At 32.5% G+C, this 62836-nt stretch overlaps 1 long non-coding RNA gene and 1 pseudogene across 1 annotated transcript; one reads left to right on the top strand and one right to left on the bottom strand.

Moving 5' to 3' along the window:
* Positions 1-13095: 13095 nt before the first annotated feature.
* On the top strand, positions 13096-16192 carry LOC134241778 (uncharacterized; annotated as a pseudogene).
* An 11899-nt stretch (positions 16193-28091) lies between these two features.
* Positions 28092-41761, bottom strand: LOC134241777 (uncharacterized). The gene is made up of 3 exons (XR_009986731.1): positions 41683-41761; positions 38802-38966; positions 28092-28331 (listed from the first exon to the last, which is right to left on the bottom strand). It is a non-coding gene; the product is annotated as an uncharacterized LOC134241777 (long non-coding RNA).
* Between the last annotated feature and the right edge of the window lie 21075 nt (positions 41762-62836).

Genomic DNA, 62836 nt, shown 5'->3' with positions numbered 1-62836 from the left:
GCCCCCAGTAGACTAAAAATAACGACAATATTTTGCTATCGGATTTACGGGAGCAAATTCCTTTTGTTGGTTAACGACATTTAAAAATAAGACATGGCATGTAGATTTAAAACCAAAGTCTCTGTCAAGACTGTAGCTCTACTGGTTTGTACTGATCAAAAACCGATGCACAGAATTATGTATCTTAGTGTAATCTACTTGTGTGATAAGTTATATTGAAATCAGACCAAAACTGTAGAAGGAATAGCATTTTAAAGGAATTCCACAGAAAATTCTACTTTTAGTAACCATGGCAACACCGTTCATTGAAATCAAAAACCGATGCATTATTATATGTAAATTAGTGTAGTTTACTTGTGTGCCAAGTGATAATGAAATCAGACCAAAACTGTAGAAGGAATTTTTAAAAGGGAATTTAAAGAAAATTTATTTTTAGTAACCAGGGAACATCGTTCATCGAAATCAAAAACCGATGCATATTTTATGTATCTTAGTGAGTCTACTTGTGTGCCAAGTAAATTTTAAATGAGACTAAAGCTGTAGAAGGAGTAGCGATTTTAAAGGAATTTCTCAGAAAATTCTATTTTTAGTAACCATGGCAACATCGTTCATCGAAATCAAAAACCGATGCACTATTCTATGTATCTTAGTGTAGTCTACTTGTGTGCCAAGTTATATTGAAATCAGACCAAAACTTTAGAAGGAGTAGCGTTTTAAAGGAATTTCTCAGAAAATTCATTTTTGTAACCATTGCAACACCGTTCATTGAAATCAAAAACCGATGCACTATTTTATGCATCTTAGTGTAGTCTATTGGGGCCCAAGTGAATTGAAATGAGACTAAAACTGTATAAGGAGTAGCGTTTTAAAGGAATTTCACAGAAAATTCTATTTTTATAAAAGCAAATCTTCATAAATCAAAAACCGATGCACATTTTATTACTTAGGTATCTACTTGTGTGCCATGTGATATTAAAATGAGACTAAAACTGTATAAGGAGTAGCGTTTTAAAGGAATTTCACAAAAAATACTATTTTTAGTAACCATGGCAACACCGTTCATCGAAATCAAAAACCGATGCACTATTTTATGTACTTAGTGTAGTTTTTTGTGTGCCAAGTGATATTGAAATCAGACCAAAACTGTAGAAGGAGTAGCGTTTTAAAGGAATTTTTCAGAAAATTCTATTTTTAGTGACCATGGCATCACCGTTCATCAAAAAAAAAAAACGATGCACATTTTATGTATCTTAGTGTAGCTACTTGTGTGCCAAGTGATATTGAAATCAGACCAAAACTGTAAAAGGAGTAGCTTTTAAAGGAATTTTTCAAAAATTTTTTTTTTATAACCAGGGCAACACCATTATCAAATAAAAACCATGCACTATTTTTGTACTTAGGTAGTCATTTGTGTGCCTAGTTATGTTGAAATAACTAAAATTGTAGGAGGAGTAGCGTTTTGAAAAATTGTTGACAGACAGACAGCTAGACAGACAGTCGGACACCCCGGACGCATTACTATCGCATAAGCTCTTCGGGCCCCTGAAGTAGACCTTAAAATCATCTTAAAATCACTTAATTTCGACACTTTTTTTTTATCCTCCCTTAATTTGGCTACACGTATAAAGTTAAGTATAACATAATGGTAACTCCCCATTTTTTCTAAATGCTGTAGTTATAAAGTAGATTAAAAAAAATCAAGTATCTAATTAATAAATGTTCGTTTTTTATTTGAATATAGCATAATTACGTTACATTAACAAGAAATATAAATAATATTTTTTTTAATTAGAAATTAAAATTATTTCAGGTTGAAGAGAATATAATTAGAAACGAAGAAAATAACCCACAACCTCAGTACTGGCAGTGCATGGTGTGTCGGAAACAAAACAATGCTTCGGAACGCAAGGTAGGCCTTTTTCTGAATTTAAAAACCTTCTGGTCTTGTGTGGTTTTTTGATTTTAACACTGATATATTTGTAGGACCATAAGTGATTAAAAATTTTGTGCTGCTTTGTTAACTGTATTGAGAAACAAAAAAAGAGTCATGAAGAAAACACTAAAATCACTTTGAAATTTCAGAAACTAAAGATATTTTTAAAGATTCTTATCCCTCACTCCCCTTCACATTTCTTGTTTACTATGCAGTTAATGTGTATAAATATTAATATTGCAATGGTAGATTTTGTTCTGAACTACCTACATGTAGCACATCCTAGCTATATAATTATCATAAATTATAATAATATGTAGTTACATAATACATGTGTACATGCAAGTGCATACGTACTATATATAGTATAACTTTTTATCCCATGTTTACACCTTTATCCCGTGGATATAGCTCATGGATATCGTTTCATATCCCACAGTTATGACGTCACAATGGTTTTTGCGTTAGCTTGAGGAAGTAAAATATAGCAGAGTCCTATATAAAACAGTGTTAAGGGGATGTACAAGCCATATTGGATGATAGTTGGTGTAAATAAGAAATACCAAGAATGCGCTTAATACACTACTACACTAGCCCAAAGTTACTCAAAGTGTTAATGCACTAATAACCTACTGTTAGAGACCAAAATTAGTAAATAATTAAGTTTATTTTGTTTTAATTAGGAGGAAATTTATCATGTTAGAACTGCGCAGCTACAGCATTCACTAGATGAAAAATGCATTGAAAATGGAGTTAGTTTAATTTCATTCATAATATGGCTACAACCATTTGTTTCGCTTTTTTCTTGCTATATTATCCATAATTCTTGAAAATTTGATTTTTCATATGGGTGTCTTCCTGAGGCCATGTGTTTATTTCGTCCGCCATTCCTCTTGTCACACAGAGTTCGAATAACATTGATTTTAGAATAAATGCGACCATAATAACATCAAGACAAGAAATTGCTAAGTAATAATCATTATGTTATATTACTTACTACTTTTATTTGTTGCATCGCATCGTCTGATTAATGAAAAAAACGCGATTTTAACCCCACTCCAGCAAATCGGGAAAAACTGTTCTGTTTACAGCTCGAATTTCCTTTGTTAATATTATTCCACTGAGCACGTGCTTGGCCTGTGCATATATCTGCTGTGGATAGATGCGTTTATTACCATGATTATATTTAATTTTTCATGGAACAAGTCTTGATAATTTGTTGATTTCTTTAAAACTCAAGAAAAAAGATAAAAAATGTCCTAAACATATGTGTTTACGTTGGGTCTTTTTCTGTGGCGATAGAAGTTATTTTCAAATGGGGCACTGGGAGGAGAATGTTTTAGCATTTAATTTGAAAAAGTTAAACAATATGCAGTGCATGAAAAACAAATTGTAATTACACTGTCTTGTGCATTTCGAAAAGTTGGTACATATGTCTATTTTGTTCAGCAGTTAGACAGAAAAAATAGGCAGTTATAAGATTTCCTAGGCACCTCACATAAATAGCTAGATTGTTTGCAATGACCCACACATTGTATGGAGTAATGTTTGGACATAAAAAAGCATCATGTCTCATTATGTTATCAACGTTGTAAGCTCTGGCCCATTGAACACGAAGCTGTTTCTTTGAAATTTAAAAGCAAGAACAATGTTTGCAAAGAAAGGTCCATTGCATATGCTATGTCTATCATCGCAAAAAACAGTGAGAGGCTATAGCCCCCCCCCCCCCCCCCCCCCGAAATCCTATGTTTGTTTTTCAAAATAGTGCCAAAGATTCAAAAAGTTACATTACTTACAAAAAGTTGCATTATAATTATGTGATGGAACATGTACTAGCCTTATAAGACCATTTGTTTTAAAAATATTTGGTTGCCCTCTCTCCCGATCTACTGCCTAGAAATGGCCCGACTCATTTTTTTTTACATCCCATTACACGATATTTTTTTCTTCCGTCAACAAATATGTTTAAATTTTAAGGAATTTTTTTCTCACCTATAAATACCGACCCAATAATTTTTCCCTGAGTTGGGAGGACCACCAAACGTCATTTTAAAGATGGTATAAAATATTTAATTATGTCGATTTTTTTTTACTCTGTTAAATTGTAATTTTGACAAAACGGGCAAATAGAAAAAATGTTTTTTTTATTCATTAATTCCTCTAACCCACGCTGAATGATTTCATTCCTTTTCCAATGTTGCTCCGCTGTGATGAAATTGTATACGAGGGGTGATCAAAAAGTAAACGATATTTTAGGCATTTGATAGTTGTATTATTGTTGAAATATTCAAGTATTTTTCAAAGTGTAAATTAGAGGTCTTTGATAGCATATTGCTTAATTAAAAACATATCCCTTTTCAAACTTGCTTTCAGCGGGCAACATAACAAGTATCATATTAACCATCTGCCTTCCTTCACTAAAACGATCTATCCAATCATTGATTGAATTTATAGGAAGTCATTTGTCTTAAAATATTGTGAACAAATTCTTATACGCTACTTCAAAGGCATTTTTAAGATATACCATAAATATTTTAGTCGTTTGTTGAACGAGTTCCACTGAGACAACCATTTTTCGTGACAAGTAGCTGCATAATGACGTCATTTACACATTGTGAGCAAAACTTTATTCAGCATATGCTATTTACAGAACTTGTGTTTGGCTATGTCTGCACCAAATTTGTTTCTAAAATGAATTTTTTATAGATACACATGTATCGAGATAGTTCGCGAACTTTTTGATCACCCCTCGTACTAGTAGGTACTAAAACACGGTCATTCATATCGATTTTATGTGTTTAATTTCTTTGTGTTTCAATGGTGATAATTAAACTTTTGATAGATATTATAAGTTATCTGTGGCAAACTTACAAACTCTTAATTTTTAACTTTGATGGTGCTCATTTTTCCTTACCTGGAATCAAAGAGTTTAAGATTTTTTTTATCAATACGTACACTATTTAACAACTGTTCAATAATAATACTAAATAATAAATAACTTAAAGAAACACTATAACACATTTCCTCTTTTAAAAGTGTTCATATTATTTGAAATATTTTGCAACTGTAATTCTCTTCTACATTTAAAGATTGTTATGTCCCTCCATATTAAGAAGAGGTCTGGAAAACAAAATTCTGTACTAAAAATAGACCACGTGCTGCTATCCATGAACTACTTTCATGGTTCTTTACACTCTTTTTGAAAACAACGATACATTGTTTTGAACTTGAAATTATCATTTAAAAGTGCAAAATTTAGACATTTTCTCAACAAATGGTTGTAGAGAGAGAACATTAATGCACAGTTTGCGTATTTTTTTTGGATTTTTTAAGGCTTTGCTGAATTCTGTAGCTGCGCAGTTCTAAGGAGCATATCAAAAGCATTTTTCTGCAAAAGTATAGATTACATATGCACAACATGCATTCAGTTATGCATATTTATTGTATCTTGATCATAAAGACTTAAAATTTGATCAAAATATAATGTATTTTAGCCATTAGAAGAAATGTTTACATTTCGTTCTCACTGCATTAAAGGTGGCCGTACATCCCCCTTAAACATCGGTTGTGAAGTATTAAACATGGGATAAAAAGAATCTCCCATGTTTTGTAGTTGAATATGATTTTTATCCAACTCGTTGTGTGTTTTTATCCCCTTGCCAAGGCTCGGGGATAAAAATCACACAACTCGTTGGATAAAAATCATATCCAACTACAAATCATGGGAGATCCTATATAAAACTTATTATTAACGGATTTCAAACCTCCGAAAGTCCTTTTTTTTTGCGGATTTTTTAATTACTAAATTAATTATCATTTTTGTTTTTATTTCAGTTTCAGTGTAACCGCTGTATGGAGACGTTTGTGATTCTTGTTATCAGCAGCACTTTACGACGCCAAACGGGGAGCGGATCGTAGTGTGTGACACGTGTTACAATGAACTCTCTCTCCCAAACGTCACCTGAAATGTACCCAATTTTAAGTTGCATGACGTGTTAATTTATTGAAAGTGGATATTTTAATTTGCAAAGAAGCTCCTGCAGTGGGTGAAAAACGTGACAGTCACCAAAAAGATCGAAAATAATGCATTTTACAAATCTATACTTTTTTGTAATTTTAAACGTATGTATAATTTGGCATTCTCTATGGGAGTTTCTGCGAAACTATACAAGACTGTGCATATATTGAAAAAAGAAAATATACACAGAGAAATACATGTTCCATTATTAGTTACATGTAATTTTTAAAAGTACAGTTCAGTCAACGCGGTTTATGCATTTACCGCGCACATAGTGACTTTAAAAATTGCAAAATTTTAAATTTCTTTGAAAAGCATCACCTTATACGTACGATATTTCTTCCTTCAATATACAAACTAAAACTGATCGATGAAGTTATAGCTTTTAGTTTATTTATTTTAATAAGTTGTATTTAATACATAAAAAAAATGTTAAATGGAGTACAATATTGTATAGCTAATTATAAAAAAAAATCTGCAAAGTGCAAACGTTAATCAAAAGATATCAAGACTTATATGAAATTTCTTTTCTGTAGATTTTGCTGGATTCAGTATCATGATCTTATACTTTACCTTTATATATTATAATAATGACAGATAAACGAATGATTGCTATGTAAGAAATAATATACCCTGTAATACACTGTATACCTGTTGCATTTTTTGTTGTTTTGAAATAAAAAAAATTCTTATGTAGTTTTTATTCTTATTTTTTGAAAAATGTTAATAGAAAGCATGTAAAGATGAATTTTGCTAACAAGGAAAGGGACAGAATGGACTTCTATTTGTAAACATGAAATTTCTTCAATTTTTTTCTTCCATGGGACTTGATATTTTAAAAATTGCACTCTTTTGCCTTTTATTGGGTCAGGTACCATAGACTGCAAACTCTGCATGTAAAAATGTGATTATGAATATAAGATAAAACCTTCCACAGAAATTACACATGGAAAATTGACTAAATTGTATTAAATGTGCGTGGAATGTGTTAATTAAAATTCCCCAATGCCTAAGTAAATGCGCTTTTGGTTTATTTTAATAAAAATTGAATTTGAATAAAAAAGACCACCGTTTGGTTGGTAAAAAAGACGCCTATATGGGCGATTGACCACCAAACAAGGGTTAAATGACCATTTGGCAGTGTGTGCCCAACATGTTAGGGCATACACAAGGAATTTCAGACGATGACGCATATAAATATTGTGTAAAACAGCCTTTGATGAAATAGAAAGTGAAAAGGAAACTCTGTAAGACAGAAACATGGGTCGAGGTGAGGTCCGCGCCCGGGGGACAGGGGGCGGATTGTGGTACCCGCTATGCCCCGTCCGATGGCGATACTGTGTTGTGTTCTGAATTTTCTGTCCAGGTTTGGGTAAGAGTTATCTTTCTTTTCCCTTACATTGTACATCGAGTGAATCCACAAGCACCTATTTTTCTTTAAGGACATACGCAACGTAGTTCGAACTTCTTTTGCCTTTTTCCATGGAGCTCAAGATGTTCCAGTAGTTGAAGGAACAGTATGCTATATTTAAATGTTTATATATGGACCATCCCCACTATGGTGATGTACACTTCTTCTAAAACAAGAATTGATAAAAGCACAGGAGTTCGCGTACCTATCAATTTTACCAAAATTTTCAGTAAATTAAAAAAATACGTACTACTTACAATAATGTTATTATTATAAGTATTACGCTTTTTTTTTAATTTACTGAAAAATTCGGTAAAATTGATAGGTACGCGAACTCCTGTGATAAAAGAATCGCCTAGGATGTATATTTAATATTTTTATATATTTTTCTTTGAAAAATTCAAGAATTTTTATCAATTGATATCTTACAAAAAACCCTGATATTGCATGCTGATTTTTTGTCTATGAACATCTGATGAAACTATTATCATAATTTAGGAATATCTTGAAAAATTAGCAGTAGGAAAGGTACGTTGCATATGACCTTAGTTAAAAAAAAATATACCCCCTACTTAAGGTAGGTCTCGGGTTTGCTTTTGTCATCAATTTTGGTACACAACTTCGACGATTCGAGCGGTTATTTTGTGCACATTTGATTATGACGTCAGGTACGTCACAAAGGCAACGTAAACAACGTAACAAATTTTTGTTTTATGCCTTAAATCCCATTGACCATGCATTTCCTAAAAATACAGGTACTATATTTTTTTCACTCGCTGCACGAGGATTATTTAAATATCGTTCATTCTTACTTTGTGATCAGAATATGAATTTCTCAATACTGGTGAAAATAAGTTGCTAGTCATCCTAATATGTCTCCTCAATAAATTAATTAATGAATGAAATTAAATTTTATATCGATATCACCTTTTAATTCTTGCATATTCCAAAGGTCAAGATATTTATACTCGTACTGTAAATGTGACGCCATAATTTAACAACAAATGACGTTGAAGATATAAATAACGCCATAAAATAACATTTAGCAGTATAAAAGAAAACTATGAAATTGTTTACTAGCAAAAAATATCAAATGCAACATATTGATTTTTTATATAAGTTTTGATTTAACCTCGACTGAAATTTTGAAATTCCTGACTAATTTGTCTAAGTCTTAAAAGTTATCTAATCTTTTTAAAAGAAACTATTTTCATAAAATTGGCTTTAAGCGTCATTTTTCCATACCTTTCAATAGTCAAGCGTGAAACAAGTACTAACAACTACATGTATACCGTGTTTATAGTAACATAGCTGCATTAAAACTACGTGGTAAATTGGATAAAAATTAATTAAAAATTGCGTTACATTCGTTCCTGGAGGTATTTTACTTGTAATAAAGGGACTCATAGTACATGTATGTAATTTTGTTCAATTTGTGCTAAATCTCTAAGCATTTTATTGAAAAAGAAAAAGTTATGGTCATCAAAATATATTACTATATAGCCTATCAGAATCTATACAGGCGCATGCATGTTTGAAAATACCGGTATGTACATTTTAACCAACTTATCTACCTATATATACCTACATGTTTTTTTTTCCATACATTTCGTCTTTATGGTTTTATAAAACAAATCGTTGTCTAATGTCGGTAAAATAGCTTTAAAGTCATGTTCTTTGTTATATATTCGACTATAAATAAAATTTACTTTCTTACTTACATCTGTTTCAGAATGCAATGCTATACAAAAATATTTTTATTTGTTAATTCATAATTACATACTTGTATATAAAGTGTATGTACTTGTTTGACAGGGAACAATAATAGCGGGATTTAGCGTCTGTTGCAGTGCACACAGTGAAGACATGAACATGTTGCGAAGCTGGATAGTTGTGGTATCAGTCTCTGCATTTGTATACTTCAAATTCTCACCCTTCCTGTCCTTCTGGTGGGGTGGATCTGGAGTTGTATCTGGGGCGTGTCCTTTATTAGAATGTCGAGTAAGAGTTCAGAATATTTTATGCATGTAATCACTCTCACATATGATTTCTGTAAATCAAAAATGTATTGAAAAATAAAAGAATGAGTTTTTGTTTGTATAATAACTAAATGTGAAGAAGTAAACGTTTGTGACCTCAGAGAACACATTCTAACATCATATTTCATAGTGATTTCATTTTCAAATTTAGGTGAGTACTACACACATAATCCAGTTATGGACGAAGGTCATGTGATTCAATCGAACCAATCAAATGTTGTCATCACGCCTCCTCTCGTGCTAATCCGCATGGTTATCCAGGGGCACCGGTAGTAGTAGAGCAACCAGGTTATCCTCCACAACATCAAACACACGGAGGTTATCATCCGGGCTACCAACAGCAGCAGTATTACGGACACGACCAACCACCGCAGTCTTACGGCGCCACGCCATCAGCGCCGCCTGCAGAAAGTCAAGAATACCAACATCTGGGACCTAGCGGGTATGGGAGGAAATTCACAACCAGGGCCTACTATCGGGAACCTCCACCTCCTATTTCTGAGTGCGATGCTCCTCCCCTCAACCCCCTGTGAAATCATGATGTTTCTTGTTGTTTTCAAACTGTTCTTTACATTATATTTTATTCAGGTCTTGACCACGTTTATAATAAAAGTAACGTATAAAGTGTCCTGTGATAAGTGGCCATATAGGGAATTATGACAATGGGTACATATACATTTTATGTTATGAGCTATTAGATCCATCCACAAGCTGTTCTAATCTATATACACAATGTTCAAGAGAAATAGTTTTTGTCTTTTTAATGTAGATTCTTAGAGACTGAAATCTAGATACGTAGTATATAAGAGATGTTACATCAACACACGGCATTTCAGAGGTTTAAATCGTCGCAAAATATTGCTCTTTTGTTTTCATGGTCATCAATATTTAATAATGTTTAGTTTAAGTTTAAACTTTTTTTATGTTTTTAATTTGTGCTATTTTACACGTTTTGCAATTTTTTTGTTAAAAGCATTGGCGGTAAGCATTGTTATAAGATCTGATAATGTTATCAAGTTCTATATTTTATTTTTTCCACGATTCTGCTCCCTACATGCAAGATAAATTATGTTAACATGCAACATAATTATGTAGACATGCAACATATTTATGTCAACATGCAAGATAACTATGTTTTCATACATGCCAGATATGTATGTTGATATGCAACTTATCAATATTCACATAAATAAGTCGCATCTTGACATAAATAAGTAGCATGTTAACATAATTATATTACAATCTTCCATAAACCCTCAAGGTATACGGTGTTAAAATGTTTAGGTTTTTTTCTCAGTGATTGGGGTGGATCGAAGTCAGTCGATCAATCAGCATAATTTTCTTTTATATCTGCATTTGGGACATATTTGGACTCTTTACTCTCGGAAATGAAAAACACAATTAAATTTGAGATCACGTAACAAAGCAATCCCTTCTTTTCACAGCACCGTTTGTCAAGGGTTTATGAGGCAGGGTGGTGTATCAGAAACCCTTGGTTAGCAAAGATGAAGAGAGTAGTGTATCAGAAACCCTTGGCTATCGAAGATGAGGAGAGTAGTGTATCAAACCCTTCTCTCTACTAGCCAAGATATGGAAATAGTGGTGTATCAGAAACCCTTGGTTAGCGAAGATGAGGTGAATAAGCGTCTCAGAAACCCTTGACTAGCGAAGATGAGGAAAGTAGCGTTTCAGAAACCCTTGGCTGGCCAAGATGAAGAAAATATACACAGACAAATGCATGTTCCTTTTTTATTTACATGTAGGTTAATTAGGCCTACTTGTGTCTTTGAAAATGTCAACATTTTAAAATTCTTTGAAACATTACTTAAGATATTTTCTCTTTTTCAGTTACAAACTAAACTGATTAAGTTGTAATATTATAATATATATTATATTATACAATATTATATAACTCAATATATAAAAAAATGTGTAAACATCAATCACAAAATATCAAGGCTAATATGGATCTTTTGTATATTTAGAACTTAATTATTAGATTTTGTTGCATTCAGTATCATAATGAAATGTCTTACCTTAATTTATTATACAAATGGCAGATAAGCGAATGATTGTTATGTAAAGAAATAATCTACCGGGTAATACATGTTGGATTTTTGTTGTTTTGAAATAAAAACATTTCTTATGAAGTTTAAATTTTTATTTGTTAAATATCCCCCCTCTCTCCATCTCTCTCTCTGTGTAATATCACTTTCTCTACGGTCCTAACTATTCAAAAAAAAAGATGTAAATAGAAAGCATATTACTGTAACACTGTAGAATGAACTTTGCGTAGAATTTTAAAAAAAAACCCTGTTGTTGCTAACAAGGAATGGGGACAGAATGGACTTAAATTCTATTAATATGAAATTTCTTTATTTTTTTTCTAGGCCTGTTGCACTTGATATTAAAAATTGCAATTGTATTATTGGTCAGGTACCAGAGACTGCAAACTGTCAAAAATGAGATTATGAATATTAATTAGATACCCTGATTTGTCAGGAGAAAAAAATATAAAAATCTGTATTATGATATATATATTATAAATATTGCATACATGTACATGTAATCTGTACATGCAGTCGAGGGGACACATAACTTTACATTGAAATTATATCCTCGTCAGTCGGTTCGAAAACCATTGTCGGATGCGCCTTGACTGACATTGATTTTCTTCGGGTGAAAAACATCAATGCTCCACCTTATTTACATGCAATATTTATGCAATAACTTTTATTATTTTTCTATATTGTTCCAAATATCTGATTGGCTCTAACTGGATCACATGATCAAGTATAAAAAGTGTTACAGACTGGATGTTTCTATTTTAAAAATTTTTAAACCTGCTGTTTCTAAAATTGGAAACGTTCTTCTGTGAAGCAACAATAGTGCTGACGTCACAATAGTCTTTATAGACAGGAAGTTTCTAAAAACAGATACTGCAGCTGGTTTTCATTACTGTGACGTCATAATGCAATGACAAAACAATGCCTTGTTTGAGAAGGTACTGAGTATTAGAAAGAAGGATTTTAAGACATTTCTTATTAACTGATAAAAATTAATAAAATAACTGTAGCCTTTTGATTCGGTACAATCCCTCGATATATAGACCTTAGAGAAAGCATATCGTGCTCGGTCGATATGATTTCTCTAAGGTCTATATATGAGGGATTGACCTCATCAAAAGGCTCTAATTGTATAGTAAACGTATGAATACCTCTTCTCTAAAAGAAAAATGGGGGGGGGGGGTGAAAAACAAAAAATTAAATCAACAAATGTTTTCTTTTTTGTTTTTTTTTTAAATGAATGATTTAATAAATATGTACTACGGTAAAATTTCTTTCAGTTCTATTCATGAGTATTGTTCTTGTATCCCTAACCGTTTCTACAAATTAACCAAAAGGCGATATAAATGATTACATGACGTGTATATTAATCCATATAGATCCACCTCCTTGTTTTATCTAAAACAAAGGGAAGTCACTCGTCTAACCTACATCCGGCTTCGGATTGCAAACAAACAAAAACGAGAAGGTAAGTAATCGTACATCATTTGTTTCAATCTTCATGTATAAGATCTTTTAAAATTCACTTTTAATAGTTAAAAAAAAGTCTCAGCCTTTTCAATAAAACCAGCTTAATTTTTATGGGCTTCGTTTTGAATAGCAAACTGCTGTTGTTTTTGTTCCTTTAGGGCATGTACAAGGAATTTCAGACGATGACGCATATAAATATTGAGTAAAACAGCATTTATTGAAGTAAAAAATGACAGAACTCTAAAAGACACCAAACATGGGTCGAGGTGAGGTCCGCGCCCGGGAAACAGGGGCGGATTGCGGTACCCGCTATGCCTACATCCGATGGCAATCCTGTGTTGTGTTCTGAATTTTCTCGTCCCAGGTTTGGGTAAGAGTTATCTTTCTTTTCCTTTATATTGTAAAGTAAATCAACGCATTAGGACACAGTACATGGTTGCTCTCATAAAAAAATATTTTGACAGACTGGAGAGCTACAGTACCACATAGGCCTATTAAAATTCTTACAAAAACTCCACAAATTAACTTGATCAAAATTCATGGAAAGCAAACATGGCTAGGTTTTGAAATCTGAATATGAAATGAACAAAATTTTAAAAAATCTTAGATAAAACTATTATGATTGATCTAATCTCTGAATTTTAGTTCTGAATAATTAAGTAAAAGGTCAATTGCACGCACGGTTTATTTCTTTAAAAAAAAAGACATACTACAATGAATTTCCAGAAAAGTGATAAAATGTCGATATGAAAAAGCACAGTACACCACATTTGATGACGTGCACATAAAAACTAAACCTCTACAATAATGTTCGACTGTTTTCCTTGTGGGGAAAAATGTACAGATTTTTTTTCTACCGAAGTTATGAATCAAAAAGACTTTATAAATGGATTGATAAGTTGATAATCATACAGCCAGTGATAGTAAATAGATTCAGTTACAATTTAATTCAGATAAAGCAGTACCAGTATAAGAAAATCAGTTTCCAGTGGAAATAAATGCATTTGCCTGTTTTTATCTCGGTGAAGAATCGTCGCATAACTCCTAGTATTTCACAGTTTACATGTAGGACTGCATGTTTTGAAACTTCGAAAACTTTCACATGAAACTGAGAAAGTGACAGCAATCGAACAATTTTAAATCAATTAGAATTTTATATACAGGCGCATAAACCAGAATATCGTTACATTCGTACCAGAAGGTATTTTACATGTAATGTAGGGACTCACAGTATTTACTCTGATTAATTTTGTTCAACTTGATTTGTATTAATTTTCTTAAAAAATTTCATTTAAAAGAAAAAAGTTACGAACAGTCACCAAAATACATTAATTTATCTAAGAAGAATCTACGAAGGTGTATGCATGTTTGAAAATATGCATGTGACATTGGAACTCGTTCTACTTACCTATACTATAGATTTCGTTGTTAATGTTTTTATTTTAAAAAAAATCTGTTTCAATATGCAGTGCAAAACGAAATATTAATCATAATAAATATACACACTGTATGAACGTATTTGACAGGAACAATAATAGCGGGATTTACCGTCTGTTGCTGCGCACGCAGCGAGGACATGACAGGGTGCGAGAAGCTCAGTAGCTTTTGTATCAGCTTCTGGATCGGGATACTTCAAATTCTCACCCTTCCTGTCCTTCTGCTGGGGTGGATCTGGAGTTGTATCTGGGGCGTGTCTTTTATTGGAATGTCAAGTGAGACTTCAAACATTTTATTACACTCACAATTTACAATACCTGTAATACAAAAATATTCATTGAAAGAAAAATAATGTTTGTATAATTATGAAAAATGTCCTCAAAAGTCAGAAGATATTATCATCATATCAACCATGTCAACTTTCCAAAATTATATTTCAGTCAATTTCATGTTGATTTCTTTTTTCTCAAATTTAGGTGAGTACTACACTCATAATCCAGTTATGGATGAAGGTCATGTGATTCAATCGAACCAATCAAATGTTGTCATCACACCTCCTCGTGCTAATCCACACGGTTATCCGAGGGCACCAGTAGTAGTAGAGCAACCAGCGTATCCTCCACAACATCAAACACACGGAGGTTATCATCCGGGCTACCAACAGCAGCAGTATTACGGACACGACCAACCACCGCAGTCTTACGGCGCCACGCCGTCAGCGCCGCCCGCAGAAAGTCAAGAATACCCACATTCGGGACCTAGCGGGTATGGCGGGAATACACAACCCGGGCCGTACTATGGGGAGCCCCCACCTCCTTATTCTGAGTCCGATGCCCCTCCCCTTAAACCGCCTGTTAAGTCATGATGTCTTATTTCGTTGTTTTCCAAAATGTTTTGAACATTATAATCTTTTATTCATGTTTTTACAACATTTATAATGCATAAAAATACAACGTATAAAGTGTTCTAGAATCTGTGATAACTGGCCATATAGGGTTATATATACATTTTATGTAATGAATTATCCTTGTACAAGCTGTTTTTATCTATTCATTTGATTAAATATGATTAAATGTACTTTACATATTTACCATCACATGGTGCACATATACATGTAAACCATGGACTATTAAAACTATTTCACTTTTTATTTTATGTTCTCTTCTCCGAATAGTTATTGCCTTATTTACATGTATGTAGGTTCTTAGCTACTGAAATCTAGAAAATGTATGAGATGTTACGTCAGCACAAGGCGTTTCAGAGACATAATTATTCCAAAACATTGCTCTTTTGTTTTATAATCTTTTCATAGGTATCAACATTTATTAATGTTTTGTTTTAAGTTTAACTTATTTAATGTTTTTAATTTGTGCTACTTTCACACGTTTTGCTTACTTTTTTTGTTAGATACATTTCTATAAGATCTGATAATGTGATCAAGTTCTGTTTTATCTTTTCCACTGATTTTACTTAATTTTTTCAATTTGGTTTTTCTATACATCTGTAATACTTGCACTAAAATTTATACATTATTATTATGTATGTTCACATAAATGAAGAAACGTGAACATGTAATAGAGATTTGGAATTCAAACGAATTGTGAGCATATGTAGCAAGACAAATTGAAAGGGGGGGGACTTAAAAATTTAATTAGAGCCAGCTGATCATTATATGTACTGGTTAACAGGATAAGGGTAAGGGAAATGTGCACTTCCTGTGGTTTATGTTTATACACTACAATATGTATTGTTATTGAAAATAAAATTGTACTTTGATTGTTATTTGAATTTAAAAATAAAAATGCAATTATTGCTGTTTGTACAAATGTTTCAACTTACACTGTACTTTGATGTAAGCACTCATATAAGATGTGGTATTCCAAACGGCCACCATTCCTTAAAATTTAGAATCGAAAAAGTACAATAAGAGAGAAAAAGAAAATAGAAATGGCCATTTTACCCCCTTCTTTTGTCTGTTACTCAAATGGTTTAAATGGCTGAATAAGGGTACAATAATTATGTAGATAATTTATACTTATCTTGTCCTGAAGCTCCCCTTCAGAGTTTTTCAAGATAGGTAGTTTTAATTTTTTATATCAGTTAAACATAACAAAGTATCCCGTTATTGTATTCAATTTGATATTTTTTTCATTTTGTAAACTCTCGATTTTCAAAGTAAAATGAATTTGAAATACAGCACTTATTACAAGAAATTCGCTAGCCAAGGGTTTCTGATACGCTACTCTTCCATAAACCCTTGGCATACGGTGTTTAAAAAGTTTAGTTTTTTCCTCAGTAATTGGGGTGGATCAAAATCGGTCGATCAATCAGCATTTTCTTTTTATATCTGCATTTGGGACATATTTGGACTCTACTCTCGGAAATGAAAAACACAAACAACGATCACGGTATTCTATGAAGAGATATGGTGTCATCCAAAATCTTAAGATATGTGCAAAATATGATTAAGAATCTGTATTGAAGATGTGGATTTGCACTTAAAATAACAAATGAAAAATTAATACCTCCTTGTAAATCATTTTTAAAAAATCGTGACTTAAACCTGTTCAAATTCGAGATCACGTGACAAAGCGATCCCTTCTTTTCACAGCACCGTTTGCCAAGGGTTTATGAGAAGAGTGGCGTACATGTATCAGAAACCCTTGGCTATAGAAGATGAAGAGAGTAGTGTATCAGAAACCCTTGACTAGCAAATATGAGGAGAGTAGCGTATCAGAAACCCTTGGCTAGCGAAGATGAGAAGAGTAGCGTATCAGAAACCCTTGGCTAGAGAAGATGAGGAGAGTAGCGTATCAGAAACCCTTGGCTAGAGAAGATGAGGAGAGTAGCCTTTCAGAAACCCTTGGCTAGAGAAGATGAGGAGATTAGCGTACCAAAAGCCCTTGGATAGCGAAGATGAAGAGAATAGTGTATCAGAAACCCTTGGATAGCAAAGATGAGGGGATCAAATATCAGAAACCCTTGACTAGTGAAGGTGAGGAAAATAGCTTATCAGAAACCCTTGGCTAGTGAAGATGAAGACAGTAGTGTATCAAAAACCATTGGCTAGCGAAGATGAAGAGATTATCGTATCAGTTACCCTTTGTCAGCGGTGATGAGGGGATAAGCGTATCAAAAACCTTTGGCTAGCGAAGATGAGAGCGAAGATAAAGAGAGTAGCATATCAGAAACCCTTGGCTAGCGAAGATGAGGAGAGTAGCGTATCAGGAACCCTCGAATAGCGAATATGAGGAGATTGGCGTATCAAAAACCCTTGGATAGAGCAGATGAGACGATTAGCGTATCAGAAACCCTTGGCTAGCGAAGATGAGAGCGAAGAGGAAGAGAGTAGCGTATCAGAAACCCTTGGCTAGCAAAAAATGATAGCGAAGATGAAGAGAGTAGCATATAAGAAATCCTGGGCTAGCGAAGATGAGGATATTAGGGTATCAGAATCCCTTGGCTAGCGAAGATGAGAGCGAGGATGAAAAGAGTAGCGTATAGAAACCCTTGGCTAGCAAAGATGAGGAGATTATAGCGTATCAGAAACCCTTGGCTAGCAAAGATGAGGAGATTATAGCGTATCAGAAACCCTTGGCTAGCGAAGACGAGGATATTAGCGTATCAGAAACCCTTGGCTAGTAAAGATGAGGAAATTAGCGTATCAGAAACCCTTGAATAGCGAATATGAGGAGTGTAGCATATGAAAAACCCTTGGCCAGCAAAGATGTTATTTAAAGACTGACGAAATATTTAGATAACGAACAATAATCAAGTTCGAAAGTCAATTCAAACTATACATACGGTAAGCAAAGCAAACAGGGACCTCTAAAATATCAGAGGTGGGATCAGTTGTCATGGAAGAGTAAGCATCCCCTATCGACCGTCCATGCACACAGTGTGCTCTTTGTCACTATTTCAATGACAGAAAAAAGAACATTTATAAACCTCTGTTTTCCGTATTTATGATGGAAGTTTTTACAAGCTTTAAAAGAAGCAAAATTACATTATTGTCGTCCTGTACAATATTGATATCTTATATAATAATATACATTTCATTGTACTGAAATCTTCTGAAAAAGATTTAATACTTTGTTGTAGTCTAATTGATCACATCTTAAGGTTCATGATCAGGTTTAAATTACGTACAAAGAAGATGGGGGGGGGGATAAGGCGACGAAGTGCCTAAATGCAACAGACATGACGTGTCTCAATTATATCCAAATTTAATTTGATACGTATTTCATCTATCATTAAAATATACTTGATTTAAAATCTCTAAAATTAACAAAAATCTCACAAAGACAGAAATTGCTTGCCTTCTAAAAACATACACACACTAAAAAGGACAAAAAAGATAATTTTCTCATACTTTTACAACCTTTTTTCAATAAGAGTGGGTCTTCTCTCCATTTTTTGAAAGCTAATCCTTAAAGTTTGCAATAGAATAATTTATACATTTTTTGTTTTACTAAAATATGAAGCAAGGACCCATCATACCTAAAAAGTACACTTTTATGACATAACATTTATATTTGCATCTTTCCGAGAAATACTTCAAGTCCAGTAAGTCTTGGGTCATATCACAAACATGATTTAAATGCCCCAATACTCCATGACGTAGTGGTTAGCGCGTTAATAGTTTCAAAGCAGTATGATATTCCGGATTTTTATTGCTAGAGGTTCGATCCCACGAATACTATCCTATATCTTAATAAAAGAATAATTTTGTCCGGATATTTTTTTTCTCGGAAAAGTTTGTTTCTCATAATTTCATAAATTTCAATAATGCAAACTTAATTTAGATAATTAATTCACAAAATGAATATGATTTCTTAATATCTGAAGCTATAGGTCCCCAATCTTCTTTTTCATAACAGCACATTTTAACAGCAAAATAAAATACCCAAAAATTCAGTTCATATTGCTTTAACAAAATTTCTCATTAATTAGATTATACATCCATTTGTCTATCTTCGCTTTTAATTCCGTATTTTTATTGATGATATTGCTATACACTGTATATGTAAATCATATGTGTTAGCCATTATCAAAGGACTCGTATAATGTACACTGACTACTTCTCCTTCATACTTTTTATCTCTTTCGCCTTATGTGTTAGTTATTGACAAAGCCTGATTTCCGGATCAGTAAAGTTAACGATCTCAGCTCCCCATTATCACATTTTAATAAAATACAAAAAGATGGTAGATAGCCATAATATAGGAACTATTTGGCGTTAAATCATTGCTCCGTTAATAGACTTCTTTTAAGCTGTAATGCGGTTTCAAATTGTTTCCATGATTTAATGACGTCAGAGACTAAGAAAAAATGGTTTCCAACAACAATTGTAGATCGGGCACAAATTGGCGCGTGTAATTCAGCGTAATAGTTTTCAGATTAATTGTTCTTTGAATTATGTTGCTCTGACAATTACTGCGACTGACAAAGACGGCCCTGGAGAGCTTTTAGTTCCGTTGCAGGTTATAACACCATAATAGATCGTGTATGTACAATTTTGCGAAACCTGTAAATATCATTCCCGAGGGAGATAGAAATTATTGGTATCGCGATCCCAACTCATTGAAATGTCGACTAGTGATGTTCTTTATTTCACTATTCCACTCAATAGAGATTTCTATAGGGGACACTTTGTGTCTTCTTCCTCTTCAAAATCAATTAATTTAAAGAATAAATCGGATTTGGATTCCAATATAACTGAGAGAACAAGTCTAACGGATGTAATAAAACTTGTTTCTTTGATTCTCCCAATGAAACAACTGGATAATTGTTAAAACATAGGTAGTATAATTTTATTCCTAGTAAGATATTAACTTCTTCAGCTAAGCCCCATTAGACAGAAACGAAATTGCAATGGAGCATGTTTTCTTTGAAACTAGCAAACCTTCTTTGAAAAAGCAGCTGCTTGTAATACGATAAAGCAGGAATGACCATCAACAGTATTGTTCTTAATAAAAACCGCCTGTCCATTCTAGGATAAAATATTGCATATCCGATAAGATTACAGAATGCGCTTCCCTCTCTCTCTCTCTCTCTTTTTTAAATATTTGATTAAAAAATGGTCAATGACTTCATGAAATAAGGCATCATTTCTCATACTGCAATGTTTTCGACGTCAACATTACCATGTTAGTAAAGACATAGTCTGTTATTTTCATTCGTGAACGTTTGAGTTTCAAGCTAAATTTTGAAAATGAAAATGCAATTTTTTTTTCATCTCTAAAAAGCAGGATACATTAAGATATCGATATATCTCTGTAACATGTTTGTCAATAAGGATGGAGAAATGAATTCATTTGCCATTTTACACAAAATATAGAAGATGATTTTTTATGCGTACTGTTTTTGTCCTTTGGTAAAAGATGAACATATATATAAATGAAAAATGGTTGTGCCCTCACGTAATAGCAACATGTATTTCATTACATAAAAAACAAATCTGCATTGCGACTACTTTTATGCCTCGGAAATTTTTACGTTTTATGTTGCTGAATTTTATTAAAATAAAAAAAAAATTATTTAAAACTGAATTTTTGTTTATGTACAGTCAGGGTTTGCTTCAATATCTTAAGCTACATGTAACGATAAGGCAACGAGCATAAGACATTTGATATTATATGCATGTGAAAAATTCTCACAGAAGAACTTGGCTAACAACTGGACCCTTTATGATATTCTTACAGAACAACTAGAGAAAAGGCATTTCAATTTTATGAAGTGGATCTTTGCGTTCTGACATTGAAGTGAATTATTGCAACTCTAACAAAGCAGTAATAATGATTTAAAAAGAAAATCATTTTTGAAGTGGAATTTATTCAGAAACACCATGTCCTTCATCATTTCAGTCTTTTCGGTCTTGGCAGGCAATCCTCAATTTTGTTTCTTTGTATTATTCCTAATAACGATAGTTTTCTAAAGCCATGGTCCCCAAAACTAATGGAGGACTAGTGTGTATAACCCCAAAAGCCACTGGAGAGGACTGAGCAAACAAGCATTATAAACGGAGGCGCACTTCACTCCAATAGCGCCTCTCTTGAACACAACGTTTGGCAAACTTACGCCATTAATTAAAATGACACTTTGTCTTACATTAATAGAATTTTTCGATTTCTCTTCGCTAAAAAGTGTTTAGCAATGTTTGAGCTATCATAGATATTGTTCGTCATATCTTTTGAAAATGATTTTTCTATAGCGAAACAAAACAAAGAGAAGACTGTATCCATTTAAAAATCAATCATGCTCGCTGAGACGCTTAGAAGGACCCCTGATGAGAGAGGGCCAGAATTAGATGTTGAATCTATTAAGAAAACATTGAGAGGATGACAAAAAGCCGCATAACCATTTTCTTGCGCTCAATGCTTTGCAGAATATGACTATTCAATAACCCAAGTGTACATTTCCTGGAGGACGGCATTTACACTAAAACGTTCAAAAGACTGTGATCGAATGCGTTTGAAAACATCTGTGACATTCCTCTCGGATTGTTTACAGTTGGGATATTTTGTTGAAGTTTTACCCATATTATGCATTAAATACCAAACAACTAAATAAAAGTTTTTTGGTGAAAAATCAATAATACGTTGCAGATTTAATGCACCTTATATTTACTTTTGTTGGAGTTAATTAAAACATCAGTTTACTTTCACACCATTCAAACTGGCTAAGTCATACAAGTTTGAGTAAGTTTTTAAAGTCCTCAAACAAAACTGCATCTAGGAGCTTTCACTGATAAATTACTTAATTGCACTCAATGCATTCAATCCATATGTAAATTCTTGGCAGAAATCATTAACTATATAGTAATTTCATCTTTAAAATTTCATTTTACTCAATAACCCAAATGCAGCTCCGAGGCAATACAAGTATAAATATACAAATTAAAGAATATTTTACAATAGAAGCTTGGAAAATTTATTTTGCCTACAAAACGCTTGAGATATATTTATTTGTTTAAAAGTTTTGTCTATTTCCTTCTGCCTTTATTTAATATAATACACAGCACAATTTCATTGCTCATCTTTGTGCCTACGATCAGCCTTTCGGAATTGAATGTCACAGAAAACTTTTTTGAATTAATTTTCATTATCTATGGGATGAAAATTATTTTCCTGGCATCGCATAACTGATAACTGCTCGCTAGATTAACCCACAAAGACTCTCCGTCCTATCAAATTTCGACAGTTATTATACAAATGGCGGCCCGGGTTTATTAAACGCAGAGCGGATCTTGGAGTCTGGGTCAACAGAGCGTATTGTTTTCTCGTCTCATGGGTACAGTTTAACATTCTGATTTTAATCCACTCACCCCGCTGTTTGCAGTTCTGTGACTTCCCATTATGTGTTCATTTGAATTAATTTTCAATGCATAATAATTGACTAGAATTCGAGTCCCTAGAAGCAGGCAGGAAAAAAGTACAGTGATAATCATTTTTCAGCAATACATGTACTGAAAGGTGGAACAAGAAATGCTGTCATGGCATATAGAGTGTACTTATGTATGAGTTAGAATTAGAATACTCTTATAAAAAGGGAAAAGACAAATAGAAGAAAATTAATATTGAAACAATCAAACAGAGATGAAAATATGTCAAGAAGGAGAAACAAATGACTTTTAGTTAGTATGTTAAGTATACTAGGTGCTGGCAAATATAGCATTCTTATCGCTCCTTTTCTTAAGATTGAAACACATGTGTACTATCATCAGCATTAATTTTGTCTTCAACAGATTTTTTAAACGTTATAACATTATTTTTTTTAATCTTTGATCTCATTTTCTTTCAAAAATGATAACTGGGCATTCTGAAATTTGACATGCAGCGTGTCTAATATTCCAAGACAGTCCATTTCCTATCTTTTATTTCCCTGCAGACAACAGTGCAAATTATACGGAAAAATCTAAATACTACTTTATAAGATTAGGAGTAACAATGAAAAGACAGCATAATTATTGCAACCAGTTCTTGGCAACCTGTTGTGATGTATGCTAATTCTCGCGCTATCACCGCGAGATTCTCGGGAAGATCTCCGTGAGGCAAGGAAACGTAATAAGATTCCTTCCTGTCTTTGGTGCTTATACTTCCCGCCAAAATTATAGTTCTCACGAAAGTCAACCTTTCCTTTGCTATGCATTTTTAATTTGACATCTTCAAATCAACAACATGAATATGGAACTTCTGTGTTTGTTCGATTTAAACACACTTTTCAATGACACGTGATTTGGCCTCCGCGGTGTCTTCGCTCCAGTTTTTTGCTTGAATTATGATTTACCCATTGACAGAATTATACACCTGTTAACTTTTAAAAATTGATGTGCGATAGAATGATAATGTTCAATGTGCCATATCAAGAGTTTAAATCAATCTCTTATTTTGATTTCATGAACTATTAATGCTAATATTACAGCCTAATGGAATCCCATTACTACAAGGGGAAAAACAGAAACGTAAGACCTCAAATTTTTGTTGGTTATTATTATTTTTTTTTTAAAAAGAACACTCTTGATGAAGAAACTAAACACAAAAAGTCAATGGTTTAAATGTTATTTTTCTGTATGTTTATTTACATAAGTATCTACTGGGTATATAAACTTTGATAAAATATTCCAACAGTAGTGTTTAAATATATAAGTTTACTTATTTTATTAGTCTAAAGGAGTATGAAATTTCTAAATCTTTAAAATAAAATAAAAACAAGCATACGATTTTAAAAAAAATACTAAATTTAAAGTTACATGAATATCACTTTCATATTTTTTAGATTAATAATAATTTTCATAAAAATATTGAGTTTATTCAAGGACCGATATACTAATTAGTATACAAGCCCATGGTTTATTTCATTTTAGACAAAATTTACTTTGAAAAAAATGAAATGTTCAAATGAATTTCATTGAAAACAAAGACATATTTTTTAAAGAATTAAAAATACATGCAGTGTATGTAAGAAAGCAATGATACATTAAATCTTTTTTGTCTTTAATGTATTCCATAAATAACTTTTCTTAAGATACCACATGTGTCTGCTATATTATTAATGAATGTGCTGCAACTACTTTTATTTCATCATATTTAAAAAAAACATTATGTTATACAAAACGAAATTAATAAATGTCAATTTTATAGATTTCAGTGTACTTACATGTACATGTTTAAGTATAATTTAAAATAGTAACACTATTCAGGAGATACTGCGTTTTTTTTTTTTTAATTTATGACTTAAAATAGTAGAAAAAGGTATCTTTTTGTCTTATTGTCTAATTCGAAATATAGGTAATAAAGAAAAGGTAGAAGAAAAATATAGGTATTCATTTAAAACAAACCCCATACAATTGCAATCTAAAAATCATGTGAAAATTGCTGGGGATAATGAAACATAGGGGATATTTTTTTATAATAAGATATGGACAAAACAAACAGTGAGTTGTATAACTTGAATTAAATAAAGTGTTGTATGAAATATGAATATATAAAAATGCGTGTGGTCTATAAAATAAATATACCAGTATCCAGAATTAAAGAGGATTCAAAACCAGGTAAGAAATTTAAAAAAAAAATAGGTTAAAGTACATCTAATAAAATCCCTTTTTTAAAAATTATATTTGTTACTTATTCGTTCTTGCGATTTCGCTTTAAAAATATGGAAAATTGTATTCTCTGTTGAAATCTCTAGATAAATTTGTTTCATGATTTGCCTTTAATAGTCCCCGCATTTATATTGTATTTCTTCGAACCTCCATGAATAAAAGCTATACCTGTCTGCCGTGTCTATCCCAAGAGACTACCCGGATGTTAAACTTCTATTTGCCTTAATTCAATTGTTGATGAGACTGACGGCTAAAAGGCTTTTATATTCCTCGGTCCCTATCTCCGCCACGAGTCCGATCAAACATTGGAATTAATCCAAAGAGTTTACCGATGAAACCCCCGAGACTACCTGAAGATGGAAAATTGTTCATTTCCTAATTATTTCCCCCCGTTTGCCAATCTACTCGGAATTGCGATACCTTAGATTTCATTCATTGCCTGATCATCAATATTGCCATCAAGAGATTCTCCTTTTTTGTTTTATTCACTTATCATCATTTTCGTTTCGTTTCAGTGAAATCCTGCTTTTTATCTGATACTAATTAAATTGGAAAAAAAGACATCTATGTTCGCTATCGAGAGGTATAACGGGTAGTATATTACTAATTTTAATCAAGTCCTCGGCCGGAATGGTGCCCTGCTTGTTTACTGATCATGGCGATTAATTGGCATCTATTGCTATTAAACGGCAGGTGATCGCGAGGAATCAAGGAATGGGGAGATTGGTGAAAAATCTCAAAGACTGCTTGATTGTCTCTATAGCAATACAGGTATTAACAATATTAGATAATCATTTCACGTTAAATTAAAATAAGATGCCTTCTTCCTTTTTATTTTATATCAGATTGTAATTTTTATACCCCCGATTGGCAGTCTTTTATTTTGTATCAGATTGGTTTTAATCATTTTTATGCACCAGATACGGTTTTAATTACCATGCCTATACTGGATTCCAAAACTAAAAAAGAATCCTTATAAACAAAGAAACATAGATAAATCTTGTTCATGTATGTGATTTTCGGATTTTATCTTCTTTCTTTATCCCCTAGAAAAATATTAACAGCAGTAAAGTAAAAATCTTCAGCAGAACTTTGCAACAACATGTTGAGGAAATGGTATTAATTTTGTCAAATCTAGAGAAAACACATCCAAAGAGTCTTAAGAAAAGTTTGAAATAACAGAAATTTGCCAGATTCGGTAAGTATTAATATGTGACTTTTAAACAAATGACTATCACTAGATTAAAGAACCATTCTTCACTTTTTAAAAACATTATCGACAACTTCTTGCTTGACAAAAATAATTCTATATATTTACATTTGCAAATGTTTTTCTTTACATAACACTACTGAAGGCAAGCGTTTTTATAACTGTGTAAATACAGGTTTGGGGTCAAGAGGTCATAGATGTGCGTTTGGATAAACGTTCCACGTAATTTCTCTGTGACGTCATAAAGGGTCGACGCGCGTTTAGTGGATTACATACACGCCGTTGGGTTTGAAAAATTAACGCATTTCACACGTTAAAAGTAACAATCTGGCAAATACAAAGTATAAATAAGTCACAAATGTAAATATAAGTAATAAGGTATCATTTTTTGAGTTTTATTGAGATGTAAAACGGGTTGACACATGATCAAATCTTCCATAAAGCCCTTCGGGCTTTATGGGATTTGATCACGTGACCAACCCGTTTTACATCTCAATAAAACTCAAAAAATGATACCTTATTTCTTAAATAAATGTACTCGTATTCTTCAAACGTACTTTGTTACATGCAAATAATTCGGATTTTACAAAAATAAGAACTCTGAGTGTAATAATAAAATGATGCTTGCCACGATTATTGTAGGTTTTCCAACAATCTGTTCGACTTTCTGTAGGTAGAAACTGTGTCTTTGTTATATTCTCACACTAAATTGTCTACGGATTTCATCCATTTACCTCGTCATGGCAAGGAGCACATGGGGGATGTGACTGCACTACAGGGGATGCTTACTCCTCCATGGCACCTAATCTGTTCTAATATTTGAGGAGGTGTCTGCTTGCCTCGATATATACCTATGTTACATATATTTTATATTCTCCGTTACACTCACATTTCATACATTTTCAAGGAAAACAAAAAAGGGAAATTAGGAAAAATAGATTTAAAAATATTTATTTATTTCAATGTAATGTTAAACTATATTTGCTTGAAAGCAGATTCACAGCTTTTTCTGTCAACTTACAATTGATTGAACACCCTTCGGACCGGACCTTACCGTAGGGAAACTGCTCTCATCAGCTTTTTATAGTTGATGATATTGTGGTTCTTCTAATGATAAAATGCTTGTTAAAATCTGGAGTAAATCGAAGGTAATTATTCAAAATAAAAAAAAAAAATATTTCATATTCCCTCCTATTCACACTTTAATATTCAAAAATGTTTAAAACGCATGGGGTATTTTCAAAAATATGTTTTTCAGTTATTGTGATTTTCATGAAAATTAAGCCAAAATTTCTTTCCATATTAATTCCACTAAACTGTGCTATAAAGTATTTTTCAATTATTTTGCAATTCAGGAGGTACATGTACATGTATGTATCAAGAGACGTATTAATATCAGATATATTGAAAATGATGGTATAAATAAATATTTAAAAAAAAAATGATTGCTTTTATTGAGATATATCATATTGAAAACCTAGTCCGATCTTTGTATTATTTTATGGAATGTTGAAAAGATTTTGCTGAATATCTTAAGAACTTTTATTCTGAATACAATAAAGACATTTGAAAAATAAAACGGTTAACTATAAATATGATTTGACTTTATAAAAAGATAAAATTCTTCAATATTTACATTATATATACATTATATTAGCTTTAATATTTAGGAACAAACTGTATAAGATGTCAAATATTTGAAAAATAAACAAATATTAAAGATAAAGTTCTGAGAGAGATCATAATATCTAGCTGTCTATTATTAGAAAAGGAGTATAAATAAATGTAAAGTACTGAGAATAGTAAATGACATAAAGTTGCTAATACTATCTGTTTAATAAAAGTAAATATCAAAATCATCATAGAAATGACATGACTTAACCAACGTTAACTCTAGTTTTTGTGCCTGATCATCATTCCAGTCTTTTGCAGCGCTTCTCCATATATGAAGGTATTCCATACAGGATTTGTCGAATTATTTTGAATGGCAGATTGTGCGTACAGTCCGTTCAGGTTTGCAATGTAACAGAATTTGTACCACCAGCCTCCGTGATATTCTGTAGCACAGTGTCTAGTATTACTCTTATCATTGTCCTGATCCTTAGTGCTAAATTTACATCCATTGTGATAATACAAACCGTCACCTAAAACAGAGTACATTGCCTATCAATAAAACAGAGAGAAAAAAAAATCATGAACAACTGTTGCAACCGCTATTGAAATAACGACCTATATTGAAATTATTTCAAAAGTGGTTGAGAGTGAATTTCAATAACAAAAACAGGTAGTAACCGCTATTGAATAAACTATCACTATTGTAATAATTATTTCAATAGTGGTTGAGAGTGCATTTCAATAACAAATTGAACACAGATAGTAACCATTATTGAAATAATTATTTTAATAATAGTGGTTGAGGGGGGCATTTCAATAACAAACATAGGTAGTAACCACTATTGAAATACGACCACAATTGAAAGAATTATTTCAATAGTGGGTGAGATTCCTTTCAATGACGACCGTAGGTTGCAACCACTATTGAAATAATGTTCGCTTTTGAAATACAGATTTCAATATGGATTAAAAAATTGATTTCAATATTAACTAAAACAACATAATCATACACTCCTTGTATTTTCTGGAATGAGTATTGTCGAGATATGTAACAACATGTCACAGATGTTATATTTTAATTTGTTCTTACAATTGGCGCGCATTGCCAATTAAAGCGGCACTGTAACGCACAAATGGGAAAATTGACAAATGTAGATTTTGTATGACGCTTGTTAATTTTGGTCAATTCCTAAATGTATTAGGTTTCAGAAAATTACTTGTTTAAAACCTAAAAATTCTATTTTTTAGAAGAAAAACATTAAAAATAAAAGTAAAAATAATTTTAGTGTGCCCCAGATCGAAAATATTGCTCAATACTTCCTCCATCCCATTGTACGCGTGCGCAGAAAAGTTGAATAAGTTTCCATAGTTTCTATGGTTTCAAGTATCCAGGAATAAATGTAAGTAGACCAAATATGTTTACGTTTTACTATGCAAAATTTATCAGCTTCAATTTCCCATGCCTTGCTTCATGTGCTTCTAGTATATGTAAACCCTGTATAAGCATCTCTGTTTCACACCACAATTGACCATGAATGTTTCTTCACCAATACTTCTTTGACGTCTGCGCATCAACTCCAAGTAATCCAGCAAAGACATATGGTCGTGCAGGCGTTATTATTCATCGTCAACAACGACAAGGAAGACATAGGTTGGTGGGTCAAGCCATGGGTTGAGAGGCGCATGTTATTTGGCCAGTATGAAATGCCGTATAACGGGTATTTTCTGCGATTGGAAATTTTTGCGATTTAACCCCTGAAAGGAACCAAATTAATTTTTGCGTTTTCAATTTCTGCGGTTGCACTATACCGCAAAAAATTATTTACGGGGTAAAGTATAGGATCATCAAACTCTAAGATTTATTACAACACTGCCATTATTACGTTTTGTAAATTCATCCAGGCACATGTTTAAAAGGTGCATGAGAACAGGTAATACACTATTTAACTTGATTAAACTACTTGCTTTTAGTAATTCTTTGTAAAATTATGCCTAGTCCCAAATGAAAATAATTATTGTTGTAACATTACTAATCCACTCAAACAGCATTTAAAATCTAATTATTCTAACACCGCAGACTTTAAGTTTAAATGATCAAAATAATTTAAATAAATATAAATATAATGATAATTAATCCCCCAAGCCATAATCTAAAATACCTGTACACTTAAAATTAAGTGCTATCAAAATTAAATCGGGATTTTCCTATGCTAAAACAAACAGTTGTATAATCAACCACCCCAAAAATCACATGTGTCACATTGCGTTGAGGCGTTACTAATACTGTCAGTTGTCTGAATTGAATGAAATTCACGGGTCAATCCATCAAGCCATGTTGTAAACACAAGCAGTTTTTTTAATCACAGTCTCAAGACAATTCACAGGATTGAAAAATGGAAAAAAAGATCGAAAGAAAAACTGCCCAACTGCTATCGGAGTTACGATATCGACCGAATTTTCTCGCTAACGAAGACGAGTCCATGCTTGAGTTTGCAGAAGCACCACTTATTATACTTGCTATATAAAATAATTGAAGTCATATTTAAAATATTTTGCGATTTTAATTTTTGCGGATATGTTCCATCCGCAAAATTCCGCAAAAATTGGACAACCGCAGAAAATACCCGTTATACGGTATTGATGACGGAGATAGAGAGGGAGTGCGAAGGGGATTTTTTGAACTACATGAGAATGTGATAATGCCACCAGTCATGTTCCATGTGCTACTGTAGCGCATTACTCCAAGAATCCAAAACAAGTGAACGTTACAGACGACCACTAGCACTTAGGCCAAAGATGGTTATTATTATCAGGTATTTAGTGACATGAAACAGCTACAAGAACCTCCAGTACATCCCAGAGGTGTCCCAAGCCATCATTCCATCGGCATCGAAAGCAAGTTTTTTGACTTGCCTAGATAGCCAAGCGGTCTAGCGCGCTGTTCCTGCATTGCTAGGAGACAGATTCCGAAGGTCGAGAGTTCAACCCTGGGCTGGGGCGGAAGTGGGTATCCATGTTAAAGTGAAGTTGTTTGTGCTTTCTATATTAATATTTCTTCACTTAGGGCAGTTATGTTAGTTCAAAAGTTGTTGTAAAATGTGCTATATATATATATATATATATATATATATATATATATATATATATATATATATATATATATATATATATATATATATATATATATATATATATATATATATATAGTGAGTTGTATAGTTGAGTTATAAATATATATATATATATATATATATATATATATATATATATATATATATATATATATATATATATATATATATATATATAGTTCAACTCCGGGCTGGGGTGGAAGTGAGTATCCTTGTAAAAGTGATTTTTCTCTGTACTTTCTATATTAATATTTCTTCACTTAGGGCAGTTATATTAGTTTAAGAGTTGTTGTAATTTGTGCTTTATAAATAAAATTAATTTCATCACAACATGTATTGGTAACGATCCTCTAAAAACTAATGTCCAAATAACTGTATCTCACTTCCATTCTCAATGACCGTGTAGTGTAGGGCAGCGTTGTGAGAATTCCATCGGCATCGAAGGCAAGTTTTTAACTTGCCTAGATAGCCGAGCGGTCGAACGCGCTGTTCTGCACTACTAGGAGACAGATTCCGTAGGTCAAGAGTTCAACCCCGGGCTGGGGTAAGTGAGTATCCTTGTAAAAGTGAATTTCTCTGTGCTTTCCATATATATATATATATATATATATATATATATATATATATATATATATATATATATATATATATATATATATATATATATATATATATATATATGCATATATACATATATATATATATATATATATATATATATATATATATATATATATATATATATATATATATATATATATATATATATATATATATTCCCCTTCTCACTCGCACGATCATTCGTACCATGAAACGCATGATAGCACGAGCGCCTTACGTCCAATCGCATTGGTGCACGGTCAATCGCTCGATCACCTAACCACTCGCGCGATCTTTTTGCATTATCTTACAACACTCGCTTTTTATTTTACAACAGTCGCATATAGTCGCAAGATGTATCGTAGGGTTTAATGCACAACGGTCACTTTAGATCATGTGAATTTCGTACGAATACTTTTTCATATGCGATTATTTCAGCAACAGTTTACAATCCAAATAAAAGTTTTTCGGTCGCGCGAATGTTTTGTCACTTCTAATCGTGCGCCAATTGTGAAAGGGCCTTTAGTTCTAAGTATTCCTCAAAGAATTTACTTGGAATGTATTGAACTGAATTCCTAGTAAGCTTTCAGTTTACCTTTATTATAATTATTTTGTAAACGTACTTTATATTTCACTTTCATTTATTAGTCCTGCCAGCGAATAATCATATAATCTATGTGTTGGTAATGTCTGTTCTCAAATATAAAGTGTTTGTCTTATGTGTCTTGTGTTGTGAGAGCGTGTTTGATTTTTACTTCGTAGGTTTATTTTCCTATAAGTACATTAATATTCCTGTCGAACCCAGTGTTTGAGTTTTATTCCTACAAAAGACCCGATGAAATTTTCATAATTGATAAATTTAAAAACTAAAATTGCTTACTGACGCAGTTTCCTTTTTTTTAATATTCATATAATGCATTTGCATTATAAAATTTAAAACATCGAAACCTCTTAGTCAAAATAAAACAATAAGTATACTTTCTATTGAAAAATGCAGGAATAAATATGATAAATTACACATAATTAATAGAATAGACCTTGAGTGATAAACCATTACTTTCAGGCATTTTCCAACCTCACAATTTTAATGGTTCAAGGTTAGAAAACTGCATTTATTTTCACTGAATTTAGTTTAAATTAATCAATAATTGCAAAATACCGTTACATGTACACAACACATGTTACCATATATTTTTAAAGATGTAAGCTGAAAAAAAATATAAGTTCTGCATGTATCAGATTTAAAAATTCGAAAAGAGCTATACGAGTATGCAGCATATTGCAAATTTCTTTGGCCCAACAAAAGTCTTTTTAAAATTTGCTGAATTGAATAAATTGCATGAGAAATATCAAGTAACAAAACAGCTTCAAAGTAGGTAATTGCCGATTATTGTTCTTATCATAAAAAAAATTATGACCTCAAAAACTTGTCGGATATTGTAATTTTTCAGAAAGAGGATAAAATGGCCAAATTGTTAACAATTTTAGCAATAAAATTTATAAAGCGCAGGTCTGCTCAAGAACAATTGTTACATACTAGTATTTCATTGATATTATCATTCTACACATTATATAAAAATCTTTAGCTTGAGCAGACCTGCGCTCGGTGACTTTTACTCAAAATATTACCGCATATTTGAGTTCATCTCACAATATGCGTCGTTATCAAAGCTCCATATCCTTTAATTATATGTCATCATTCACCTTCCTTTTTGTGAAAAATCGAGTAAATGAGATAAGCCGGAATTTGTTTATCCATTGTTTTGAACGTAGTTTATTGATATCAATCAAAAGGATTGGAAACAAGTTTAAATAACTTAGTGAATTCCTTAAATCCATTCATACAGTGTCAGTACGTAGTCACTAGGTTTACGGGTTATCTCCCCTTTTCTATGCATCAATGAAAGTGAAAGGTGGGTGATGAAAGTATCCGATTTATTTTTCTGTATTATGAAATATTTTATCATAATTTCCAGTTTTAAAGTTAAGTTTCAGTCAAAGAATTAACATGGATTATCTTATCAACATTGATATTGCTCGATGGCAAATATTTCATTGGATTGAAACAGATCGATTTGCCTCCCGTCCATACTTTAAACACTGGCACATGGTACAAGATATACAAGTATGGTAATAATAACCAACTTCATCAGTATATTTTGAATGAAGAAAAGCGTACTTAGTGAAATATTATTTAAACAAAATGAGCTAATCTAAAAATAGGTCTGAACTTCAACTTTATTCGGTCCATGTTATTCAAGGTCATTGGTCAAACATCCGTACACATGGTAGCCTATATTTAGATACTTACATAGATCCCTTGGCCTATCTTTAGGGGGTTTAGAAATGGGAATATGTACATAGTTATAATTCTTACAATATGAGTATGGTTTTGTAACTTGTGGCTTGTTGTATTTATCAGTTTATTCAAAATATTTTGTGACATTTAAAAAAAAAAAAAAAAAAAAAAAAAAAAATTTGCCTTAAAACAGTGAATAAATAGAAAACATACAGATTGAGAATAAATTAAAGTTTGATAACGCTATTGTATCATGTCTTTAGAAATGTTATTTACCCTGATTCACATAGGAACAGAACTCTAATTAAAGGATATAAATTTTCAATCAAGGCCATTCAACTTTAACAATGGTCCAAAGAGAGGCATGAAAGGTATGGAATTGCAACAAAGGCAGTAATCAATTGTGAAATAAAATAATTCGAAGTAAAATAAAGAACAAATTGTGGTGCTTTGGAATGTTATATTACAATTAATGCATTTTTATGTATATGAATTTAACATGAAATAAGATTAAGATGTGTATTTGTTTATACATATTTACAGTTGTACATGTACACATGCTATGACAAAACTCAAGGTAAGTAAATACGAATGATGACTAAATAGATTTTGAGTAAAAAAAAAAAAAAAAAAAAAAAAAAATTCAGTTGGATGGAAGCATTGCAATGAACAATTCAGGCTGTAAAAGCTGGGGGCATAGGTTCTATGCACCCGAGTTGAATTGTACATTGTCTGTCAAATCTACATATTAATAGTTATATTAGGACCAGCAGCATCCTCATCTATTCGGATATCTCTTCTCTTAGGGGGTGACAAGGAGGACAACTTCAGAACAATAACAATGTGTGCATAGTAATTTAGGGCCTCAATGGTTCACTAGTTGATAAAGATAGGATTCCCCGAATTTTATTTTAATGAAGTACATGTAGATATCTATTATCTAGCAAGTCTAGCTATTATTTTGCTGGTTAATATATGTATATATAAGTGTTCAGATTAAGTAAGAGGGGGTCAAAGGCTTGTTTCACATATAAATTCTGTGTTGACATTTCGTTGGTTTGGTTAAAGTTATATATAAAGGAAATAAATGAAGGTCAGGCTGTTTGTTCATTTGGAAGCCGTCTTCAGTGTATATGAACATAATTATGAATTTTTCTAACAGGGCCTGTACCTTATTTGAGTAGGTTTGATGATATCATGATAACACAATAAAGACACATACATTTAATGACTTCTCACCCCTTAACTGCATAAAGGCCTTGTATTTTATATAGTTGTGTTTAGTAAATGAAAAGTTTTGTACCATCTTAAGTTAACTTATTTTACTAAATTTATCATATAGACTAATTCACAAATGTCATAATTCACACAGAGAATAATTTCAGCACGGGCTTTTATTTCCTGACAATGTTCTTTAAGACTTATACAAGAGGAAAATCTTTAGGTATTTAAATATAATTCTACAAATAAAAGACTATAAAATAAATAATAATTTATAGGCTAATCTTGTCAAAATTATTAGTAAATTAACATTTATTCCTTTGAGTTATCTTTCTCATCAGGGAAAGTGAACCTCAAAATAGGAAATGCAACTTCAAGTCCCTGAACTTTTACCAGTTTTAATCAAGTAATTCAGTTTTGCAAAGGGATGAGGGACATATTACAGAGTTTTTAGGTGCTAAAGTCAATGCAGGCTCATTTGAATAAGGCTCGCAGTGCTGATCTTTCTATGTATTTTCCTTATGGCATATGCTGTATAAATGGTCATAATAATAAATAAGTCAACAAATAAATAAAATAGAGAGGTTTATAATGAGACTTCCAGTATAAGGTTTAAAATGGGGCTTAAATTTTTGTCAGTGTTGGTTTTTGCTGTGTCTCAAAGTTATTAGATACAAAAGATTTGCTATTTTTACACAGATAAAACTTGCTTCAGTTAAAATTCTATATTCACAGATTTTAAACTCATAAAGGATAAATTGTTTAGGTAACTGGTTTTATTAATGTGGAATTAGAAGATTTAAAAAATAAATAAATAAATGAGATGAAAGAACTACATAAGGCGAGATTTCCAAACAGCATAGAGATACAAATTCGGGGTGGGGGGGGGGGGGGGGGGTTAGATACATATTGTACCACAGGCTAGATTATAATCTGATCCATTCCCTACAATATTTTCTTTTTAATAGTAGGCGCTTACTGTTAGCTTACACATATGCATATCTTAGGGGCATTTCTTCATTGAAAATATCAGTTCAAACCCAGTTGCCATTCGCATGTAATATGGTATGTGTTTATCCCTCATGTGAGCAGTTAGCTGAATTATTTTCTGTTTACACATTAATCTCATATGGGATTAAGATGCATTAGTCGGTGCATAATTGCATATGTAAATGTAGTTTACATCCATGCATTAGCTAATGGGTACAAATACAGGTTACTCCTACATGTATAAGAGCCTCGGTTAACGCTCCTTATGTACCTCGGAGCCAAGCCAAAAGTATCTCGTCGTGAATCTCTAGCATGCTGGAGTAAAATATAGGTTAGCTAGGGGATACAAATACAAATCCACAAGTGAGTAGGAGTTAACGTTTCATAGTGCTAAGATTAGATAAACTTCGACAGCATTTTAGGGTGTTATAGAAAGGATAGGTTTACACTAACTTAGCATATTAATTTTCATGCTCTCTATCATAAAGCTATTTTTTTTTACAGCCTTAAAAAGAATTATAAGTCTATATTTTTAATAACCCATTCCACAGCATATTTTTGCAGGAGGAAAGGGGGGGGGGTCCCTCCCCAAAATTCCCAAAGTAGGAAGCTTAAGGTGTAGTTAGATCATGCCTTTTTGATAGAGTATCAGCTGGAATGGGATTTAGAATAAAGGTTTTAGTCATATGTGCCTTACATGTCTTGTGCAGTCCATCTACATTGACAAATTAATGCTTAGGGGTAAATACAAAGTACCCTATTGTGTTTCTTGGCTTCAAAGGTAAATAGTATATACAAGATTTAATCAATTTTACATGGTCTTCAGAAGAGCTTGGTTTAAAAAATAAGTAGTACTTAGATAAGCTCATTTCTTCAGAACTGGCAAGATACATTACAAAATATCACAAAACATGTTCTGCACTTGACAGAGTGGGAATGTGAACACTTAAAATTATTGTCTACAATACAGGAACAACTTAATCATCCTGAAAGGGGGGGGGGGGGTAGAGAGTATAGGTGCTCATTCATCTTGTTTGTAATCTTTGCAGGAAAGTATATTACAAATTTTTTTATTTCAAATGACCTAAAAATGAATAAGAAATAAAATTCAAATGAATAAACCAATAAATTAAAAAAAGGGGGATAAATCTAGATAAGACATATTTTTCTACTTTATTTTCTTACATTAGCCCAGTTAGTTCTTTCTTTCTGACTGAGTAAAATAGCTGGATATTAGTAATAGAAATAGAGACCCAAAGCAATACAACTTAAAGATATAAAATCAGGGAAAAGGGGGGGGGGGGGTAAGGCACTGTAAATTTGAAGGGTTACCAGATTTATTTTAATGCAGCATAAATCTACAGTGGGTTGGAAATGAGAGAAAGTGATGTTTACGATGGATGGGTTGCTGAGGGTTTTGAGTAGGCTAGGAGTCCATGGTGGGTGGTTAAATTGAAGTTGCCTACCCCCACCAGGTGGCGGTGGGCACCTACGGTGCCCATGTGGCGAAATCGTCACCTTCAATTTAACCATTGAACTGTTGATTTTGTTGACTTTTTGTGGTTGATGTTGATATATGTGATGGTTGATGTTGATATATGTGATGTTGACTTTGAAAATTAAATCTTATATAATGTAAATCTAAAGCAAAATAATATAATTAAAAGACAATTTGTGTTGAAATGTGTCCGTAGCACGATTGAGGTCAACCCAGCGTGCTACTTTTCCCGTCAGGGAGGGCACAACTTATGTTCATGTTGGGGGTATGCCATTTTGCCGGCTGTCCCACTGTTGTGTAGACCACTGTGGACAATACCTGCCAACTCGAATAAAACATTAAACTTAAATACTTAGCATTTGTTTATTATATATAGGTCTTTGATAACGAAGTAATATATATCTTTTTCTGAAGAAATCATAGTAATTTTTAATTCATGACATGTCATTTTCCTGACATCATATAAAGTCATTTCTTTTTAAAATATTTAATGCTTTGAAGTCTGCAGATATACCCCTGTTTTAGGACATAATTATATATTTCCTCGTCAAGGTTTGATTTTGGGGGCAAATACTAGAATAAAGTCCTTTATATTTTTGATTTTATAATGGAAATTATACGAAAACTTGTCCAAATACATCATTATGATGTTGAAAGCTAACAATATTTGCATCTCTCTAAATACATTTGAATTGTGAATATTAGGGAATACATTCTACACACGGCACTTGTTTCGGGAATAAAATTTAACCCATAGTATAATAATAAAACAAGGTATCTAATTCCAAATTACATGGAGTACCCTCTCCCTTAGAATCGTGCTCATTTACACTTTCAGAGAAATGGCAATGGCAAACTGTTTATACCTATGTCATCTACGATAATTTATCTACACAACCATATATGGCTTGCTTGTCTTTGTTTTCTTTAATCTCCGTAAACAGCGCCCAAACTCCACTCGCCGAGTGGAAAAGTCGAACTAACCATAAAACGGTATGTGCTAATCTCGGGCAAAGAGAAAAATTAAAGAATGCGTGGGTTCAAAAATTCAACTCCAGATTTTAAATATTGTATTGAATAAATAAAATTTCACATAGTGTCTTATTTTCCATAAAAAGTAACATAAATACCATGTATGGTTCCTTTTCATTTAAATGAAATTAGTTCAGATCAGATTAAGAATTTTTTCAGAATATTTTATTATGTAAAATTATTTCATGTACAAATGTTATATATAAATATATAATATAAATAAACTTACCTGCTGTTCCATTATACCCTGACACACTCAGATTGTATTTACTATCCTCATCAGTGATATAAAATGTGGAAAAGTGAGCGTATGCTTTAACGCCATTAAATCTTTGTAGCTCAACCCGGAGTTCCTGGTCTTTGTTCTTTGTCAGCTCATAAATTGCGTCATTCCCTTTGAAACAAATATAAAAACTCTTATAGTGTATTATATTATGACACTGTAGATTCTTTGTTCATTGTCACCTCATATAGATTGCGTCATTTCCTATGAAACATGCATATATCATATTATATTATGGCACTGATTACCCTTCATAGTTTCTCGACAATATTCGACAAACGTGTAGACTTGTGAATTGTTTTATGCGCCTGGATCGATAGATCCTGGGCGAATATTGTTTTTGTCCTGTCTGTTTGTCTGTCTTTCTGTTGTAAACTTTAACCTTCGCCATAACTTTTGAACCATGAGAGATAGAGACTTCATATACTTAGTATACATACTCCACTTATTAAGCTCTTTCAAATGATATCAGGACAGACACCTTGTGACTTTGACTGTGACCTATATGCTAAAAAAAACTTTTTCGATCTTTCTCCATAACTTTTGAACTAAAGGAGAAAGAAACTTCATATTCGGAAAACATACTCTAATACATAAGTTCTTTCAAATGACACCAAGTCTTTGACCTTGTGACCTTGACTGAGTCCTTTATGCTAAAAATAGGATGGATATATATCATCGCGGGAATCCGAAGATGTAGCTATCACAGGTACTTGGAACCCCCCCCTCGGTTGTTCCGTACCCCAGTGGGTTTATTTACTTTAAAATAATATTTTCTATGATATATTCATAAAGTATTATGACCGAAAAATCCAAAATTTAAGGGGAAAGAAGGCTAGTATTAGCCTTTTATAAATTCATACCTTCTTATACTAAAACAAAACGTTCTGTTTTAGTATCAAAAATATGAATTTTCCCCGTCCCTAAGCACATGTGGTAACTAAACATTTGTCTGGAACCTTTTTAATTTATGCGTAACAAGTTATTTTTATTCCCCCCCCCTCCCGAAGTTACATTTCTTTGTTGTCCCCCTCAATGGATATTAATTGCTTCATACAGGCCTGAAAATCTTTGTCACATAGCGCTTTCATTCTAAAAATATTTTAATATAGATTATTTCACCCTTATTTAGTTTAGAAAAAAGAAAACAAAACCATACTGAGTATGCATTCTGATTTCATATGCTCTTGTGGTAACTATGTCAAGCCAGCATAACAGAAAATAAGTGCTGGAGGAAAACAAAACTGCGGGCAGAAAATTGAGGAACAATCACTTGCGTGCATAAACACTGAGATTTTATTGTTTGAATAAATATGTAATGCAAACAATTTTAATATAAACATTTTGTAGAAAAGGGACAACTGGAAGTAAATGAACACATTCTTGAGTAAGTATTTTCTGAGACTGATATCATGCGCCGATTTAGAGGGGGGTGTTCCGGGACATACCGCAGCATACCCCATCCCAACTGCGATTTTTTTTTTGACACGATAACTTGGCAGATAATAAATTCCTTGTCTATGATACCACACCTTCCTTTTTTTGTCAGTCAAGTTTTAGAGATTGTTTCTTCACAGTATATGTATTTGAAAATTGCAAGTATTTTTTATTTTACTCCAGGATGTTAGAGGTTTACGCAGAAATACATGTACTTTTAACAACGCGCCGCTTAATGTTCAGTCATGTATACTATATATATATACCGAGTGCATACTCTAATGTAAAGGGTCAATATCTATAAAAACTTGACAAAAGCGGAAAACATAAAATATCGAAGTATTGGTATGACGGACAAGGAATTCATGTATATTTTACTTATTTTTATTTTCAGTGTGTGTGTAGGGGGGGGGAGCAAAGTACATGAACCAATCGTCAGGTTTCTGATCTTGTTGAGTACTGTAACAAGAATAAAAAAAAAAACTTTTTCCTCAAAACAGTATTGCGTCTATAAATACCTAAACTGACAAATTGTAAAATGCGATTTAAATCTGAAATAAAAACAAGTAATTCGTGATATAATTTTATAATTAATTAAAATGTAGCCTAAACTGGTCTATGTAAAAAGTCGCTTATATTTTTATAGTGTTTAGTGTTTATTGGGCTCAAAGACATCTCTTTTAAAAGTGAATGTCCATATTTCCCTCAATTTCAGGTGCGTAAGAATTTAAATATATACTCAAGTCTTGTTCCGATTTATTGGTACAGTTAAAAGCCCACATGGCAACATCTCGCAAACAATACGTTCCAAACACGACAAAATAGCATGTACTTCCTATTTAACGTTGTCTCTGATGACGTCACGCAACAAGGGAGATAAGCGATTTACAATAAATGATCCACTTGTCACACAGGTAAGTTTAAACGACTATTAGTGATGGAAATTGGTGACAAAAAAATAAATAGACCTCAGAATGTCATTTATATTGTTTCAGAGGCTGAAAATAATGAATAATTATGAATTTTCACAGAAATATTATACTTGACCTTTAACTGATACGATTGCAAATTTAGATTAAAAAACTTACAATTTGGGTTTTGATCACGATTACCCTCCAAATCTCCCCTCTTTGTGGTTCTTAATAACTACATGATACCCAAAAATAATAGAATTATTGAATGGCATATATTTATTCTGAATATAAATAGAACTCAGTTTATTCAATCGAAAGGCGCAAAAGATCAGCACTATTACGTTAGGAATGTATGTGCTTGAATTAATAATCAAAATTAACTTATTTTGATAATTGTACATTCTTCATACTGTAATATGTTTGTATTAAGATGAAACACTATTTTTTACCCTCTAATTTACATAAATTAAACTTACCAATCCAGTAGTTTTTAGAAGGATCTCCAAACCCTTGTTTATATTCTAACCACGTCCTGTAAAAATCTGTAGAACCGTCTTGTCTTCTTTGTATACTCTGAAACATTTTACGTGACGTAGGTTTCAGTTAGAAAACTTCACAATCGAGAAACAATATTGGAGAAAAAACCTGCAAATCTCCTTACAGTAACAGGAAAGTAGATGTAGTATTTGTAGAACACGTGATTAATTAAACATACCGTCCAACCTCCCCCTTCTGTTGTCATATCACAGTACGCAAGCTTTGTCTTAGATGTAATATTAAGTTGATAAACCCCGTCGTGTCCTTGCAGACTCGGCTTTTTCTGTAAAATGTTCCAGCAATCCTGCTCTGTTTGAAAAAAATACAAGTTTACATTATAAAAGTTAGGATTCAGATGTACATATACATTCTTTTGAGCAGACAGCTATCGGAATTTATATCATCAGGACATGAAAATTTCCTTACTAATACGAGGGTTGATCCAAAAGTAATGTCACAACTTTGATAAAATTGCTACCAATCGACGTAAAACAACAAAATTATAAATAATGAAAGCTGCATTTATTTCAAATCAGACCTGAAAAATTCAAAGGAATATGATGTATACTTTCCAAAATATCGGATTATAAACAAAGTGCGTTTATGGGAGTCGCCGCATCTAAATATAACGTCATATGACGGATACCGCCGTTATACTTTTAAGCATTTTCCCATCGTTTCATTAAAAATATTTGAGATGTGCAAACACTTTCACCAATTTCAATCACTTTCTTTAAGAATTCTTGGTACCCATCATACGCTCCCTCTTTTCATAATTAAGCCCTCTGTCAAAATATTTTTAACAGTAGCATAAGACAAACTTAAAAATTCACATGTCACTCTTTCCGTCTGTCTTTTTTGACAATTTTCAAGGAGACACCATTAAACGTTTCCGTTCGACTTCCTATCTTTCGGTCTTCTTGTCCTCTGCTAGTCATTCAATGACCCTTCACCCGCCCAAAATTGCTGAAACCATCTATAAAGAAGTCTCTTATTTACATTTTTTTTCAGTGTGTCTGATTAATCAACGTACCTGTCGCCAGTGACGATTCCCAGTTTGAAGCAAAAATGCATTACAGCTAGTCAAGGCGTTTTTCTTCCCATTTCGACAATTCCCTTTTTCAATTCAACAGCGTAAAACAACAATGTTGATGATCACAAATACCAATGCCGTCATTTAATTTTCAATTAAAGATTAGAAAATGACGTGAATTAATTAGAAAATGACGTGAATTATGTCTTTTAAAAAATGGAATATATTAGGCGCTTTTTAGAATCTTTCTAATGTGTTTGTCTTTTTCATTTTAAGAAAAAAATGCACTTAAAAACGTGACGTTCATTTGTGACGCGGCGACACCCCCTATGCCCCATGTTTTAAACATCAATAAAATAGACTCAAATAAACATTAAATGAAAATTTCAATGTTAATTAGATTTATATTTGTGCATCTTTTGGTATCTAATATTTGATGATATGACGCCAAATATAAAAAAAATATGGACACTGTGACATTACTTTTGGATCAACCCTCGTATGACCAATTACAGCTCTGCTGTTCTAAAAACGATCTTTAGATTTTCACCCTAATGTGGCTATGCCCTACCCCTGGATCATGATTTGAACAATTAAGAATCCTTACTTCGCCGAAACGATTTTTGATCTATATATTACAATGTAAAAATTTGATTACCTATCTTCGCCCGCCCTACCCAAAGGTCATGGTTTGACAATTTCGAATCTCCTATATATAGCTCTGGATCTTCCACCTGAGTTTCAACTTTCCTGGTCCAGTGGTTCTTGGGGAGATTTTTTTACCCTTTTTATTTCAATGTAAAATTAGGATTCCCAATTGTGGCCCCGCATGTAATGTTCAAGGGCAAACATGTTTGAAAAACAGAACCTTTGCATTAATATTTTCTGATGCTGAACTCTAAATGCGTTCAGACTTTTCTTTTTTAATCTTTAACTCCATCGCCTCACTGGTCAAATGTTTATACCTTTCCAATCTACTATTTTAATTTGTATCTTTGTTTATCTCTGTATCATTTTTTATATTTCAATGTAAAAATGTGTTTACTATTCTGGTTCTTTCCTAGAAGAAAATTTTCCTTCCCTATGTAAAAACTTTGAATCCCCCATTATGGCCTCGGGGTTCAAGATTTGAACAAAATAGAATTTACACTACCCGAGGATGCTTCCACATAAATATGACCAATCATGGCTTTGCTGTTCTTGAGAAGAAGATTTTTTAAAGACTTTTTAAAATAATTATTTCTGTGTAAAACTTTGATCGCCCAATGTGGTCCCGTCCTTCCCCCAGAAAGAAAACTTTAATCTACACTAGTATTTGAGGATGCTTCCATATAAATGTGACAAACCATGGCTTTGCTGTTCCCAAGAAAAAGATTTTTCTTATACATTCTAATGATAAGACTTTGCTTGTCTATTATGGTCCGAACCTATCCTTGGAGGGAGTCATGTTTGAACAAACTTGATTCTGCACTTCCCGAGGATGCTTCTACATACATATGACTGTTCTTGAAAAGATTTTCCCCATATATTTCTATCTAAAATTTGATCGAATATTTTGGTTCGACCCTTCCTACAAATTTATTATACGCAGAACAAATATCTATTTAAAAAATTACTACAGTGTTGTCACTTTCAGATGTCCCTTGCATTTACTGCTAGATTTTATAGTTTGGACCAATCAGTTGGTATTATACGTATCACGTGGTTAATTTACTCTAGCCATTTTTCTTTGAAAAAAAAAGCCACGTTTTTTACAGCAGCCAACCCTTCCCACCCACCACCCTTTTTGGTGATTCTTACAATTTTACCATTTACTTGTAACTTGTTTGCTTACAAAGAATGTAAAAATTAATTCATTGTTTAATTTGGTGCACTGGCGTTTTTGTGCACCAGCTTTTCGCTTTTTAAGTGTTTTTTCCATTATACTATTGGTGGCTGGGCTGATTTTTTTGTCATGTGATTAGGAAGAATTATGTTATGTGACTAGTCTGTATGTTTAACAAGTCAATTTTTCATTAACTGGATATTTTTTTTTAAGCCCAGTCAATTAATTGTTATATAGGTTTCTGAATACGTAATGTAGTTTTAATCATTTTTATTCAATTCAATCAATGACATTTTCACGCATGTGTGTTTTAATAATTTACACAAGAGATGAAGCAAAATTGTCATCTCTCATTACAAAAAAAAAATTGTGGGTATAAATTACTTTTAGTTGATTAATTTCGTGATAATGATTTTCAGTAGATTTTCATGGGAATTCCAATAGATTGTTGGAATACCCTGTCTCCAAAAACCACATAGATAATGTCGATCAGAAACTCAAGCATCTTCTTGATGTCAACTTCAGAGTACTTATGTGTGCAATCAGAGTCTGTTTTATCAATATAATTTTGCAAATGACCAATGACGAGGTAAGTTAATTTACGAGTTCCATTCGAATGAATATTCAAATATTCCTTGACATCCCTAGTTAAAATCATGTCCCCCGGGGTAGAGTTAGGGACACAATAAGGAATGGATGATTTACATTGACACATAAAAAATATCGTTTAAAAATCTTCTTCTAAAGAACCACTAAGGCAAGATAATGTTAGACTTTTGTGGAAGCATCCTGGGGTAGTATAGATTTAAAATTGTTTAACTGAAGACCCCTGTATGTAAGGTTGGGCCACAAAAGGGAATCCAAGTGTTACATTGAAATATATAGGAAAAATCTTTAAAAATCTTCTTTTCAAGAACCACTGGACCAGATATTCTGAAACTAATGTGGAAGCATTTTGAGCGTTGTAGTAAATGGTCCTCTTATCTAAAGATGAATTTCAAGAAAGTCTTGTTCAATTTTATTTTTAAAACGAACCGATAAGATACTTATTTCAATATGGTTATCTATTCTGATTGATCTGGTTTTTTTATCTTCCTAAATTTTCCTCCTTTTCTTGTTTGTCTGGTATGGTCTGAAAGAATTACATGTTTTCGTCTCCATTTCTTAAGTCCAACATGGGCAGGGACAATGAAGAGCATAATTTGTTCTTTTCTTTGCATGTTAATGCTTTGTATCACAATTGACTGAACAATTGAGGAAACTAATAATATTTAGGAGCAATGCACAATAGACAGCCGGTGTAAAGACGAATAATGACCCCCATCGAATAATGACCGGGGGTCATTTTTCGACAGCGAAAAATGACCCCCGGTCATTCAACAGCGAAAAATTCGACATAGAAAAATGACCCTTTTGCCCGTAGAAAAAGTGGCACCACCCTACAAATTTGCAGAACCCACGTGAAGAAAAATGACCCCCGTAGAAAAATGACTCCCTGTGGATTAAAGCTGAAATTTTTAGGGGGCAAAAAAAAAAAGATAAAGAAGCATATTGGCCAAAATGCTCCCCTGAGCTTATTTCGAATAAATTGATGATATGTTGATCTTATAACATACAATTATAGCTTCATTTTAAGGTTAATGCGATGATTCAAAATCTAAAGGAGAAAAGATTTATCGAGCCTAAAGGGTTAGGTAAACATTGTTTTTCGATGGTGGAAATCGATCATCGTACTGACAGAAAAAATCAACAGTATCATATTATTAGTTTCACAGCCAGTTAGTGACCTAATACGGATTCATACAAGGTGTGAAATGGAAATCCGTATTGGGTGAGGCGTAACAGAGTCACAGTAAGGATTTCCATTTCACACCCTGTATGAATCCGTACTTGGTCACTAACTTACTGTATTACGAATTTATCCCGATGAAGACCTTTATCGATATAAAAAAATATCTGTGCATATTATGAAAATATTAAGTTTTAATCCAATATATAAAAATTAATTTAATCAACATAAAATATCGTTAGGGTAACAAGAAATTTAACTAAACTACCTACGTAAACTGTTTCTTAGCCGCCATTTTTATTTACAATAACAACGCTTCGAACGGAATCGCGTGCCCGATTTTCATATTACGCCTCGACGGAGACGTAATACGGAAAATTTCAGGGCGTCATGTGATTAGCTTTTATCCAATCAGTAATCGACAAATTTGTCTGAAGCGGGATAAATTATTATATTATACTTTCATGTAAATTACTTGAATCTGATTCGTCGAGAAGCATTTGTTAAAAAACACTATTACCCGCTGAATAATGAAGCCTCCTGCATAGCAACAGTCAACATTGCTTGACGACAGGTGATATTCCAAAAAATAGCGACTGTGCAGAATTTATGCGCGCACGTTTCACTGATATATGTATTTGTAGAAAACATTCAGTATAATATAATAAATATTGCATGTAGTTGAGTGTAACATTGAAAATTTTCACCCCTCGAAAACCATTGTCAACCTCGGCTGCGCCTCGGTTGACAATGGTTTTCTTGGGGTGAAAATTTTCAATGTTACACTAAACTACATGCAATATTTATATAATATCCTCCACTTGAAAAGCGGGAGGGTATATAGAGACCGGGATGTCCGTCCGTTGTAAAGACGAATAATGACCCCCATCGAATAATGACCGGGGGTCATATTTCGACAGCGAAAAATAACCCCCAGTCAATATTCTACGTCGAAAAATGACCCTTTTGCCCGTAGAAAAAGTGTCCTTACCCTAAAAATTTGCAGAACCTACGTGAAGAAAAATGACCCCCGTAGAAAAATGACTCTCTTTGGATAAAAGCTAAATTTTTTAGGGGACAAAACAAATTAGATAAAGAAGCATATTGGCCAAAATGCTCACTTGAGCTAATTTGGAATAACTTGATGATATGTTGATCTCATAACATTATACAATGAAAGTTATATTTTATTTTAAGAATCTAAAGGAGTAAAGATTTATTGAGCCTAAAGGGTTAGGAAAACATTGTTTTTCGATGGTGGAAATCATCGTACTGACAGAAAAAAAATCAGCAGAATTATTATATCCTCTGCTTGAAAACCGGGAGGGTATATACATGTAGAGGTCGGGATGTTCGTCCGTCCGTCTGTTACGCTTTGGGGTGTCGATCTCTTATACGCAACTCCTCTCATATATAAAAAGATGTTTTTGTGAAACAGCTATGCCCTGTATGGCAACATAGGGAGGATAAAACTTTTCTTAAATGCAATTTAAATCTATTGGTACCAAAAGAAGGGCCTTCTCACAAAAAATACAATTGCAAAATAGGAAAGCCCTAGCACTACTTGTTCAAAAGTAATGGCTTAGGATAAGTTTTTGAAAGGTAGGTCAAACTCAAAGGGTCAGAGTTGATGGTTTCTTATGAAATATTTGATGTAACAAGGATTCCATATGTGAAGTATGAAAACCCTGATCCTTACCGTTCAAAAGTTATGGCCAAGGTTAAAGTTTTTTTTCATAAGTACGGAAATCTCCAAGGTCAAGTCAAAAGGTCAAAGTTTTTAGTATCCAATGAAAGGTCATGCAAAAAAAAAATACATATGTGAAGTATGAGAGTACTAGTATTTACCGTTTAAAAGTTATGGTCAAAGTAAAATTTTGGCATTTTTGTGTAAAATGGGACAAACTCCAAGGTAAAGGTCAAAAGGTCAAATTGGTGGTACCCAAGGTAACGTCTTGTCACAAGGAATACACATGTTTAATATGAAAGTCTCCAATAATTGAAAAGTTGCGGTGAAGGTTAAAGTTTCTGAGGACAAACTGACCGCCATATAGACAGACAGACATACAGACGGACACGATAAAACTACATACCCTTGAATCTTCGATTACAGGGACATAAAAAGAAATGGTCTTCAATTAACTTTTCATATTATGATACAGTATAAAGAAGATGTTACAAGAAAGAAAATGTTTGTTCTGATTTTCATATTTTAAAATCTCTGAAAAATATACTCAGAACTTTGTAAAAGGATGGAGTAAAACAAGAATTGAGAAAAGTAACAAATACTGTGTGCTAAATGAAAAGGTTATGTCTACATGTAAAGTTTTTGCATTAGAATGTGTATTTTACACTAGTCCATAGCTTTACATTGCATATTTTTAGGTGTTATACCCACCCCACCCCCTTACTTATTTAGATGGAAGTCGATTATCAACAAAAGCAACAAAAAAATAACATACCTTTATTATTCTATAAGGAGGGACTAAAAAAAAGCTTAAAATTATCTATTATTCTACTAATTTTCAACTGTTACTTTGCCACAATACTTTCAAGTATACCCCCACCAACATTTAAAGTATGCTTTAATTATGGCGAAGTAAATCATGATATGATAGAACTTGTGTGAAGGCTTAACTTCATTTCAATATCTTATCTAGAGCCTCTTTCAGTATTATTGATAGGTATAGAGTTTTATTTATATTTTTGCTTTTCATTTATTTTTTTTTTTTTTTTTTTTGTTTTGATTTAACGTAATTTTTTTTTTTTTTTGGGGGGGGGGGTAAATATTTCCTCCTCTTTCATTGTCAAAAAGGGTTTGCCAAGCTTATACAAGCTAAAAGTTGAAATCAAAGAAAAATTAATTTTGTCTATCAAAAAGTATTGGAACCTGATTGTTGCATGGTTTGATTCTAAAAACAAGTGAAATATCATTCTTTAAGCAAACACTATAAGGTGGAATATTAAAAAGAAATTTTATTTACTTGACAATTAAAGAATCTCTTTTCACTTTAAAGGGGGTCATTTTTCAATGGGGGTCAATTTTTTATAGGACCCCTAGGACACTTTCTCTACAAAAAATGACTTTTTTTCTACGGGTAGGGGTCATTTTTTGTTGAAAAATTACCCCCGGTCATTATTCGATGGGGGTCATTATTCGTCTTTACACCGGACATATGAAAAAAGACACATATAGCGATGTCATAATTTAATCTGAATAATTCAGGTGAACTTGAGAAAAGAAATACCTGGTGCTGTAGCACATTGATGTGACTGAGAAGTCCACGTCCACGAGACAAGAGAGGAGTGAGGGGGCATAATGCACTTATAGTTCAGAACTGTACCGACTCTAGTTGAATTCACAAACACGGTGGTGTTCTGATTGTCTGGATGTTCACCAGGGCAATCTATTTGAACAAAACTTGATTTGATTAACTAATATTATTTACAATAATTCTTGTAAGCACATGCACAATTAATATTGCATGAAAACTAACCAAAAAAATCTATGCATTTTAATAAAATCGGTGTTCTTTTTTATATTAAAGTTTTGTCAATCGGTTATAATTATCAACCAATACAGATTATACCTTTCGTAAATCGATTTTTATCATAATGAAGGATATGGAAATAACGAACAGTATTCAATCTCAACGTCCATTAAACAATATACAAAATAAGAGCAGAGCAAACACGGACCTCCGAAACATCAAAGGTGGGATCAGGTGCCATGGAGGAGTGAGCATCCCCTGCCGACCGGTCACACCCGCCGTGTGCTCGTTGTCATAATCAGGAAATAACGGAAAAAATCCGTCGTCAATTCAGTGTATAAATAATGGACTAACAATTGGTATGAAAAACGTCAGTCAGCATTTCATTCAATGATAAATTGTATTTGCTGACAAGGTCATTGTATCGACCATAGAATTTACGAAATGATGACTTTAAACGAGACTGTTGATATTCAATATATACAATATATCTTTATAACATGAATCAGAAAATTTCGAAAAATATACAGAGTCACTGTAGATATCTTCTATATTAAAAACATTTTAGTTAAAATCACTGTTCAAATAAAATAATTTCACTTGCCTGTGTACGTTTTTTGAATTATGTACACCGGAATATATAATGATTGTGCTTTCATACGAGGGCTGTTCAATAAATAATGCCCTGAGCTCTATATAAACAATGTTATAATCATTAATATGTAATTAATCTCTCATGATTTAATCTTTAATGAATTGATTACAGTCTTTCTGACCAATTTTTATTACAAAGTTTCCAGACACTGCTTTAAAAATGGATGTTATAGAGTCAGTAAACAAGTGTAAAAATAAGCGCTTCGTGAAAGCTGTTGTAAAACCCGTAAGAATCCAAAAGAAATATTCAGTGAAATATGTGAAATTTACAGCAACCAGTGTCTGTTTTATAGACACAGAAGCATATGGACTTCAATGAACAAAAATGATACATGTATAATGGACTTCAAAAATGGGTACCTTTCTTGGCGACAAAGACATACAACAACCATGCAATGTACTGATGGCAAAAATTCGAAAACTATCATTGATGATGTTTGATTGACTTTAAAACTCGTAGCGAAATAGTTACTAGGCATTTTTGGGGGAAGTTTACACTGTTTTCAAGAAACATTTTACATATAAAAGGCTTAGTACTCAATGGTCATCCTATGCTTTTAAAAATTAATGAAAACGACAGTGTGAAAGGATTTCTGAAAATATATATATTTTAAAGATCAAAGATTAAAGTAATCCATGTTTGAATTTCATTTCTTAAATATTAGTAATCTTGGGCGGAATTCATAAAGATACTAAAGATTAGTGCTTAGATACACACTTAAGTATAAATAAATTCTTTGCTAAGAAAAAAACCTTTAGTCATATTCATAAACATTCTAAGTGTAATTTTTAGCAAAGTTTAATTCTGTGAAAATTATAGCATTTAAGTGAAGTCACCATAGCAACACATGGAAATTCCCGAACAAAAGTGCACTCTTTTGTGATGGAGGTATTTAGTTCTATGTGTATTACATCATTACTGAAATGTAAAAGCTTGTCATCAATATTGCAAATTTACATCTTAACAGTTTATCAATATATCAAAGTCAAAAAGAGTTTTTATTTAGATGTTATATCATGAATTCATAATTCAAAAATTGAAATATCTTCTGTTCACTATTGTTTTTACACAGATAAAGAAAACTTAAGAATTTCTTATCTACTTAAAACACCTCCTGGGGATACTTAACTTTAAGTCAATACTTAAGCACTAAGTATGTTTATGAATAACACTTAAATTTAAGTAAAACTTCAGGAAATTAAGTAAAATTACTGAATTTTTAAACTTAAAAATATACTTAGAAGTTTTATGAATTCCGCCCCTTGTATTCAAAATCTTATTCGAGGAGGCAGTTCAATTTCTAGAGAAGTCTAGAAAGCAAATATTTTGCAAAAAAAAAATCGAAAGGTTTATCAGAGGATGGAGCCAGTCCACTCGACACAAAGAGTAAGGTAGTTTTGGGAATAAACAGAAAGTTAATGTTTTGTCACACTTACAATATTCGCCCGATCTTTCACCCTTTGATTTGTTTCATTTTCCAAATTTAAATAAAAAACACTTTTTAGAAAGAAGAAACAAATTTCATGAAATCACATGATCTGCCATATTCCAGTACGCGAAGGGATTTACTAAAATGTCTACTTCAAACCATCAAAAATCGGATAAAAATGTTACGGACATGTGCTTTTTTCTTTCTGAGCACCAAGAACATTACCTATTGAACAGCCCTATGACGTGTCACTTGAGAGTTGAATCTCTTGCTTTTCGTTTGAAGACATTTCCAACAATTAGAACTACACAAATGTAAATTCTCTCTGATAATTCTTGTCATCAAAACGCAAAATCGGATAAAATCGATGAACAATAGATATATTGAACAAAAGTATGCGCTCTCTATACATGATTTTCATATTAAAACCATGAGTTGTAGTGGGGTACGAGAGTCATACCCCTTGACGTGATGATAGCTTCTTAAATATAAATTGGTCAATGTATATTTTAAAGATATAGACCATGACTTCTAATTGCGTTGCACATTTGTAATTTTTTTAGCTTTCTTTTAAATTTAGTTATTACTTAAGCTATATAAATTTAAAGTTCGACTGCACGTAAGCAAATCATAATTCACAAAGTAAAACATATATTACTGTATTAAAAGTTTCGTGTAACATATCTGTAGTTGCGTTTGAAAATTATTGACTTTAAGTAGTACATGAATGTTACTACTGAAGTGCATGTATAATTATTTATGTTCCTCTGTTATTATGCAAGACCGAAGCCAAGCCAAATGAGCATGTTTTTTGATGAATATCATATCATTCTCAAATAAGCTTACCAGTTATCATACAAGCTGGACCTGAAGCTGTAATCACACACTTGCTACCCAATGAACAAGATTCGTTACATTCTTTAAAGTATCTCTGTAAAATGAATGTGTAAATTGAATAATATTTAACGTCCTGGTATTCCGTTATCATGTAAGAAAAACGGTAAAAATTTCAACGAGCGTTCATATGTTGCTTACGTTTTTCTCCACAACAAACCTTGATCTCTTTAGCTTTTTTTTAATTCATGCATTATAAAATTTCAGCAATTTTGCTCCAGAAAATTCATTGCTAAGCATCCATATTGAAATACTAGTAGATACCCGTTAAGATGTGAATTATTGTTATATATATATATATATATATATATATATATATATATATATATATATATATATATATATATATATATATATATATATATATATATATATATATAGAAAGCACAGAGAAATTCACTTTACAAGGATACTCACTTCCGCCCCAGCCCGGGGTTGAATTCTCGACCTACGGAATCTGTCTCCTAGCAGTGCAGGACAGCGCGTTAGACCGCTCGGCTATCTAGGCAAGTTAAAAAACTTGCTTTTGATGCCGATGGAATTCCCACAATGCTGCCCTACACTACACGGTCATTGAGAATGGAAGTGAGATACAGTTATTTGGACATTAGTTTTTGGAGAATCGTTACCAATACATGTTGTGATGAAATTAATTTTTATTTTATAAAGCACAAATTACAACAACTCTTAAACTAATATAACTGCCCTTAGTGAAGTAATATTAATATAGAAAGCACAGAGAAATTCACTTTGACAAGGATACTCAGTTCCGCCCCAGCCCGGGGTTGAACTCTCGACCTACGGAATCTGTCTCCTAGCAGTGCAGGACAGCGCGTTAGACCGCTCAGCTATCTAGGCAAGTTAAAAAACTTACTTTCGATGCCGATGGAATTCCCACAACGCTGCCCTACACTACACGGTCATTGAGAATGGAAGTGAGATACAGTTATTTGGACATTAGTGTATATATATATATATGGTGTATGTAAGTTATGTATATATATATGGTGTATGTAAGTTATGCATAAATGGCCCTGTACTTATATCAAATAATTAACTATCACCCTCTTTCCCATTTTATATGTCAAAATAAAGTAGACACTTGGTGCTTTCATGTTGTATAATGAAATTCCGTTTTGAGAATCCAAATATTTGAAAACAGGCTTTAAGAAATAGCAATGTTCTTGAAATTTGCAGAAAATATGCGTATTTGACTACCTTCAGCAAAGAATTTAAATATGAGCACAGCCCACGATCCAAAAAATAAAACATGTTTTTTGATCTTCAGAAACAGAGCTTTCATTGTGTATTTGCATCTTTTGGATCAGAGGTTGTGCTCTATATGAAATATTGAAAAAAATTCTTCAATTTTAGGCCATTTTCAAAGGAATTTACACAATATGAGGAAAATGACGCATTTGATGACGTCATAATCAATTGACTAGATGAAAAATTACGTCACAATTAATAGACACATGGTCACTAACACTCTAAGAATAAATACTACACTTGCAAGCTAAACTGTGCGGTTTTGATTTTTCGTAAATTCTCAGGGCCAAATTAGGCCCAACATGGCTCTTGCTCTTTCCATCCGTGACCTTGTATTACTTGATAGATCCGACATTTAGGATATACAGTGTTGTTGGTTTTTTCGTGCTTTATATATATATAAAATTGATTGGCCCCATGAGAAAAGGTCCTTATGGCAATTTTTACACATTTTGAATTTTTCACGGATTCTAAAAGCAAGGTTAGAAGTTACCGAATATGAATTTTTGTGGTCCTACGTCAACTCTAAGTATGTTTTTTCTTCATTTATATAGTTGATACTTTAACCGGTAAATAATGACGTATGTTACTTTTGCGCCAACGTCAAACGTCAAGTTTTCAGAGTGAACACGATTTCGACTTTTCATGGTAACGTTACTATGATAATAATGTATACGGAGTATTTCTAGAATTTTTTTTTTACTTGATAAATTTTCTATTTTGATAATTGTCTAATAAAAATAATAATTTAGTAGTAATAGACCCACATATCTATCATACATTAATGAAAGTAACTGTTTGTTGGGAGAAGCAAACAGCTTTTGTTCAATATCGATTTACTTTCACAATACTAAAATATTTATTTCATGTAAAGAAATCTTACAGAATTCATTTGAAAATCATGAACCTCGACAGGTCAAGGTGTAAACTTTCTTGCATGAATAATATATAACGATAAAGCTTTTCATATGGGGTAGTTAAAAAAATATAATTAAATATTTAAAAAAAAAAAGTCCTCAGGATCAACAATGAACAAGATGCTACTGGATTGTAAAAAAAAATTGTTTATTCGTATTTTTTTTCTAAAATTAAAGACAGAAAAATTGTGAAATGTAATTTATAACTGTATACACTGTACAACAATCTCAGGCTTTTTTTATTTTGTTAAACTAAATAGTTTTAGAAGAACACATATACCAAGTCCATATAATTATACAAATACTGAATATTTTATTATTAATTAAAACAACTTTTGCCATTTACTAGTAATAAATTTCATTTATTAAAACCATTTTATCTAAATTTCAAATGAAATCAATTTGTAATTTTTTATTATAATATCAAATTGAATACTAGCTGCAGATCTGTAGCTCTCCGAAAAAATATATATTGATAGACCGGGCGGAGAGCTACAGTGCCACCCATTGAAAAAACTGTATATTTATTGCGCACAAAAAAGTGCGCTCGGTTCTTGATGAATTCTTCCAAATTCTTAACTCAATTGCATAAAATGGAAGATTTCAAAAAATTCACCTCTCCTCTATCAAGTACTCTCGTAGTTGAGATCTGAACGAAGCATGTTGGACCGAATTATCTTTGGAAAAATGGCAGTATAAATAAGCGAAATGTTCGATGATTGCAATATCAGGACCAGGAAGACCACTAACAACAATTATGAGGAATGTTTTGTTGTGGTTAGAGAAAAAGAATATGTTAAGAACACACGGTTATTAATATTTTTATATTATTGTTTTAAAAACACGGAGAGATAAATCGAGAACCGAGCGCACTTTTTTGTGCGCAATAAATATACAGTTTTTTTTAATGGGTGGCTCTGTAGCTCTCCAGTCTATCAATATTTTTTTCGGAGAGCTACAGATCTGCAGCTAATATAATACTAGTATACCATTAAATTAAGGAATAACTGTCTTTTTTTTGTTTCATGACGTGATCAATCGAATGGCTTGAGTGATATTTGCTACAAGCCCCGCTTCTGTCACTATTGTCCCACTCCGTGCGTATTTTTTTAACCGTGTCTATCAATGAACCAGTAGATTTATGTATGTAGAAATAAATTTATTTTTACTTTTTGTAATTTCATCTCGGACAAAGACATTGAAAATGTAAATATTAAATCATAAACTAGAGATACTGTGAGCACTGCACATATCAAACGATCCCCGCCTCCCATATCTTTATAATGGCAAAATCCGTGGGTTTTTTTCTTGGAGACACGAAATTAGCTTCAAGTGTCAAAACACAAAGTAAAATAGGAGGTGCATAATGACATTATTTATAATAAAGAATCATGCAGTGAAAGTACCATTAATGCATTTTTTGCTGATGAGAGATGGGTACCCTTCAAATTTTAGAAAAATGACGGTGTCCATGTTTGTTATTGGAAATCCGAAATAAACATCCGTTTAAAAAGTAAAATTATGTAACAAAGAATCTGTGAAGTTTCAATAAAATTCAAACCTTGGTATAAGAGGAGTTGCGGATAAAAGATGGGTACGCCAAAGCGTAAAAGACAGAAGGACATCCTGACCCCTATATACCCCCCAACTTTTCAAACGGGTATAATAATTATAAATTCCTAATTGTTCTGGATCATATAGATTGATTCAAAGAAATTTTACGGGAGGTGTCAAAAATTAAATAGGAAATTTGATATTCATATACAACCCATGCGATGATCAAGAGGGAGTCGGGGGGGGGGGGGGGGGTCTGCGCATGAATTGTGCAGTTTAAAATTTTTTTTAAACGAAATCCCCCCCCCCTTTAGAATGGGCGAACCTCTCCTCGAAAGTAAGGATCTACGTAAAATTGGTATAAAAAAGTCACTGGCCGGTATGATGTAAAAAAAGCCAACGACTAACCCCAATCTCCTCCAACACACCCTCCCTAATTCACACGAAATAGGATTTTTTGTTTGGTAATAGAGTTTATTTATTTTTTCTTTTTATTCCCATAGGCGTCGGAACCGGGGGGGGGGGGCGGGGGCTTACCCCCCCCCCACTTGTTTTCTAAAAATATACTTAGTATAGACATTGAACCTTGTTTCGTAGGCTTAGCCCCCCCCCCACTTTCCACAGAGATCTCGCAGTATTGGTTAGAAATGGGGAAAGTTTTGGTGTTTGGAAAAAAAATTTGGTACTGAAGTCCCCCCCCCCAAACACACACACACCACCACCACCACGAAATAGGATTTGGACATTTCCTTTTTTTTTTTTTTTTTGCTTGTCAGGTTTTTGTGAAGGTAAAAATTTTTTTTATTACACTTAGCCCCCCACTTTCAATTTGCTTTCGACGCCATTGATTCCTTTCTTGTTATGTGATGATCCGGTGTGTGTAGAATTTTAATCTTCTCGCAGTTTCTTTAAACTTGTCATTGTTATTGTTCTCTAATGTAATGTTTATCACAGGATTTTTTTTTACCTATAAATTCCCAAAATAAATTCATCTCACTTCCTTTTTTCCACGGCAAGTTGGACAATAAACCAATAACTGATACATGTATTTAGTTTCAAAAATCAAATGAGTTGTAGATTAATTGGCAATACAATTGTAATGAAAATATGATGTACATATATATTGCTTATATGCTATGAATGAAACGGAATAGATGTTTTGACATATATACATGTAAGTGATCCACTTAAATCTGCAGATGAAGCTTAAAAAAAATTTTAAAAAGTTTTAAAGGTTCCTTTAAATGAATAATATACACTGTATTTAAACCAATAGAGATTTCTTTTCATTTTACGATACCGGTATTCTGTTGCTTTGAAAATTCGATTTTTCATTGAAGTTTCATTTCTGCATGAATGTAAAGATTTTGTTAATTAAAAGTTTTATTCAAAGTTGCATATATATTTTTTGTTCTATATATTTTTAAAGGATCTAGTTTCCATAGTGATAAACACACTTTTAAATTTTTTTTCCAATACACGGTAAAACGTTTGAACTGCTAATAAAGAACATGTTTAAAATATTTGTTATACTACGGGAGCAAATTTTTATGAAGATTGTCAGTTGAAATGGAAAAAAAAACAAATGAATGACCCTCTCTGGTACCCCTTTATTAATTCGATCGATTGTCAGAGTTACCGCTCCTGTTTTTATTTACAAAACTTCGACTCGGTTATTTGTCCATTATTTTGTCAGATTCGGGAAACTTATAAGAATTCTTTTCTTCCCTGTTGGAGGAAATGTGTTTAGGTTTCAAATTCTTTTAGCACTAAAGCATTTTACAGCAAAAATATGGAAGATCATGCTCCGGTGATTCAATGTTTACCTGATTGATGTAAATGCTGAGAATGCTGGAGCGGATCTCAGGACCATGTGCATACAGGGAAACAATTTCCTCTCCAATATTTTGATAAAATATCCGTGCCTTACACATTACTTCAATTTTGTCTATGCCAGTAAATCAAAATTTGCATTTGTTCATCAGTATTCAATTATTTAGAAAATAAATTTGTGTATAAGCGCTGTGTATACGGTCATGCATAAGGAAATGAATGTAAATAAGAGACATATATATATATAGCGATATCGCTAGAAGTAGCGAAGAAACGGGTCTCAAATTGTGAATAGGCCTACATTTAATTTAATACCAGTGGACTAGAGGATCCAACATAAAAAATCAGAATTAAATGTTTAAAAATTGACTGAATTATCATTATATACAATGGTCAATAACCACAAAAAAGATAGACGTCAAAACGTAAAACACGTGTATAAAAAAAAATCTGCGACGACGCTCACCGTCTGCAACGTCATATCTTTATGACGTTATTTCTCTGTTCTAGAAAAATTGCCATAAGGACCTTTTGTCATGGTGGCAATCATATATATATATATATATATATATATATATATATATATATATATATATATATATATATATATATATATATATATATATATATATATATATATATATGAATTGTTTATTTTTTTCATTTGAGCTCTTTAATTCTTTATTTGGATATTTAAATTTCTTCTTCTTTGACCAATTGCATCATTTTTGTGACAACAAAATTAAAATGAACAAAATATTGTGAAGTAAAATAAATTTAATCTATTTTAAATTTTAAAAATTAACAAAAAAATTAAATGTATATTTTATAAACTGAAGGTTGTGTTTTACCTGTGGTTTCTTCATTTTTTCAGCATATGTATATTCTGAGTCATGAAGGAGGTCCCCTGGATGTGACTCTACATCAGAGGATGACAATTCACATGTTAATGTTTTCTGTCGAAAATTTAGGGATTTACAAATTGTTCTGACCGAACACTCCCTCAAACACATCTTAAAACCAAGTGGTGAAAGTTCGTCCATAATATGTCCTTTGAGGCGCTTTTTTGGAGTTGTGAGGAGTCCATCTTCCATAGAAATACTGGCAATGTATATACATATTATATATACGTGTATGATGTTTCTTCCATTCATGTTAATAAATTTTCGCAAGACTTAACCTAATCATCTCGAACTCCCCTCTCAATTTCACCGAGAAGGAAAATTTGCTTGACTAATTTATTTATGCTTATATTGATTTTTTAATTTGTTCAATAACGAGGAATTTCTGGTGTATGTACCCAAACTTTGTTCTCTTATTTAGCAGTTCTTTATAACGTAATTATTATTATATAATTCAACAGTTTTGTTATATAGTAAAACACATTTTAATCAGTTACAATCTAAACACTACGTCACGAAATCTCAATAAAGAAGTCTCTGATTATTATTTTATAGAAACACATTGTTTAACTTTCCGCATGATTTTAACCTAGCTAACCTGATCTAAAAGCTCTCACTGTATTTATAATTTAAGTAACCTCGTTAAGAAATTAGACGACTAACGAAAATTCAACTCAAAATTTAAATCATCTATTCTGGCCATAGAGAAAAAGAGGAATGGACTCTGCTTAACGTCAATGTATATTCAAATGAGTATAAACGTGACCTTTGAAAATAGAGATTGTATTAACTTTTTAAAGACCTTTACAACTCCTGTCGTATAATGCGTTTGGCATGAAATACGATTTGCTTGGTTTTACTTGATATTTTTTTGCAATGTTAATTTTTTTGTTTTTTAGATTCTTAATCACTATACATTATATGAGTTTTATAATTATATACTCTTGTCTACATTGAAACATTTATTATAATTTATCAGAATATACGATGGTTGTTCGAATAGTTAGAAGGCAGATGCGATAACAGTAATACTATGAAGTTTATGCTTACATATACTGTAAACCAAGTATTATACGCGTGCGATAAATATCCGCGAGTTCCGCGAGTAACCTCTGCTCGCGGATATTTATCGTCGCGAACCAGTTGTTCATTATATTTCCATATCATGATTTATTTAAAGTTATTTGCCCCTTTTTCATACCGATCCCGACGATTCAACAAGTAATCACGGAAGAACTTTACTTTTAATGTACAAGAAGCAGTTACATTCAATAAAAATAAAAACGAATGGCAAATTTAAAACTATTTGTCTAAAAATGATTAGAATGTCAATAATCATTTCAGCTTGTGTTATTATTGTTCATTTATTGTTACAGACGAGTCAGAGATAGCCAGGTTAATTACGACTAATTATGGCCCAGTCCTGCTCTGTCCAAACCATTTATAATAATTGCCCCTTGGCTATGTAGATCTTAGAAAGCGTCGATTACCCAATTAGTATGAGGCACTTTTACAATTGAGAGTTTTTAATCAATTTCAATCTCCTAGATTTTTCCCCGATTTTCGTTTGAACGTTGTGAAAATGCGTATGAAGTATACACATGGTAAACATTTTACCCACTTCAGGGGCGGATATAAGATTTTAAATGGACGCAATGCACAGAATGTCTTGAATAATGCGTAAGCAGACCTCACGCTATCATTTTACTTAGTTTATGGGCGGATATAAAATTTTAATTTGATTCAAAAATACTCGAGGAAATAAAAAAAATATACCATGGTTCGCGGAAATAAATCGTCGCGGATTAGTTCTCTAGCAGTCAGTCGCGAATAAAAAATGACGCGTATAATAATTGGTTTACAGTATTTTAAGAACTATCAAACAACAAAAGTTACAAACATGTTAGAAATTTTAGCTTGATACTTTAAATATTTTCCAAATTATTTTAAAATAAAGACATTATTTGTTCACCCGGCACAGTCGCAATTTAGTTGCATGACGTCATTGCTTCTCAATGTCCATATTCTCTACCTCATACACATACCTTGATGGGATTTCTTGGAGTTAAGTAAAGATTCAAACTCGTTATGTTTATATGATTTTAATGAATAGCTGATTTAAATGTTTATGATATTTTTAAAGATCTTATGCAAGTTGAAAGATTCTAACTTAATTATAACAGCATAATTGCTACTTGGCGTTCCACATTTATCACGTATGAATAACGTCACTTTTCTACTTGACAAACTTTGAACACCCTTACTACAAACTGACATTAACTTTTACATTTCTCGCATCTCGGTATTTAAATACAAGTACTTTGGATGCATTTTATTTTTCAATGGCTAATATAAATATTTCCTAGGTCTGTGCCAGTTTTTCTGGAGGTGAAACTTTGTAGCATGTTAAAAAAGAACCCCCCTTTTCTGACGCCATTACAACTCATAAAAATTGTTCAGACATTTCATATTAAATTTACTATGAAATTTCATCGAACTATAACCGGTAGAAATACACAAGTCGGTGCTTCGTTTAATAATTTATTATAACGGTCCAAACTTGGTGTTTACTACACGATCTGGGTGTCGGCGTGGACAATGCAAGGTCCAGTTTCCAACTATAGATCATTATATTAAACAACCAATTTATAACAATGATGAAGTAAACAATTACAATCGAGAGTTACTCAAAGCAGAAGGACATAATTGACATAATTAATTTAATTGAATAATAATTAGCACTTTCACTCAGGTACAGGTGGCATCAAGGTCTAATTATATTATATTAAGCACTATCAAAGGAAATTATTGTTATTCAAAAATATGTTCATTTTACACGGTCACAGTACCCCTTTGCCCCCCGAAACACGTCCTCGTGTTTCCAAGAAGATCTAGTGTTGTCAGGCATACTTTTGACAACATTGGAAGTCCTCGGGTACTGCCTCTGCCTCCACGGGGTGGTCCACTGTAATGGCTTTCCTCGAGAAATGAAAATCTTTGTATTTTCGGAGTGAATTTATCTCCTCTTGTTTGATTTTGGTGTCATTCTGAAAGTCATTTACCAACTTTTTCGATTCCTCGAGGTCCTTTTCTACAGCTGAGAGTTTTTTTCGGAATTCCTTGATAGTTTTTTTCTTTTCCAAGAACCGCGTTAGGGACACTTGCCGCTCGTGCAACCATTTATTTTGGTAGTACTGGGGTCTGATTTGTTAAAGCTGCCTTGTCCCTGAAGTTTTTAACTTGGGTCTCCAATGTTTCACTATGAATTTCAATGACACTGACAGATGAAAATGGCATTTCACTCAATTTGGATTTTTCTTTCGGGGTTTTCCGAAATTGATAATTCTTTCTCTGTCCCTGGTTTGCTTCCTCTTTGATTTCCTTGAAGTTCGCACTGTATATGTTTGTCAGTCTGCGTTGCAACTGAGCGCGTGGTACTAAAGACAGCACAAGGTAGGGAATTCCTTGTTTTACACATCCTTGCATAGTGTCCTCTTTTTCC

The sequence above is a fragment of the Saccostrea cucullata genome, unplaced genomic scaffold (assembly GCF_032062105.1).
Source record: "Saccostrea cucullata isolate Sc308-1 unplaced genomic scaffold, CSIRO_AGI_Scuc_v1 ctg2699, whole genome shotgun sequence".
Taxonomy (NCBI): domain Eukaryota; kingdom Metazoa; phylum Mollusca; class Bivalvia; order Ostreida; family Ostreidae; genus Saccostrea; species Saccostrea cuccullata.
Note: the sequence above shows the minus strand (reverse complement) of the source record. Positions and strands in the feature narration are given on the sequence as shown.